Genomic DNA, 53,106 nt, shown 5'->3' with positions numbered 1-53,106 from the left:
AATCAAACTATACACTTGAAACCATCTCAAAATAATCAATACTCATACTTAAACTCATATATACCTAACTTATGATCAATACATATACTCCAACACATATAACCATGGCTAATGCACGTAATTAAGTACGAGGTGTTACAATAAAAGACAAAGGGACAAAACAAGATAGATCCCGAACTACAACCCTGAAATAATTTGAATAACAAAAAATAAAACAAAACAAACTACCAGACCTCTTCCTAGTAGGGAGAGAGGTGACTTCTCAATTGCTCAGCCTGACATCTTAGGCACTGGTTTGCATATAAACATGACTAGAGTTTCCCTCACTGTCAATGTTCTGCACCATAATTGATCCATCTTGAATCATCTTTTCAATGTCTCTTTTTAAAGCACGACAATCTTCAATACTGTGACCCTGAACATCAGAATGATATGCACATCGTACGTTAGAATCAAAACTTCTTGAATGTAGGTCAAGAGTATACCCAAGGAGAGGAGTGATCATGTCTTGTTGTAACAATCTCTGGAATAAACTGGCATAGGATTCCCCAATAGGAGTGAAATTATCTTTTTTCTTCCTCCTCTTTGCGAACTCTGGCCTCAGAATAAACTTGGATTAGAGGTTCCTTGGTAAATTTGTGGGGGTCGAGGACAATGTTGAAGGACAGGTGCATGCCATTGTGGATAAGAAGATGGATGAGCATACAATTGTGCATTGTTCAAAGGATATTGAAGAAGTGGAATGGGATTTCTTGGATTTTAGGGAAAAAAACCTTGTTGCAAGTGGTTATGTGGATCTAATATGTAAGCTCGGGATTGAGTCTGACAGTATTGGTGGGTTGGACCTCTCAAACTCTGCTTTGGCCCTGGCATGATAATAGGTGTGTTTTCCTTCTTTTTTCCTTCAATTTTCCTTGGTTGATTGCAATGTCATCCCAAATGTTTCACAGAATCCTTCTGTCCATCAGGCTCTCCAAATTTTGATGTCTCAAAGCTGGGAGGAAGGTTAACACTTGAAGACATGCCCCAGTTTTCATATGAAACATCTTCATAGCCCATAAGTCCAGGGGAATTTTTCATATCATTTTCTACTCTCTTAACTTTCCCAACCACTTTCTCTAGCTCTTCTAGCATGCTAAGCTTCTTAGTAAGAAATTTTGGCGGTTCACTTAATTTAACGGTAGGCTCAAGAGTATAACAATGATCATCAAGAGTATTGAACGTGGATTCACTAGTGAACTGGGGAAGCACAATCGTTCGATTGATAGCCAAAGTGGAAGTCTTAGTAGAAGGTTGAGCAACAAAAGCACAAACGGTATGTGGTGCTGTGAATGTGGTAGACTTATACTGAGGAGCTAAAGAAAGAGTGGTGGAAGTATTGAGGTGCATTTGACGTGTAATGAATTCTGAGGCATGCTGTGGTGCATCAACAACAGTAGGAAACTGACTTTGCAATTTTGGTGGAAGACTCAAGGTATTTGCAGGGTCAAAAGTGGGGAACGGAGGTGGAGGTAGCCCACTGGCCTAAGTTTGGTACATTTCCATCATTTGTTGTCTCAATCTCAAATTTTCTTCCTTTAAACTCTCAATTTCCTGACTCTTTGTTTCCTCCATGGTGCCACTCTCTATATCTTTGTTGGACACAACTAAATCTTTCTTGGATTTGGTGTGATATGGAGGACCAGCTAGGAAACCACAAACCAACCACCTTAAACTAACTGAACAAGAGGCAACAAATATGTTAGAGTTCAACCTTTTTTTGAAACCTCTTTTTTTTTTAAAAGATCACCGAACCCAAGAAGGACGCCTACGTATCTCGCCCCCGAGAGGGGAGAATCAGGTGTGCGTAGTTCGTGAAGTCGTGCCAAAATGGCCAATTGAACTCTTTGTTTTCTTTCTTTTTTTCTTTTTCTCGAAACTTTAAGAAGAAAAGAAAATAACAATTTGTCAAAAGAATTGATGAAAATGTTTTTGAATTTTTCAGCTTTAACATCCCTATACAAAGTGAAATCTATGATTACCAAAGAAAATCTTTTTGGGTTTTCAGTTTTAAATGTCATATGAAAATGGAACTTGAACCTATTAAAGAAAAATCTTTTTGTAGTTTTCTTTTAGAGATGTATTTGAAACACCTACTCTAAGTGAAGAGTGAAGAAAATCTTTTTGAATTTTTTTAAATACGATCCCCGAACCAACTATAGGTTGCCTACGTATCTCACATCCCGAAAGAGGAGAATCAGGGGTGCGTAGTTCATCCAGATTGGACAATTAAAGATTATAGAACAAACAAAACCTTGACTTGAGAGACACGACTGCACGATGAAAATAAAATCTTTTTGGGTTTTTAATTTGATACTTCATACAAAAATGACATCAACAACTATGAAAGAAAAATCTTTTTGGTATTTTCGTTATACGAAATGTAAAAAATTTCTAACATCTTTTTTTGCATTTTTCTTTTATAAAAACTCCTATGAATGAATTTTTTTTTTGAAGTTTTCGAATTGTGAATGCATGCTAAACGAGACAAAGGAAAATCTTTTTGATGTTTTTGAGAAAATGAGTGTGAAAGGTAGAAAAAAAATCTTTTTGAATTTTTGAATTGTGAAAAACAAAAGTCAAAAACTCTCAAAACTAGGAAACTCTTTTTTGTCTTTTCGACTCACTTGTTCTTCTATGTTTTTCAACAATTCTTGCCTACGCCCATTACTTCTAACTCATGTTTTCCCCAAATCAGTCCGTCAAATAACCACATTACCTTCAAAGATGCAACATTTAGAACGTAGGGATGCTTTATAGGTGAGTCTCCTACAAAGGGCCAAGTGGGTCCCGCTAGGTCTCAATATGATGCAGATAAGAATGACCTAAAGGCCGACCTACGCTGGGGTCCACTAACAAGGCTGTTCGGAGGAGCGTATGGTCGATAATGGATTGCTTTAGCTATCCACCTACTCCATACAACCCAACGGCTCCCCCTCCTAAAATAAGGGTGACTCAACTATAGGTCGTGTACATACGTGTACTACGGACTTGTTGCAGAAAGAAAGACTCCGGTTATGCACATGATGCCAGATATAAAACGGTAACACATAAAGTAAAAACTGTAAACAAAGAGCACGTAAGCACTCAACAATGATAAACAATAACACAAAACAATACAAACAAAATGTCTATACACCTATAGTGCCAAACTAAGCCGATACAACTCCAAAATAAGCTTGAATTCTGAAAATTCCCCAGCAGAGTCGCCAGAGCTGTCACACCCCTTTTTTCACTCCAAAAAAGAATTAATTTTTATGTTTCGAAAGGGTTTTATTATTAAAGTGACAAAAGATGAAAATTATTTCGAAAAAGGATTCATTAGTTTCAAAACTCAGAGTCGCCACTTGGCATAAATCAGGTGTGCCAAGTCACCCGTGGATATCCTTTTTCAAAACGGTTTTGACTCTATAAAACTGATCCGCGAACAGAGATTCCGGCTAAGGAATTCTGTTGACCGATGGGAAGGTGTTAGGCACCCCTCGATTCCGTGGTTCGACCACGGTCGCTTGGTAGAGTATATCGGCTAATTTGGACACTATGAATGTATAAACCACACCAAACATAAATAAAACGATCAATCAAGCAAACGAATCCAAAAACAATGTCCAGTCCAAAATAGAAAAAGAATGCGAAAATGTAAATCCTATTCTACCCTACACTAATTTTATACTACGCTCTCATGCTACCCGGTGCCTCGGGCCTTCATCACGGACGTCCTCTAAATACAAAATATTTTGAGGCATTCCCCGGTGAATAAATACAAGTGATTGCGGGGCATTCCCCAATTAAATGAATACATTTCCAAATGCAAAAACTAAAATCAAACCGTTCAACTCAAATTCAACATTCAAACAATCAACATGAAAACTTATTCCTAAATTTTTGCCTACCCGAACCAACATTCGCCTATCCATTTCAACATATCATAATTTTATCACATTCAAATAATATTCATGCTCATTACGAATTAAACAAAACAATAATAAACCAAAGCTAATCTAAATTCAACTTTTTTTATCAATTTCTCAATTTCATCCCCCAAATCCATTTTTAACCACATTATCAAATCAGTTCGACTATCAAATCACTTTTCAAAATTCGAAACCAACAACATATACCCCAACGAAGATTCAAACATTTAAGCATACCAATCATTCAATCCACAGCAACAATTAACATTTTGCTCGAAATATTCAAAACCGCACCACAAAATCACGATATTAACCAACTTCGATATAATAAAAAAGTAGAGTTGAGGGATGGACCTTTGAAGAATTGATTTCGTTGATAATATAATCAAGAAAGTCCGAACTATAGAATTCCTAATAGGACCTCAACAATGATGAACTCCAACTCCGTATTGAAAAATTTGAGACCCAAAATTGAAGCTCCGTAAATTCAATCAAACTCGAAAACCGACACTGTTCACGTATTGTCATGTATTGTTCACGGTACTGTTCACGGCACTGTTCACGATACTGTTTCTCTCTCAATTTTTTTCCTCTCTCGCGCGATTCTCTCTTCTCTCCCTCGTTTTTTTTTTGTTCTTCTTGTGAGGAAGATGATTTAGTGATTGTTGTTATTGTGGAGAAGATGATGATGAAAGAATGAGCCCCCTTTTCTCCTTTTAGAATTTTTCTTTTATATTTTTTATTTGTTTTTTCTTTTTCTTTATTTATTATCCTATGTGAAAGCATATAACTGGTGGCTTGTGGGAATAAGTGTGTGGCATGTGAAAAAGTTAATGTGGCATGTGGAAAGATGAGGGTGAGTGTGGAAAAATGAGTAGGGCGTGTGCCTTTTGCATGTATCCAATGAAAAATGAAAAGTGAGGAGTTGAGGCGGCATAGTGAGGTGACAAAGATGCTATGTATTTAATTATTTTCAATTTTTTTTTTTTTTGAGAAATTATCAATTAAACAAAAGTATGGTAAGGTGAATAAAATAAAAATAAAAATTAAAAAAATAAAATAAAATAAAAATAATTAAAATATTTTTAAGAAAGGACAAAATTACGTGTCTACAATTACAAATTTATTTTGTTCCCAATAAGAAATGTTATGACTTGACTAATTCGAATACACAAGGAAAGATCCAATTTAGGATAAAGCCTATTTTCGTAGTTTGAACTGAAGACATCTACTTGAGATTTGAGAATATAAAATAGGCACCTAAGGATATTGCCTAGTGGTCGAAAAATATAACATCTCAAGTTCAACTTTCTTCTCAATTTATCCCAGCCTTAACAAAATTACTACTACTTGTAGCGGTAAGAGAGAGCAGATGCCCGTTTATTTAGTCGATGATAACAATTCGGACAGACACCACCATTATAAAAACAATGTGTATTAAGGATTCACAATAGTATGAGATTACAGTAAAACAAAATTTATAAATTTCATTCAGCCAAAATCAGTTACAACCCCATAGCAGATTCAGCAAAACAAGCACGCAACTGTTCTATTATACTCAACAAACGAAAAAACTTCTCTCTTGAAATTTTTGTTTGCCAAATTATTATATTTTGAAAAATGCACCTGCAACGTTGCAACGTGTCTCCACAACAAGGAGGAGGTATAAAAAGTGGAGTATAAGATAACAACGTGATCAATTCTGCAAATTTCCTACTAACTTAACAACAACAATATACACCGTATAGTCCTATAAAGTTGAGTCTTGGGAGGGTAGAATATAAGCAAACCTTACCCCGTAGAGGGGGTTGTTTCCAATAGAAACTCGACTTAAGAAAGTTTCCTACAAACATCGTTCAGATAAAATCTTAAAAGGATGTTGCATCCTATTATTCACATAGAACTTTCATAATTTGTACGAGTCAGAATCACAATGAATATTAAAGAAGCCATACAATATGCCAACAAGTGCATATGTGAATGAATGATAATGGGCTTCACAAGTAGTATCTCCTATTTACAGTTGAATTTCATTGATCACTGAACTGATACCATAAAACCCTTTTTCACATTACTAAACCACTGTGAAACCTTCATTAGGAAAGAACCTGTCTGCACATTGTATACGTAAAGAGAGTTCATGCAATGGCCGTGTAACTATCCCTGCGTATGGATCGTGTGTTAAATAAGGAAAGACATAAACACTGAGAGAAATGGTAATAATTCTTTTTTATTCATTGATAATAAACAGCATCTGGCTTTTTCTTTAGCAACTTTCTTAGTGCTCTAAAGTCTAAACTCACATTTTAACCTTCAAATACTGATCCACGGTGAGAGATTTGGGACCACCAAACCAATTGATCATAAATATCTCTTCAATCTCTAATTTGAAGATCTGGAAATTGTGACCCTTGGGCCAACCTGCCATTGTTTCAAAATAGTGACACATGAGGGCTGTTTGTTAAGAAAAGTAAGCATAGGATGACGGTGGTACTTTAGAATGGCAGCTCAAGACATTTACCTTCCATCTCAGGGTGTTTTGTGAATAAAGCAGTTTGAGCAAAGCTAGTTTCCTTTGGATCTCCATTTACCACTTTCAACTAAAACAGCACAAAGACAAAGTATGATAATGTTAGCAAGAATGTGGACGATATTTTAGTACTTTAGGACAAAGGAACTACAAAGCAACTTCTAGTTTTCTCGACTTCCAAACCATAAGTTGGCATATCAGCAGCTAGTTCATATGCTTACCAAGTTAATTCATCTACATAGTAATTGCTTCAACTGACACAAGATAGGGCAAAAGAAACCATAGGTGAAAACAGATCTCCAATTATACAGAGTATGACATTTTCAAGCATCGATTAGCAACTAGATCAAATATTATGTTTTTTAGTTTCCTATTAATTCTTCGACATTGACGCCAACCAACTACAGTGCCAAAACTAAAAAAAATGAGTGCGAATGATTACTAAGGAATCAGTTGGTGGAAAGTTCAGACTAGCAGTCTGTTTCAGAATTAAATGGTTGCAGCAAATACTTCCAAAATTCATGGAGCAAGCATAATATTGAGATTTCAGGACGACTCAAACTAAACAAAAATGTCAATGCATGGTAAAAGTTGCCATCACGTATTCAATCTAGCATAAGGTTCACAGAAGACTGAGGAATATCCTGCTCTACCATCCACAAATGCACAAATTATTTTTTACTGCTAAAGGGCATATCAACTAAATGTAGAACTAAGGAACAATGAGGGAATGCGCTGAACTTTGGAGTGAAAGAGATGGCCTGGAAGAGTGGGATAAAGAATATCTGGTATGCGGCAAAGGACTCTGTTTAAAAGACAGTTACACATAAAAAAAGGGCTCTTTTTTAAAAGGAGGAGAGTTGTTAGTGCAACCACCTTTCCTACGAGGGTAATTTTGGCACAAGATGGGTTCTCAGGATCTGTCTTGCCACAAGTTCCAATGGCATACTCACTGATTGTAAATGATGATCGCTGGTCTTTTAATGCATTTCTAGCAGTGGGATCAAGCGTTGTTAAGTAGAAGTACGGTATGCCACGGCCTTTGTCTGGTGACCCATCACTAAATGAGACGACATTCCTGCACAACAGAATGTACTTCAAGAGATTTAAATCTAATAAAACAAGTTATGACTGGCGCAAAACAAGATAGAACTGATCACATTTGACAAATCCTCTATCTCTACTTCTAAAGTTTCACATGGTACGAGAAACATAAAGTTCTATGCCAAAAGCCTCTAAAGATTTCAATGACCAAATCCCTTCAAAATTGGAGATAGAACTATAATCCTCAATTAAATTATCACCATTCAACTTTTTTTATGTATACATTTCCTTTTCCTAGATTGATACTTGATTTACAATCAATAACACCCTAAAAGAAAGACTGAAAATTGTATTCTAAGAGTAATCACGAAACAAATATATTTCTAATACCAAATAACATGATAACATTCCGCTTGACCCCTCCCACTACGAAGTAACATAAAATAAAAATACATCTCAAACCCTTGTTCTTTTCTTTTGCTCTTTGGTAGTGGAATGAAAATTTTGAACATCAGGAAACACACGACTGCAGAAAAGCTTTTCAAAATAGTCCACTTTTAGAATTCAAGACTATCAGATAATCTCAACTTAGCCATAAGCAAAACTTAAGACAAACAAAATAACTCCCCAAACAATATCAGGAGATATATATAGAGTCTAACATACATACCCGAACGGTGCTCCTCCCATATCACTTGCTATAGTACTGCAAAAGAAAGGTTACTACATCAGCTTTCAGTTAAAATAACTAGGGCTTTAACAAGCTGTTAGTATAATTTAGTTAGCCATACTGTTTTCTGTCATAGCCAATAAGCTAACTTTAGCTGCCACAAAAGACAACATCTTTAATGCACATTTAACATGCTAATTGACAAGGGGCTGCCAAAGTTCTAATCCCTTCCAAACAGGAAACAAGACAACAAGAAACATTTCTTTACACCTAAATACTCCCTCGTTTATATTTGTTTGTCTTACTGTTCTTTTTAATTTGTTTCAAAAAGAACGTTTGTTTCTTTGTTTTATTTTTGGGAACTCTTTAGTGGCATGTTCAATACCCACGATTAAAGGAACATTTCGATAAATTCAATGTTATCTTCCATTTATTTTCTCAACCTCCATGTCAAATCAAAATCTGACAAACAAATTGAAACAAGGGGAGTACCAACCACTCAGTAGTGACACGATCTATCTAAGGTATGATGAACTATGAAGCTGCAACTGACCAATCATGAACATATGAAACAAAATCAAGAACAATCAATCAACCCTCGATCCCAAAACCAATTGGGGTCGACTAAAAACAACAAACAACAGTAAAAGATTCAATCTTTCAAACAAAGCCATACCAAAGCTATAACAGGGAAATACAACATACTTGAGGACACCCCAAGAACTCTGAGAAACAAGCCATCGAGCAAATAAGGCAGCATCATCCGGTTTGGGTCTGGACAGTGACTGTAAAAGAGGACGCCCATCCACTGATTCTTGGAAAAAACCCAACAAGAACAACAAAGAAAGTAAAATCAAAGCTGCCCTGGTGATATTCATTTTGCTCACTGCAGAGTATATAGCGACGAGAAAGCGTCTGGTATTTATACTTGTCTTATGAATAGCGCAGATAAGGATTACAAGAATTTTGCAATTATGACTTGCTTATGACTGAGACTTGTTTATGTCATTTTATCGCAAAATATAGTGTTTATAAATATTTTTAAAATTTATCTAATATAAGTATTAAAAATATTTTAATTTAAAAAACACTGTTAAGTAAGTCAATCCAAAAAAAAATAAGTACTACTAACTTCGTATTAGAACAGACAGAGCACGAAATTCTCGAAAGGAAGAGCATGAATGATGCGTGCACACGGCAAGTATTAAAACAGGCTTGCGGTACCAAACATGGTGATAAATAACGTGGGTTTTACAAAAAGGTGCTTATTCCAATAAGTTAGTTGTGTCGTCTGCTGTTTGTTTTGTTGGTTTCCATGTTGCATTATGTGACTTGATGCGTGTAAACAATCTTTGAGATTACTTATACGAATAAAAATGAAAAAAAGAAGTAGGTGTAACAAGGAAGGTCAATTATAAAATAATATATAGAATAATAACAGCAACAACATATTCTGTATAATTCTATCAAGTGAGGTCTGAGGAGGATAAATGTTACCATTATCTAAAAAGTGAGATAGCGAGGTTATTTTTGATAGATCCTCGGCTCAAAATGAAATAATCTAGACAAGAAATAATAAAAGGATAAAATAAAATAGAATCGACACATCAAATAATGCCATATACATGATACACCAAATAATACAATTGATGGTCAAACACAATTTCAATTCCAACTTCAAAAAATTATGATTTTCATGGTCAAACGAGGCCTAAGTTTGTCCCATCTCAATAGCTAATTCCTAATATAGCTGCCCGAAAATTATAATATATAACTTTAGGACGAAATAAAAGTTCCTATTTATGACTCACCTAATTTAATTTTAACTCGTCTAAATATATGTCTGCACATACTTACTATTCTAAATTACATTTGATGCACTATAATTTTCACTATATGCAAAATTCGATAAAATATTGGACCACACACTTATTATACATAGTCTCAAATGGTGAAATGGTCTGGCAGACCCTTATACCTGTCCTGAATTATAAAGTGAATACCTTTACTTAGACTTTTGTCATCTAAACCCCTCAACTCAATTTTAAATCATTTTGATGCATATGTGGCATTAAAATATTGAGGTGGAAAACGCGTGATTAAAAAAATATTTATAATATTTAAAAAATAAATAAAAAACAGTAAATGGAAAAAAAAAAAAAAAAACTAAAATCCCCTCACCCCCACCCCCGTCCAACACCCTCCCTGTCCCCCACCGTCTACACACCCTCTCCCCATCCCCCACCCCACCCCGTCCACCACCTTCTCCCCGCTCCCCACCCCGTCCTCCTCCCTCCCAAACAACCACCACCACACCAACCAATGTAACCCCCCCCCCTTCGGACACACACAACACCCTCAAATTAGCCAAAACAGGCCCACAAGCTATATGATATTAATTGTTAATGAATTTTATTTTAAAACATGAATTTTTAATTTGTTGTTTTGTTTTCTATATAATGGTAGAGATATTTAAAAAAAAAATAGAGGAGATGATTTTTTTTTGTTGTTGAAATTTTTAATTATATAATATATAGCGAAATCTTGAGCTAACATCTCATCTTCGTTGTTGAAGTTTTTGGTTTTGTAATATAAATTATGAGATTTCACGATTTTGAATCGTAGTTTTATGATATATAAATTCTGATTTATATTATAAATTGATTAAGTTATATCAATATGATATAAATTGTTGTTTTTAATCTTTAAATAATGATGGAGATGAATTTTATTTTAAAATATAAAAATTTAATTTCTTATTTTATTTTTATTTAATATTATTGATTAATAATTTTAAAAAATAATTAATGAAGATATTATGACATGTCATTGATTTATACGACGCGGCTATGACATAGCGAAGACGTGGAACTTTTTAAAGGAGAGTGAATTACACACGTGAACAGAAGGGTTTAAAATATTGATTTTTGATGGATTTAAAGGGTTCAGATGACAAAGGACTAAGCAAAAATGTCCACTTTACAAACGGAAACAAGTACAACGGTCTACGAGACCATTTCACTGTCTCAAATTACACTTTTGTTTAAGCTATTGACAAAATGATCTCATGGACGCCTGTACTTGTCCAAGCTTGTAAAGCGAACACCGCTACTTAGCCTTTTGTCATCTGAATCACTCAATTCATCAAAAAATAATACTCCCTCCATCCCATTTTATGTATCGCCATTTGACCGGGCACGGAGTTTAAGAAATAAGGGAAGACTTGGTAAAATTTACCAAATTATCCTTTATCAAAAAATGTGCCAATATATATTTTTTTTAAATTAAGTGGGACCAATAAGGGTAAAAGGGTAATTGTGCATTTAAAAAGTTGTCAGATAAGGAAATGCGACACTTATTTTGGGACGAATTAAAAAGAAAATGATGACACATAATTTGAGACGAAAGGAGTAGTATTTTAAATTTATCGAACTGTTAACCAAGTCAATGTGATATTAAGGTGTCTGACTTGGACAATGGGCGTGACTACACGCCCATGGGAGAGAGCGGACATTGTTTTTATATTAAAATGTTTTTTAAAAAAAAAAATGAAAAAGTAACCCCTCGCTCCCCACCCCACCCCCAAAACCTTTCTTTTTCGACCCCCTCCCCCCTTCCCCCCTCCCCCCAAACCTTTCTTCTTCGACACCTACCCCCACCCCCAAAAACTTATTTGCAATTTGCATAAAAAACAGAGCAACAACTCCTTATCATTTGTTGACCCAATCACAATTATATTGAAGCAGAACAATCATGATGAAATTGTTCAACAAATTCAGTAGATTCATACAAATAAACTATAAATATTGTTATTTGAACCCCTCAACTCATCAAAAAATAATAATAGTATTTTAATTTTCTCTAACCGTTGACCAAGTCAATGTGGCATTAAAGTGGCTGACTTGGACGATGCACGTGACTACACGCCCATGGGAGAGAGCGAACATTGTTTTTATATTAAAATAATTTTTAAAAAATAAAAAATAAAAAAGTAACCCCTTTGCCCCACCCCACCCCACCCCCAAAACCTTTCTTCTTCGACGCCCTCCCCCCTCCCTAAAAAAAAAAACTTTCTTCTTCGACACCTACCCTCACCCCTAAAAATTTGTTTGCAATTTTGCACAAAAAAACAGAGCAACAACTCCTTATCTAGAGCGAATCTTCTGTTGACCCAATCACAATTATATTGAAGCAGAATAATTATGATGAAATTGCTCAACAAATTCAGTAAATTGTAAATTACAAATTGAAAAATGATAAAAGTTTTTTTTCCACGATGCATAAACATACATATAAAACTGTAGAAAATTCAAACAAAAGTAAAAATTCAGTAAAAATGAACAAAAAGCGGGTAAATTAGAGAAGACCTCATGATTATTAACAAATTTAAATTCAAAGAAGAAGGAAAAAAAGAGTTTTTGTTTGGTAGTTATGACTGAGAGAAAGTTTGAGTAATTTTTATGTTCTAATGAAATTATTGAACGAAAGATCAAGCTCCAACACCTTTTATACCTTCTAACTATGTGAAAATTGTCAGATTTCCGAGCAAATTGTAGTTATTATTCTAATTATTGTGTGGAAGAGTAGAGAAAAGGAAAATGATGTGAGGGGGGTCGAGATGTGGTGATGGAGGTTGTGATTTTGGGAAGGTGGAGGGTGAGAATAATGAATTTATATTTAAAATATATATTTTTTTAATTTATTATTTTATTTTATTTAATATTATTGATCAACAATTTAAAAAAATAATTAATAAGGATATTTATGATGTGGCATTAATTTATATGACGTGAAAATGACGTATAATTTATTTAGAGAGAGTATGCTACACATATTGTAGGAGGAGTTTAAAATTTTCTGCTTTGATGGGTTAAGATTCGGATGATAAAGAGGTAAGTAAAAGTATTGACTTTATAAATTTGAATAAGTACAAATATCCATCGAATTATTTTACCTAAATTACTTTTACAACGAAAATATAATACCTCTTAATCAAATAACAACAACTTGACGTGTTTTTGCCCTTTTTTTCCAAAAAGAAGAGCTTGTGATTCCTGGAAAGTCAGGTGGAAAGCAAATTCAGACAAGGCGCCAGCTAAATAAATCAAAGTCATACAAACAAATACAGTACAAAATTCCTTCAAGATCCAAAAAATAATCTAAGTCAACAAAATGGGATTATTCAGCCATACCGTCGCCGGCGGCGGATTCATACTCATCGGCGCTTGGGAATCTCTTACCTCTTCCTCCGTTCCCCTCAAAAATTCATCACAGCCGCCCACTTCCCAATCGCCGGCACATCCAACGGCAGATAAGCATGCCCACGATTCCGTTTTCTCCTCATCGCTTACTTTTGTATTAATTATGATCCTTTCGTTCCTCTTCGTTCTTGATTCTTTGTTATCATTCTTCGATGCAAGAAGTTCAAAAGATACCATTGGTTCCGTTCTTCAATTGCAGGTTATTGCAATTTCTCTTTTGTTCTTTCTCTATTCGGTTTTGGGTCTAATGACCCGTTTGAGAAAATCGTTTGTTTTGCCATCTCCGGTGCTCAATTTGGTTTGTCTGTTCGCTTTTGTGGAGGAGTTTTTGTTGTTTTTCCTTCAAAGAAAAGACCCAAGTGGAGTGGAGAACCGTTACTATGATATGATGCTTGTACCTATTGGAATTTGTGCGTTTTGTTCGTTTCTTGAATTGAAAAATCCAAAATGGGGGTATACGAAATTGGGGCGTGGGATTGGGTTGATTTTACAAGGGATGTGGATTCTGCAAATGGGATTTGCTTTTTTCTCTGATTTTATTGTACATGGATGTTCTTTGCATGAAAAGAGTAGAGGGAATTATACAGTTAAGTGTAAAGGTCATCCTGAGTATCATCGAGGTCGAGCTATTGTTACGCTTCAGTTCAATTGTCATCTTGCACTTCTTGTGACTGTGATTGCTTTTGTGTACTCAATTGTGTGTAAAAAGAATGGGATTGGTCGTGAACATATGCAGTATAGACCTATCGGAGCTGAGATGCAACATTTGGAAAATGCTGGTCATGGTCATTTCACGTTAGATTCGGATGAAGATGACAATGAGAATGGGATAAAAGAAGGGAGGAATGTTGAAATGCAAAAGGCTATTGTGCCTGTTTCTGAATCAGAAACTAATGGGTATCATAACAGTCCTTGAGGTAATCCATGGTTAGAATTTTTTGTCATTAGGTATAAAGATTTATTCTTTGCGGAGGTAGTTATGGTTTAAAGGTTGGGGTTATCTTTGTATAAAGGGAAAAAAAGTTTCAGTTTTTTTGTGTTTGATGATATTAGTTCAAATTGCAATGTTGTGTTAGAAATCTTCTTTGAAGTGATTTAAGTGTATTTCCTTTGTTGTGCGTCTCTGGAAGAACTGCTCTTTGATACTAATGATGAAATAACTTTTCTTATCACAAGGAACTTTACTATATTTCCCTTTCATAGTTCATTCTCTATATGTGGACTTTTAAACTGTAAATGAACTTTCTTTTGAGAATTTAGAGTTCAGGCTTGTTGGGTTTCAACTTTGTCTAGACTCTACATATTGCAATTGTACAGATAAGTGAAGTTCTTCGAAATCGCGAACTTCCTGTTAGCATCTCTAATTGACAATGCTGTAGATAAGTAAGAGAGGACTTGGTTTAATGAACATGATATATCCATTATATCTGGCACTTCGATCAATTATGTAAAAAGATGAGGACACAACGCTTAAAATGCATGGGCAGTTGTCTATAATTTACAAACATGGTCACAATTTTTGAATCACGTGCATTATTGCTCTTTTCCTGGGAACAACTTATTTATGCGTTGTTCTTGAAGCTGCTTTTGAGATATTTGAACACCACAGTATTGGAGTTGTGCATTCTTTGGCCTAACATTTGTAACAGAGGTTTCATTTTAGAAGGTAACATCCAGTATATTTATAAAATCATCAGCAAAGAGTTTATGCTGGAAGCCAAAATAAGAGAGTTACATCAAGTGAAAACAGAAAACAATCCTTTATCTTCTTACATGTAACTTTTAAAGATCTAGGAATGATTTAGGATCATCTATGTATTCTGATTTACACCAAAAACTAAATTAAAGAACACGATTCATCTTAATCCTCTGTAGAGTGCTCCATAAGTTCTTTCCTTCCAAATTGTCCTCCAAATTTTTCCATCTGTCTTTGTAAGTGGTAAAGTTTATCCATGTATTCCTGCATAATATCATTTCAAAAGTTCTCCCTGCTATAACCCATCTAGTACCTCTGAGGTTTATAAACAAATCCTATTGTTGGCTGGTCACTTTACAATGTAGAATCAGATGGCTTAGTTAACCAGCACAAAGTGGTCTATGCTATTAGTATCCTTCTTGTTCGGAGCACCTCTGTTCCACTTCAGTGATGGCAATAGAGCATTTCACCTAGACTGACTTTGAACTTCACGTCTAGTCTATACATAATCTGGCACCTACTAGGTGAAAAAACTACTGAAATCTGTTCAACTTTCACAAATCATTCACTTGCTGGTTATTGTTTGGTTACTTTTGGCATCAAGAGTCTCTAGTGCATATACTCGTGTTAAGGTCAGTAGGAACTAGACATTCAATCCCATAAATTATCTCTACGGCGCTGAATTTACTAGCAAAACTTATTCGTTGCAGCATCTCCTGAACTTTGAAATGCTGGTCATTCAGGAACTCGAATAAATGTACATGTTATATTGACGCTAACTTTCTTTTTAGTTCACATATTTTGGCAAAGTATTCTTATGGATAAATGTTAGTTTTACTCTGATTGAGCTATAACGACTTTATTTGCAATTCAGTCTGCTGAGACTTGGACTGCTATAACTTAGATATAGTCATATTAACCATTGATTAACAAGCAAAGAGGAGAGAGTCAAAAAAGAAGAAGAAAGAACTGGATTGGAAAAGACGAGGAACAAGTTTGGATGAGGGAAGAAAGATATTGATGGGCGATGGCTTGTTATCTGAGAGATATCTCATTACAACCATAAAGTGTAATTACAGTTTGGAAATAAGGAGTTTTTGTTGCTAGTACTTTCTAAATTAAAATAGGATGACACATTAGATAAGGAAGTCAAAGTATATCTTCCTTTATATACAACTGCAAAACCTTCACTTTCTACTAGAAATGAATGTCACTCGCATCAAAAAACACAGCATTCGACAGTAACAAGCTATCAGTCACCACAATACTCTAATTAACAGTCCTCCTCCTATAAAATTGACAGAAAACCATAAACATAAGGAAACTGGCAGCACTTGACAACGCCAGAAACCAATAATAGTTGTCTAGCCGGGCTTTGCTCATGTCATCGGCGAACCAGTTCTGCTTTTCTCCTATTGAACTTGTCAAATGTTCAATCACGGTTATAAGGAACGAGCTGAAGAAACTACCACACCCAAATACACTAGTATAAAGGGCTATGCCTAAAGTTCTCATATTTGTTGGAACTTCAGAATAAAAGAACTCTTGCATACCAACAACTGTGAATATATCTGAAATTCCCAAGAGAATGTATTGAGGCAGCAACCAAAATATGCTCATTGGCAAAGCTTCTGAAATTGAAGCCCCTATATTTCTGGCAATATCCAGTCTTTTCCTTTCAGTAACAGCTGCAATTATCATAGCTATCACCGATAGGAACATCCCTATTCCCATTCTCTGCATCACAGTGATACCTTTCTCATTACGTGTCAAAACACGAATGAAGGGGATAAATACCGTGTCATATAGAGGCATGAGCAGGATTATAGATATGGTGATTGAACTCTGAAGTGCAGCTGGTGGAATTTGGAAGTTACTTCCGATGTTCCTCTTCATCGTCATGCCTTGTTTAGTGAAAAATGTTGCAGGTTGTTGAAAAATCACTGCAAACATCAGAAGCATAATCCATACTGGCAGTAGAGGTAGTACTACTTTACGAATTTCAACTATCCCATTCTCCGACTTTTTATCCTCCGCGCCTTCCATGCCATCTGAATCTTGTTGACAGAGTGGTTTACTTTCAAGTCTATGAACAAAAATATAACCCATAATGAGGAGATTACATGGCCAACAAATATATATGTTATAGTAGGTTAGTTATCTTTTTTACTGGGTTACCGATATGTTAGAAGTGAGGTGATTTTCTGAAAACATTTTAAACTGGTCAGTACGGAGGATTTAAACACATTTGCAAAAGCTTTAAGAAACACTTACTCGATCTCAACAGCTTTTGACTTGTTAGATTCTGGTCCAGCAATCTCACCACAGGTGAATCTTGAGGTAGCTGCTCTAATAGCTTTAACTATATGAACTCCCAAAGACCTGATATGAATAACTTCGCCATCATTGTTGTGTGTATAGAATCGGTTGCCAAATCTGAAGACTACAATCGATACTACCATGGCAATACAGGGAATGGCGAAACCTAAGCCCCATCCTAACGTGTCCTGTATGTACGACATGACGGACACACCAAGTAGGCTGCCACAACATATGCCAAAATACCACCAGTGGAAAAATGCACTCTTCTTCTTGGTGCTCTGGTCATTCTTTGTACAGGGCAATTCGTCTTGGTCATCCAATTGGTCTGCAGCAAAAGCTTGTAAGGACGGGTTGTAACCTGCCTGGCCTAGTGAAATTAAATGCAGAGACCACGATAGCGATGAAGAGAAGCCCGATTTTTCCACAGAAGTCCATGGCCATTGTAATGCCAATGATGTCAAAGCTAAAAGACCCTGATTGTTTAATTGTCAAAGAGAGTCATTGTCACTCAGAATATCTCCCTTTTCAATGAAGCAACAATATTAATTTGCACTTCATATTAACATACGATTGAAACTTCTTTATTACTTCGTTAAATTCAAATGCAGTTCTACTATTTAGAATACAAAACTATTTACAACAGCAACGTACCTGTTACGGTCCCACGGTCCCACAAGTGTGGTCTGACAAGACTAGAAGGGTCGGGACAGAATAGAGGCTCGCCATTTTTTATTTAAATAAAAACTTAAACTAAATAGTGACAAATCTTTATGCACTAAGCAGACATAATGATTAATAAATGGGCTACAAAAGAAGTGACACCTAAATCAGCAATAGTAATAAATGAGTTGACAGTGAAACAAAACTGAAATACATTACTTTAAAAAGTTGTTAAACATGTATTAATTACGTGCAAGATTTAGGTTATAATGCAATATAATGTTATTGCGCTCTACAGATGGAAAAAAATAAAAGGTGGATGATGACTCAGTCTCCACGTAACTGGTCCACCTGGTTGTTGCTAATGTTCTCCATGTAGATGATCCATCAACTCAACACTAGTCACACCCAAACATGCAACATAAACATAGATTTCTTTCCATTCCCTGATAGTGGCAAAAAGTCATTTTTAATTCATAAATTATCTATTAGTTTTCAAGATTGGACAAGTAAAAGTGAACGAAGAAAATACTAATAAGGCATAGTCTAGAAGGCACAAATGCGGTGGTTCGGTTTGCTAATAAAGTTATCGGGGGATTACAATCCCGGGATTATTACCCCACCTCCTCTATGGAGAAAAAATATGAAGATTGTGATATAAAATATATATTGATACTACCTGATACTCGTAAACAAACACGAAATAAATAAAAGGTCAAATTTTACACTGGAACTAATATCCTTACTCCTGTAAACACAAGATCAACATGCGATATTCAAACCTTCCCTACATGTGAGATGTTTGGATTTTCCAAAACTCCATAGATATGCGGAAAAAAAAAAGTACCAACTCTAATAAGCAAATTCGAAGAAAATGTAAGCTAAGTGTGTAATACTACTATTCAAATCTTTAACGTAAGCACAACATTTGCAGCTATATTTTACTAGAAACTTCTTTAATGTTGGAAGGATTCAACAATTTATATTCAAACAAAAAGTTTTGCCTTTTACTCTATTTAACTAACATAATTTTCTAAACGAAGGAAATTCAATTGAACTATGATCATAGGTATAGTAGAAAGTTAAAGAGACGAAATGAAAGGAAACTTACAGCAAAATATAAAGAAGAAGAAGCCAATACAGTGGTGTAACGGTCCAAATAAGAATCAGCTAGAGGAGCAACAAGCAGTGGCAGCATAGAGGTAACACCACACCAGTTGTTAACCATCTTTGCTGCAGCTGAATTGCTCATTTTGGCCACATCTGTTAGATATGTCACTAAATTTGATGCCACCCCTTTGAATGAAAACCTCTCCATTCCCGCTATCACTGCCAAAAACGTCCAAGTAAAAAAAATTTATCCTCAGACAACAACAATAATAACATACTCGGCGTAATGTAACAAAGAGGTTTTTGATGAGGGCACACAGATTTTTTGCTCCGACCTCAAAAGGCAGAGAGGCTATTTCCGATAACAGATAAGGCCGAGTGTTCATCCAAACCCCTTCGGTAAAAAATTACACTATTTATTATTTTGTGTGTATATATAGCAGATGTTAGACCCTCTGACCTCTTCGTGTATTTAATTCTCATATTTTCAACACCTTAGAGAAAGTTCTTACTCCGCTTCTGATAAGGCTCTCAAGAAAACAAGAATGTCCAAAGCATTAAAAGAAAAAAAGGTCGACAATATAACTACGCCGCAATCCTAAACAATAGAATCTTGAGTGCTTCATTAAATTCAACTCATATCATTACCGTACCAGAACAGAAGATAATTGAATTAAAACTAGCTAGGAATAAAGTAATGAAGATGAAATGAAAGAGTGGGGGTGTTTAGGGTAGTTAGTTACCTATGAGGAGAATACATGGTTTGTTGAGATTTCTTCGACTTTGTCCTCCAGCCATGAAGGGAATCCAAAAAGAAAAGATGTAATTTATAAGTTGAAAAGGAGAAAAGAAATTGGTAAAGATAATTAACGAGGCTAATTAATTATATGCTGTTGCTGCTGGTGCTTTCAGCTGGTCTCACAGTTTCAGCCACTACATAAACAAATTAAACAGTGTTAATATAGTGCCTTGCTCGAAAGATCTCCTCATATTATATATATTTGTATTGGCTGGCTTGTTCCATTCCAACAAGGTAACTATTAACAACATATATAGTGATTTAAAGTAAAAAAAAAAGAAGTCTAGTCTATTTCAATTAAGTAGGATAACTTTAATATAGAGACGTATATTATAATGGAACACTAGACAAATCACCAAAAGCAGTCAAGAGATGATCAATGATCCAGCATAGGAAAGAAATGTTACTAAATTATTTCTTACTTTAGTCTTGGCAGACAATTTTGTCGCACCAATGTCGATAAACAGGTGCTAATAAATAGCCTTTTATTAATCGTATTACGTATGATATTCAAGTTGCGTGTAAATTAATTGAGATATCACTCTCGTATAAAGTAAGATAGTACCTATATTGAATTGAGATATTAATGATACACAATTGTGACTTAGCACTCTAAATGCACAAAAAATTAACGAAGTATTCTTTTTTTTTTTTAAGGTTAAAAATTAAAATTCAAACTCTAAAGTTAGAAGGTAGTAGTAGTTCATCACTAAATAGAACTTGTATTAATTCAACCCTAAAGCAAATATCAAACCGCGAAAAAATAAAAAAGAATCAACTTTTTAAAAAGTTTAAAAAATGGAACACTAGACAATCACTCAAATTCTCCTTTAGGGAATGAAAGTTGTTAAGTAATTAATTTGATTTTAAGTCTAAAAAGGCATGCATTATTTATTATACATCATTTCACGTTTTGCAGTTGGCAGTGTCGTCACGTCGGTTTAAATTTCAAGCGTTATATGTCTTTATGCTAAAAAGTTACATTAACATTTTTGACTCAAAAACGTATGTTAGTTTCACTCATGATGTATTAATTGATGTTGCACTATAATGCTTACTGTTGCTTGACATATGGCAATTGCAACCACTTGGATTACCTCAGAACCTGCCAGGTATTATCTACAGAAATATATTTTACTACTACTGGACAAGACGAGAAAATCATAACAGTTTCATTTCAAAAATTGGCAAAGCACGCTACAAGATTGATCAAATTATATTCATGACTAATAAAATGACTGCCACAAACTTCGATGTTTAACGGAATTTGGCGTTTTGTTCCATATAGATTACGGTTTAATCCTATGAACAATTTTTTTTCGTGTTTTTTTTCCTATATTTAAAAGTTAATGAAAGCTTCTCTTTTGGGAAAAACGTTTCAAATCATTCTAAATTAGTTTTCAACAATTTTTTTTTTTAGTAAATTAGTTTTCAACAAACTTTGCCGGAAGGATTCATTTTCACTCTTTTGACATAAGGGTTAGGCATTGAACTGAATACCATTTTTTAATAATAGTTATGTCTATAACCAAAAGCAGAGGTAGAATATCATTACAACAACAACAAATCCAGTGTATTCACACAAAGTAAGGTCTGAGGAGGGTAAGATGTACGCAATTCATACCGCTACCTCCGAAGACGTAGAGAGACTGTTTTCGATAGGAGCTAGAATATCATTAAGGAGTTTAAAATGTAAAATAGTAAATATATTAAGAGGTTAAAGGTTCAACATCTATAAATAATTGAACTATCTATAAAAAGTAACTTTGGAGTTCGAGTCCCGCTTAGAGCCTTGCTTACTCCGACCTTATCTAGAACAGTTTAAGCGTATCTTGACTAAATTTATTAGATATGTGTTATTTTAATTTAGGAAAAAGGGTCAAATTTACCCCTCTACTTTGAAAAATTAGCTAAATATATCCTTCATCATACTTTGTAGTCAAATTTACCCTCGGTATCATACCTTGGGATCAAATTTACCCCTTTTACTTTAGAAATTGACTAAATATGCGCTTCATCATAGTTTGGGGTCAAATTTACCCTTGGTGTCATACTTTGGAATCAAATTTACCCTCATTGTTAAAATTTTTTTCATATGTACACTTTTTAAATAGAAAAGCTCAAATGAACATTAAATACCCCATTTTTTAAAAATAAAATACATCTTAATCTATCCATCTGATCTGACTCGAGCCACAAAAAAGACACAAATAATAAATATACTCCCTTCAGTTTTGTTGGCCAATTTTTCAACGAAATTAAGCCACTAGGTATTTATCAGGCATAGCTCATGAAAAATTATTTTGCATCAGTGCAAACATAAAAAAATATATTCCTTTCTCAATTTGTGGATCTGCATCAGTGTTGAACTCATGAAAAATGACACTTGACAAACTAATGCAATAGATTAGGCCCATTAGATATTTCTCTGGATGATTGAGTTAAGAGGTCTCCTTATGCACCAATCGGACATCTCTTTATTCATATATATTTATAGGAAATTTTGATTTATACAAATTTTTTATCATGCCATTTACTCAAAAAATTTATTCACTGGTTCTAGAATTTTGATGCACGTAAAATTTGCATATCAAAATTTAAAATTTGAACGTAATCGAACAAGAGCAAAATTTGTAATAGATGTTTTCTCTAGTTTCATGCTTCTCCGTTATCCCATTTCGTTTTACGTTTTGTTCATTTGTAAACTACCTACCAGTGTTGTACGTTGAAAGAGAAGTATTTTTGTTTGTTGAAAAAATTTGACCAACAGAACTAAGGGAGGAGTATATTTGTTTGTATATTTTTTATGGATCAGATCGGCCGAGTTGAATTAGGATTTGATTTATTTTAAAAAATTTGGAGAATTTAACATTGATTTGGGTTTTTCAGTTAAAGGAAGGTTAAATGTGAAAAGTTTCTTAACCATGAGGATAAATATGGCCCCAAAGTATGAAATCGAGGATAAATTTGACCTCAAAGTATGACGAAGGATATATTTAACCAATTTTTCAAAGTAGAGGGGTAAGTTTGGCCCCAAAGTATGACAGCAAGGATAAATTTGACTCCAAAGTATGATAAAGGATATATTTAGTTAATTTTTTAAAGTAGAGAGACAAATTTGACCCTTTTCCCTTTAATTTATACGTTTGTCTATTAAAATTTGAACAAATGAGAAAATATCACCTCATATTTTTTTTTTATTAAAATTTAAACGTAAAACCTCCTAAGTTTCTTCCAATTTACTGACTAGTATAAACCACATCGTTAGGTGCTTAACTGAATAACAGTACGCTTGCAGTTACTGCAATCGCCATTGGGTACGTGCACTATAGAAGGGAACTTTCAGAAATCTTCACCTAGGTTTGATTACGTAATATTAATTTTCTTTATGATTATCTCTTAAAAATTTTATAATAATCATTTTAAGATACTTATCATTAATGAAAAGTAATTAAGTCTTACAAATTTGACCTTTCTTACACTCTTTTAATTAGCTGATTAAATTCCATTAGAATAAAAAGGAATAAATATAAAAAGTGATTTTTTTTATTATGGTATCAAAGTCGGACCTATCTCAATTTATTGTTCTTGATTTTGAATCTGGATCTCTACTTTATATTATCCATACTCCAGATGTTCTGGGCATGCAGGTAGGTGGACTAGTGGGTGTCAGGGTTTCATATCATTTGTGGAATGCGAACATGAAATTTTTATAAGTTAGCTTTTAAGGTTTCGCAAAATATCTTGAGATAGATCTAGATTAGGGTCCCGGTTTATTGCTGAGGGCGGTTATTTTGTGACTATGTCAATGTATACTGGCAAGTTGCAGGGAACGTACACATGCTACGATTTCAAGAATAGCCATGAGGTTTCCATGGGCATGAGACGACGACGACGACAACAACAACAACATATCCAGTATATTCTCATCAAGTGAGGTTTGGGGAGGATAAGTGTACGTAGTTCATACCACTGCTTCAAATGTGAGATAATTAAAGAGGTTGTTTTCGATAGACCCCGGCATGAGAAGTTAGAACTTTTTTTTTTTATAAAAGAAACTTCCAGGTGCCTATATGAGCATTGAAGTTGATTGATACGCTGACTGAAGTTGATGAGAAAGTAAAAAAATTGTTGGGAGAAAACACTAAGGAGATAGAAACTTTACAAAGGCCAGGGCAGTTTGGTGCACTAAAGCTCATGTTATACGTGGGGTTTGAGGAAGATTCGGGCCACAAGGATCGATTGTGTGCAGCCTTACCTTGTACCCGAGCAACATATGTTATGATCTGGAATAAATGTAAACCTTAAAAATGAGGTTAGCTAAGGTCAACTACATGAATTCTTTAAAAATCATTCATAATCCTCCATTCAGACACATTTCATAATTAAGAATTAATGAATCCAATAATAGTTCTCCAGGTCACTCCAAATATTCAATCCACATCATAATCTAATCTAAATGATGCAATATACTTTTTGGAACAAAAGAATAGAGCGTTGACATAAAGTTGCTACAATGACAACATATAGAGAAACTAAAGGAAAAGGTTCTCATCTCAAAGACAAAAAGGCAGTAATTATGAGTTGCAAATCTTTTATTTTGCATGATCACCAGGACAATAATGTTAGTGTTGGATGATCAAGTAAATTGCTCCAATTGGCAGTGAGGTGGTGGTGGTTTAGTGATATGGAATTCACTTCAATTCCCCTCTCCTTTTGACTCCACTTTTTCTTAATTTGGCTCTTTTCTTAGTGCTTGGAAACTCCCTCAAGTAAATTAACTTTGTTAAAGAAATGATGTTTGACACTAATTCAAACCCAAAAGCTACTCTACACACCCCCTTACCTCCAAGATTGGACATATAAGGGTCCAAAAATGGGAAATAAAAATTGAGATGGGTCGTGCTCGGCTATCTTGTTAAAAAATGGACCTTGAGTTAACTTAATCTCAAAAATTAACTCATAAAAGGAGGATTGTCGAAACTATATTTAATAAATCATTCATCACTTGAACCATGGATATAGGACTCTTCGCAGAAAAGACCAAACATTTAATCTTTCGAATATTCTCTACTACCCAATTAGTTGAAGCCTAACAACGTCAAGTCATCCGAATATATATTATATATACACACCATTTCTATAAAGCAACATCTGTATTGCAATAGATAATTTGATAAGATCGAGTTACCAGCTTTTTCTTATGTGTAAGTGCATCTCCCTATCTTGCATGCATTAAACATATAAAGCTATATCATAATAGAGGTGCTTTGGAAAAAAATGGAGCATGGTCCAAAATCAAATAATAATGAAAAACCAAATTGAACATCGTACTTTTCCTAAAGAGATGTGGATATAAAGGAGAGGCACCAAAATGAAAAATTGAATCAATGGGTAGTAGACCAGCAATGGTTTTATTGACAATAAACAGTCAATTTATTTATACTACATTTGTGTGTCTCAATTTAAATGTGACCTTTGTATAGTTAAAAATAATTTAACTTTAATATATATATATTTTTTACTCTTAGATTTATAGTCATACAAATATTTAGATCTGTTTTAGACTGATAGTCAGACAATTATTTTTATACAGTATATTAGAGATTTGAAAATTAAAGTAAAAGATATTTTTTGTTCAGTTATTTCTTATATACAAAATTGCATATTAATGTTATCTTGAACAACTTACTTTATGGATGGCACTTGGCTACTAAATTTGTTAGTGTCGCAAATGAATAATGTCCTACACGGCTATGTTGCTTGGTATCTTCAAGAATATTATTGCATTTGTGTCGGATTCTAAAAAGAAGAACTTTCAAGAATATTATTGCATTTGTGTCGGATTCTAAAAAGAAGAACTCCTTCTTTAAAGAATTATGACATGCATCTAGCTATGTTTTCGAAGAATTTGGAACATATAATGGCACTAAAGCTCTAAATTTGCACTGTTTAATAGCAATAAGACAATAACTTTAACAAGTTGCAAGTACAATTATGTAACGGCATACGTACCTACTTTAAACTTTAATCACGCAATGCGCCAATTAGATGGCGGGAATGCTCCGATTAAACTGTAAATTACTCGATGATTATTGACCTACAATTAAAATAAGAGAGAAATAACACAGATATTTAATTACGTTAGTAAAATTACGCTGGGTTTGTTGTAGTTGTTTACGAATCAAAAGAAGTAGAGTTTCAGCCGTTACCACTTAGTTGTTCCATTTAGCATATGCAATCTTGTGACAATGCTGTTTAATTTTGTTTTGTGAGATCATATTCAGAGAAGAAGAAGAAGAAGCATTGGCATTGGCATTGGGATTTGGATGGAAAATATTCTGTTAGCGCTTTTTAAGGGGTTTTGGAATTCTTCAAACTGTTATAATTCCCAAAAATAGCAAACTGTTCACTCTTCTAAAAGGAAATTACTAGCAGATGTAAATAGTTCTTGGAAAAGTACTTTTGACATATTCAACTGAGGAGTAAAACACGGCCATAAAAGTTACCCAAAAATAGCAGATGTAGACGAATCTATAATGTCGACATCAGCTTCCTTAAAAATTATGGTATGACATAATTTTACTTGCCAGTTTATTGCCGTAATCTTACCTTAAAAATAACAGCCCTAATGAATTACTATAGATAATCTTAGCAATCGTGAATAATCTGGTGGGTAAAAGAAAAGGAATTTATATTTTGTTGCATTTAATATATAGCTGCATATTAGGCTGACGAACCTGTTTGAATTTGCTAAAAGGCATACTACATATGTTTAGGGCCGTTTGGTCATGAGATTTTTTCAGTTTTTCAAAAAAAAAATAAAAAAAAATCGCTTTATGCCAAATAAAACTCCAAATTGACGTTTGGCCATTAAAGTTTGAAAGTATTTGGAAAAGTGAAAAACTAGAAAAAGTTATTCACGTTTTTCCATCTTTCTTCTCTCACAAAAATTCAAAAACAATAACTTCAATTATATTCATGGACAAACATAATACCAACTCCAACTTTAATTTTAATTTTCATGGCTATGAAACGCAAGACGGAACTAGAAAACACAATAGTTTCCATTCCAGCTACAGCCAGTTTCTGAGGAATTTTTCTTTTTAAACAAGTGATTCAAAAAGACTCATTTTCACAATCTGTCAAGCATTGTCATCATAAGCTTAATAACAAAAACATGTACTATATTCTAATAATAAACTAAACTTCTTCACTGTGTGACCTAAAAATTAACTAAACATTCTAATCCCGTCTACTTTAATGTCTTCTTGGAAGAGAACCATGAGCAATGAAGTTCTCCTTCATATAAGATAGGATATTCCGTTAACACCAGCAGTTTCAGTACCATAAGGTTCTTCACTGAATGTTTTCTGGAGTAGCTGTTACGGCCGAAACAATTCCCAACCCCTCAAGCCTCAACTGTCAATGTTTAAAACCCTCTAGGCAAACCGCAACTTTGAGAATTTCTACCTTCATCCCTCCAAAGTACAGTAATGTTAAAGTTGTGATCTGAAGAAAGAGTTGCAGTGGTGGTCCTTGCACGAGCACACCCTAATTCGGCTTCAGTTGGGAAAAAGATATACAAGTGTTCCTACCTTCACGAGTGGAACTTTAGTTCCAACTTGTAAGCCTGTATCTCCATGGGTGAAATGAGGACATGTCCATCATGAGCTCCATCTCCAAAATGGCCGCTATATCCAAGCATCTCTATGTCGTCATGCAAAAGATTTAAAGAAGTAGCTTTTACATTCGACACAGCCAGACTCTTGAACATGTCAAACAGATTAACAGGCACATCTGATACACTTGAACATTCTGACCTGCCCTTTCTACAGTAAGAAGAATCCCAGTGTCGTCTCTGAAAGACTAGGGCAAACCTAGGCTCTTCAAGTTGTTGGGTATACTTGAGAGGGCGTGGAACCTTGAAGTTGACAATATGCAAGTCACAAGGTAGAGAAGCTGCCAATGGAGAAAAGGACCTAGGGGGTGGCTGTACAGAGATTGCCTCAGATTTCTTAGCAATGAATACATGAAGAGGATAGTTTAGGTGGGCACCAACCAAATGCGATAGAAGAGACGGATTTCGAGGATGAGGACCTGTAGTGTGGTTTGCGGCTGCTGTAACATTAGCCTCCATAAGGATATGGAAAACGACATTCATTGCACGGTTATCCAGCACTCCTTGGCCTAGACCACGTCCATCATCCCTTACCAATCTCCTGTCAAGCATTATTTCTAACCATCCATCCTTGAGACTTGCAACACCCAATGACTGCCTAGTGTGGACAGAGAAGCGGTGTCCATTTGGTCCTTGCATAAATGCAAGGGAAGGTATTGGATAATAGTTGCCCTGTGTAGGGATCTTATCATAGGTTTCTCTACGGCTCATCTGGAATCCATTTAGATCAGAATAGAAAATCCTTTTGTTTCCAATATCAGTCTTGTACCTAACTATCAATTCCTTGTCATTGAATTCATGACCAAGAAGCTCAACATGATACTCCTTCTCAATAATGTGTTCCTGTATGGTACTGTGACCATTATATATACGGGTGCTATGGGAAATTGGAGATTTGTCCCATGCTGTAATTGGGTAAGAATAGACCTCCTGTACCAAATGGCCCTCCGAGATAACCATTGTCCCACCAGCTTGTACAATTGGCGCAGCCTCACCCTCCGGTTTGAACAGGTAGGCTCCACCCGAGCTAGAGTACATATCAATTTCCTCATCAATAACATTTTGTCTACCATCACTATGGCTTACTCTCTGCAACAAGCCAAACTTGGTACTAAAGGTGAGTGTCAGATGTTCATTCTGGATTGATGCTTCATTGCTGTCCAACTTTGAGCAAGTGTATGGCGCTGGGCAGGAGAAATTTCCAGAAGACACTAATATTCTAAGTTGTGCAGGTATGGCCTTCTCACATCCAGCAAATCCATTAGCAACATAATATGTTTGCAATCCCATGGCAGGTACTGAAGCTTTCCAGTACACACGATGTCTTCTAGATAAAGTTCTTTTCTTATCATGTGCCAATTCTGGAGATATCTGGCTTTTAATACATGTCCAGTTTGAGTCCAAGATTGTTACGTCCGGCCTCTCAACAGTGACCATAACGACTTCATTTCTTGTCTGCTCCGATGGATTAAAAAGGACCACTGTCTGAACTGTTCCTTGACGAGCGCTGAGGGCTTTAACCACTGGTTGGGCATCATATTTAGATCTCGACTGAGCTGGTTCAAACTGAGAAGGATATTGGTCATTTTTCTCATGGCGCATCCCTAGTAACACCTCAATAGCCTTAGATATAAAAATTTGAAGGTCTTGCAGAGCCATGTGCATCCGTGATCCATAGTCCTGCACCACATGGTCCTTGGCAGTGCCAGTGACCCCATCATGATGCTGAAAAAGTGCCAAGTTCCTTCTGGCTGCGGTCAATTTGTGGGAAAATCCAGTAGGGAATTTTTCACACTGTATTTTCTGGCAGTATCCTAACAGGAAAGCCATCAACATTTCAGCACTGCGAAGGTTATGCTCCAAAACACGATCAACTGCCTTGAAGAAAGGCCTAGAGACATAATAGCCACTCCAGTAATCCTGTTGCCTGTCAGCATAAGTGAAGAAATCACCTGAAAGAGAAGGAAACCCCACAATCTCACCAGATCCAATCTCATGTGGACGAGAATAGTTTACTCTGTCAGCCTCATCACGCAGCGTTCGGAAATAATCATCTAAAGTACCGAACTTAGCCTCTGCGTTCAAGCCAGGGTTGGAATTGATATAATCAAACAACATTTGGTAATTCCGAAACTGAGCCTCTGCTTCATCAACACTGACATATCGGAAATCGTCACCTAGGGGAACAAGAAGTGTATTTGTTCTATATAGCGTCGATTTCTTTCTGTACTGATCCAATAGTTTAAGTGCTCTTTCCTTCACATTTTCCTGTATGGTCTCCACAGGATGTTCTCCCCAAGGACACCGCTCATAAGCAAACCCGTACATTCGAGCAAAATCAAACTGACAACAAATTGCAGGCTCAGGTCCACAAGTATGTGGAACATCATAGGAATAAAATGGCATCATATGGACAAAAATATCAGTTCTTTCTTCAGCATCCCAGCTCTGTCGCCACACATATTCCAAATTCCGGTATAACGCCAGTTCCTTCTTCAACTCATAATGAGTTCTCTGTATTAGCATGTTCTCGAAACCCATACGCCGCAAAAGATATGCCATAGTTGGTGAATAACCGAAGGGATCAATAGACCAAGAATTTTTAGGAATTACACCGATAGTCGCATTCAACCACATATTTCCTTCTGTGATCTGAGCATGAATGCAAAATGGAGATTTAGATTAGAGAATAGCACATAATGGAATGAGAAGCAAATGAATATGAGACCAACAGGAATTAGGAAGGAAACAGAATAAGCACCAAAACATGCAAAACAAGGACGGTCGAAAGAGACCACTTCATCTCCAATTTAATAGAAAAGCTAATCTAAATCAATCTAGATTGGCAAATAAATTAGCAACTATCAAGCAACCAACTAAAGTCAAACAACAATTTTTTCCTTGTTTGTGAGTCAAACGACATAAAACCTACAAATATACGAAACTTTCATGAAGTGAAATACCATATACCAGAAAAATTAAGTTGCCTGTTATAATTGATACCCCATTGGTTTTTAATCTCAAACAATGAAATTGATTTAACAAGTTTTCCCTGCATGAGAAAATCCAGTTACAGCCAATTATTAATGATTCTACGAGAAATTTCCTTGACATATTTATTAGAGAAGAGGATTGGGTGAATTTTAAAGTTTTAAGCTGCGACTCTTTCATACATAAGAGGTACCTTATACGATAAATACACAGAGTAAAATATACGAACTACAATGGGTATGTTGTTGCATATAAAGTAAAACATGCCCGTTCATATGCAATTGTAGCCTCTATGAGAGTTCGATATCTCATTTTTGCAAAATGAGCTATTATCTACCCGAGTCTAAAATATGGCCAGTTCACACCATTCCTTTCAATATACATCTAGTGACAAATAATTACGTGTCAAAAGTCTATCAATAAGCATCCACCACAACAATACTAGCATTATATTTAGAGGACAAAATCACCATAGCACTTCCCTAAATAAAAGAAATATCAGTCTCGATTTCAGATAATATTCTAATCTGTTGTAAATTACAAATGACAAGCAAGAAGAACTTAGTTACATCCTATACTACAACCAAAGGGAAGAAATAATCTCTATTTTTTCATTTATAGATACAATCCATACTACATGTTTGAAAGGGAAGAAAAGCTTCTTGTTTACCTGTTCAATAATTGCAAAGTAATGTGAATTAGCCTGCAGAAAAAGGATAGATTGAAGGCCGTTAGTCAACCATAATGACATAAAACTGCCAAAGCTCCATTTACTCGGAATAAATTTGAATCCTACAAAAGCAATTTCAACAATCCAAAAATCTGTATTTGAACAATTTTTTCTAATAATTATGGCATTTCCTTTTAAATATTTTTTTCCAATAATGCACTAAAAAAAGCTATTTGTCACTGCAATTATAGGAAGAATTGTGACTCCCACCTTGCAGAGCTGTTCTTTAATCCGTATATTCTATTGTTTCAACAGTATATAACATTCATGGAGGTTTACCTCGTCATTCATCACCCAACCACCTCCAACAATTTCTAGCTGCCCATTCCTCACTAGATTGGTAAATGCCTCTTTCTTTTCCTCGGTTGCATCCCTCCACCATCTTTCCAGATAGGACATCTCTTCCCATATAAATTTCCTCCGAGAATCCTAAAAGGGACAGAATTCAACAACCAAAAAGTTATTCAGAAATTTAACATCCATAGTAAGCAATAACAACTACCACTACAAATATGCCTCAATCTCAAACTAGCTGAAACCTGTTATAACAATTTAAATACTCATTCTGCTCCATTTGGACCAGTTTCATTGCAATAATCAACAAAGGGGTTCTCGGAGATCATCAACAACAACAACATCCCCGGTGTAATCCCACAAGTGCCATACGTGGGATCTAGGGAGGTTACTGTATATGCGACCTCACAACAACAACAACAACAAACCCAGTGTATTCCCACAAAGTGGGGTCTGGGGAGGGTAAGATGTACGCAGACCATACCGCTACCTTCGAAAAAGTAGAGAGGCTGTTCCCGATAGACCCCCGGTTCAAGAAAAATAATAGTAAACAAGGAGTTGGATGACACAACAGAAATAAGAAATAAGAAATAATACAATAGAAATCAGAGAAATACGAAAATACGAGAAATAAGGGCAACACTAAAAGAGAAAATAGGAACTAAGAAATAAGAAATAGGACACCCACCTAGTCACAACATATACTCACATACCAAAGACACCTATGTACATAGTCCTAGGATTATTAACCCTGCTACACAGGATCTCTCTTGGCTGCCTACTACAACCCACACACTCACACTAGCCTTCTACCCTTATCCGCGACCTCCACACCTTCCTATCTAGGGTCATGTCCTCAGTAAGCTGAAGCTGCTCCATGTCATGTCTAATCACCTCCCTCCAATATTTCTTCGACCTGCCTCTACTCCTCCTGAAACCATCCAAAGCTAGCCCCTCACACCTACGTACTGGGGCATCCGTGCCCCTCCTCATCACATGCCCAAATCATCTCAGTCTTCCTTCCTGCATCTTGTCCTCCACCGAAGCCACTCCCACCTTCTCCCGGATAATCCCATTCCTAAGCTTGTCCCCTCTAGTAAGCCCACACATCCAACGCAACATTTTCATTTCTGTCGCCTTCAATTTTTTTATGTGGGAGTGCTTGACCGGCCAACATTCCGCTCCATACAACATGGCCGGACGAACTGTCACTCAGTAGAATTTGCCTTTAAGCCTAAGGGGCACCTTCTTATCATACAACACTCCCGAGGCGAGCCTCCACTTCATCCAACCAGCTCCAATACGTTTAGAGACATCCTCATCAATCTCACCATTCCCCTGAATCATAGACCCAAAATACTTAAAACTATCCCTCTTACAAACATCCTGGGAGTCCAACCTCACCACCACCTCGTCCTCCTGCCTCAAGTCACTAAACTTGCATTCCAAATACTCCGTCTTGGACTTACTCAATCTGAACCCCTTAGACTCAAGGATTTGCCTACAAACTTCCAATTTGTCGTTTACACCACACCCCCCACCCCCGCGTCTCATCAATCAGCACTACATAATCCGCAAATAACATACACCAAGGCACCTCGCCTTGAATACTCCGCGTCAATACGTCCATCACCAACGCAAAAAGGAACAGACTAAGAGTCGATCCCTGATGCAATCCTGTCTCAACCGGAAAATGCTCTAAGTCTCCTCCGCCGTCCTCACCAGAGTCTAGCCTCCATCGTACGTGTCCTTAATAGCTCTGATGTACGCCACCGGGACCCCTCTCACCTCCAAGCATCTCCAAAGGACCTCCCTCGGGACTTTATCATAGCCTTTTCCAGGTCGATGAACACCATGTGTAAATCCCTCTTCCTTTCTCTATACTACTCCACCAATCTCCTCACTAGGTGGATTGCCTCTGTTTGCCTATGTCATCGAGCGACCAGGCATAAATCCAAACTGATTATCCAAAACGGACACGACCCTCCTCAATCTCCGCTCAACCACTCTCTCCCAAATCTTCATAGTGTGACTCAACAGCTTAATACCCCTATAGTTGTTGCAGCTCTGAATGTCAGCCTTATTTTTATATAACGAAATCATCGTACTCCATCTCCACGCCTCAGGCATTCTCCCAGTCTTGAAAATGCCATTAAACAGGTCAATCAACCACCTTAAACCTGCCTCACCAACATACTTCCAAAAATCTACCGGAATCTTGTCAGGCCCCGTCGCCCTACCCCTCTGCATCCTACGAATCGCCTCTCTGACCTCCTCAACCTTAAAACGTCTATAGTAAACTGAAATCACGGCTCTCCTCCGAGTGCTCCAGCTCCCCTAACTCAATGCCTCTGTCCCTCTCCTCGTTCAAAAGTCTATGGAAGTACTCCTGCCATCTCTTCTTGATGTGAACATCCTCCGCCAAAACACTACCATCTTCCCCCTTAATGCACTTCACTTGGTCGAGGTCACGACCCTTCCGCTCCCTAGCCTTACAAACCTATAGGCGACCTCACCTCTTCCTTTAAATGGAGAGACACTGTTCCAGCAGACCCTCAGCTCCAAACAGATGAAAAACACGGCGACGACAACAGCAAGCAATAAGAACAAAAAAAAAATTACAACAATTAAGGCTAGAGAAACAACCAATAGCAATAAAAATATAAGAACGCGAAATTACAAGACTACAACTATAATACTCCGAAAAGGTAAAGCAAAACACCCGACTACCTACTAACTTAATTCTTGACCTCCACACCATCCTATCAACGGTCATATCCTCAAAGAGCCAAAGTTGCACCATCTCCTGCCTAATCACCTCACCCCAATGGGAAAACAAAACACTCAGACAACCTACTAAACTACAATCCTAACTCTCGACCTCCACCCCATCCTATCAAGTGTCATATCCTCCGTGAGCTAAAGTTACGCCATCCCTTGCCAAATCATCTCACCCCAGTACTTCCTAATCCTACCTCTACCACTCCTCAAGCTCATACCAAAATCAGGTCAATTAAAACGATCAGATCAAACTAAAAATATCATCACATAACACTAAACCTAACAGTAAAATTTACCTTTGGAAGAGTTTCAACAAGGGTATCTAGGATGAGTTTGGACTGCCTATCATAATATTCCTCAACAGTAAGCCTCCAACCAGGATCATTATGCGAATGCGGTACGACAAATATCTTCAATTTCTCTGTATCCCATTCATTTCCTTTGTAATTCACCTTCCACCCTTGCTTCCAAGCACCACCATCTTCGTCCCGAAACTCAATCTTATCATACAATCCCTTCGTAGTAATATCCACAACCGCACCCGCAAAGCCATCGCTTCCAGGCGATTTCCGGGAACTGGTTTTTCTGATTCGAGGGAATCGGGTTCGGGCATTAGGAAAATGGGTCGAAAGAAGTGGTTTAGGGATTCCGTAGCTGTAAACGATAAAGATGAAGACGACAAGAGATAAAGAGAGACCAATTGTGAAGAAATTAGAGAAGATAAAGTCACGGACGGCAGTACGTCGGCGGGATTTACGAGGTTGTCGTGGGGAAGGTTTGGTGGTGGGGAGAAGTGAGTGGGCCCAACCAGCTCCGCCGCGGCGGGAGGAGAAGGCCATGATAAAGGGCGGTGATGAGCAGCGGAGGAATCAGATCTACTGAAATTTGGGTGATCGGAGACTGTGTGAAGTGTACGGAGTTCAGTGTGTGTGTGAATTGTGATGAGATGGAAAAACTAGTGAGATTTTCACAACTATTACCTACTGTAGAATACTTTGATTTTTCTTAATTGCTAATCATCACATACTGACTAATTGCAATTGAGCTAATTTTTCCATCTTAATTTTTTGAAAGGATAATTACCTTGAAAACTAGATCTCATTTTATATTGTTTCATCTTATGGTGTACCAGTTTTGGGCTTTAATGCTGTTTCGAAAGCTCCAAATTTGAGCTTATGCAACAAGTGGCTTTAATCGAAAACAACCTCTCTACTTCTTCGGTGGTAGAGGTATGAACGGCGTACATTTCATCCTTCCCAAACCTCGGTGTGTGAGAATATATTGGGTTGTTGTTGTTTTTGCAACAAGTGACTTTCGGCCAGATTGCAATGACTATTTTATCCTTAACCAGAGATTTTTGGTGTGAGTCCTAAATAGGGGTGTGCAAAAATCGAACCGATCGATAAACCGAACCGCTAAAAATGTTATCGGATTAACGATTTTTTATTGATTTTATAAAAAAAATTATTGGGTAAACGGTTCGATTTCGATTTTAGCTTATTAGGTTATCGATTAAACCGATAACCCAATAAGGATATACTAAGTTATTGTTTTATCCCTATTGATGTTATATATATAAATCTATCTCTATCTATCTATCTATAGATAGATAAAAAGATAGATATATGTATGTATGTACGTATGTATGTATGTATGTATGTATATATATATGCACTACTTATTGGGGGAAAGGACAGAAACGACATTTAAAATTAAACTATTTCCTTGAAAATAGCCATGGAATTTAAATTTCACTTTCTAGCCATTTCAATTTACTGACTGGTTCTATACCGTTTTTACACAACTTTTATACAGGTTTTATACAAATCTTATACATAAATATTCTATACGAAAATTATACAGTTTTAATACATAATTTATATAATAATTGTACATTTGCACTTCAAATTAAACTAATTCCTTGAAAATAACCATGGAATTTAAATTTCACTTTATAGCCATTTTAATTTACTGACTGGTTCTATACCTTTTTTACACAACTTTTATACAGGTTTTATACAAATCTTATACGGAAATTATACAGTTTTGATACATAATTTATATAATAATTGTACTTTTTTTTACACATTTTATACAACAATAATATAATTTGTATACACTTTCTATATATTGTACATATCATATTTGATAGAACTATACAATTTCTATATATATATGTTATATATATTCATATTCTATTTAATAATTATATCGTTTTTATATAATTTAATTATTATTTCTAAACAATAAAAAAAAGCAGAATATTTGATCAATTTAAAAATTTATAGTAAAAAAAAAATTGAAATATTTTTAAAAGGGCCGAATTACCCAAGTTGAATATTGTATCAATATTGTATATAGACCGTATCAGTATTGTATATGGACTGTATATTGATTACGTGGATCAAAATGACCCAAATTGGGAAAGATTAGGAAATGGTCATAAAATGACATTTGTTTAGCCGACTGGACATTAGTTGTCCAAATACCAAACTTGGGCTATAATTGGGCTATTATTTTTTAAAAAAGTCATAGAGTGTCCTTTTCCCCTATTTATTCACAATTCAGTGATTCAGAAAGTAGTAACCTATTCAGGGCAACAAAGGCACAATATAAAACTCGGCTATTATCGTATTGAAAAACTTGAAGCATTTATAGCTTCCAACAATTAGGATTTAATTTTTTTTTTAACTAACATTCAGTTCAAGTTTGAAGATTCTTGTAAACTAAAATGCATTGCGTAGGATTTTGGCGGTAACTAAGATTTTGTTTTTTATGTTAGTTGTTACTATTTCTATTTTATAAGTATTTTTTTATTATTAAACCGAAAACCAAACCGATAAACCGAAACCGATAAGAAAATATCTTATTGGTTAGTTATTGGTTTTACATATTTGAAAACCAAAAACCAATAAACTGAACCAATAACACATAAAATCGAACCGAACCGATCGATGTACTCCCCTAGTCCTGGATATTGAGAAGATTCTGTTGGGAGTGCTAACTCCCAGAATGGGTCCTGCAATACGCAATTCAAATTAGTCGGAGTTCTAATACGGATACCAAAAATCAAGTGGGAAAAAACTAAGTATATAATAACAACGTAAGAAAATAAATTGTATAACCATTTCTCACTTAAAAATTAGAAAACTACCCCATTTCGAATAGTTCGAGAGCAAAATTGGCCCATTCTTCCATGTTTTGGAGCAACCCTTTTTGTACCATTGTTCATTTTTAACCAACCATTCTCATAAGTTTGTGTCTTTTAGCCTGGAAAATCCAATTCCAGTACCTTTACAAAAGTTTCCTTTTCTACGACACGATGACTCTCATAGAATGTTTATCTCGCAATGGCCTTTTGCTCTGTCGCACATTTCATAATCCTTTCATGTTTAACGAAAGCTACTACATCATCAACCCGACTGACTACTCAACAATTCACCAAATTTCTGATCCATTGAAATCACCTTATTACAAAGTTATCTGTCTCCAAATTTCTGAACTTGAACCCGCGAACTATCAGATTGAGATTTACTCATCTGAAATTAAGAAATGAAGAGTTTCCGGTCCCCCTTTTCCTAGAGATTACGATATAAGTTTCAATAACGGACTAGTTTACTGGAATGGAGCTATTTATATCTCATGTAACCAGCGTTTCAACGTGGAACAAGAAAAGGTTCCTATTCAATTGAAGTCCAGGAGGATCGTCTATTTCGGAGAGTCTTATGGCCATTTGCACCTTATACAAGTGAATCTCCATAACTTAGCTTTGTACAACATCTACGAGATGAATCGTGATGGTACAGGGTGGTTCTTGAAGTACGAGGTTAATGTTGAAGATGTTGTGTTAGCATTTTCTTGTATGATTCGACGTTATCTCGAGACAACAGATTTTCATTACTATGCTATGGATGTGCTAAATGTTGTAAGGGGAGAGAAAGAAGAGGATACATTCTTGATCTTGCATATACCTGAAAAGGCCCTACTACGTTACAACTTGGTGGATAAGTCATTCTATAAGCTTTGTGATTTTGACAATGGCATTCATGATGTGGAATCTGATGATGAACAACTTGCTGTATGTCTGCATTTTGGTAGATCAAGCACTTACCAGTACATTGAATCTACCTATTGTTGGTAAGTAGGTTTTGTTGGGATTTTGGTGGAGCTGGGAAGATGGCAAACCTTTGTGTAACGTCGTCGTCGCCTCAGCTTGGAAACGTACCAACTTGTGTGGATGGTTGTTACCTATTGTATTATATTATATTGTGTTGTTAGTTTAAATAGAATGTTTATTTTAGTTGTTACTTAAGCTTTATTGTATAGTAAATTAAATTTAAATAAAATGCTTATTTTAATTGTTACTTAATCTTTATTGTATCCTACATTAAATTCAACGTAGTAACAAGATGTTACAAAACATCTCATGTTACATATGTAACAACCGATCTGGTGTGATCGCGAAGATATTTTACATATGTAACAACCGACCTGGTGCGATCGCAACGTTAATCCGGTTGTTACCTTGTTATAATCTTTTTCCTCATTTGGAATTTTGTTTATAATCATTTACCAAATCTATTTATAATAGTTTTACCCTATATCATATTTTTCTGGTAGGTTTATCCTGTGACATTGTGTAACAATGAAAGACGATACAGTTTATCCACACATTATATTCATCAAAACAATAACTTGCTATATCTACAATATGATACATGTTGAACGATACGTAACAACCATCCAAACACGGCAAGGTTCACCAGAATTTGTTTCTTGTGAGAAATAGTTGTCTCTTATGTTGTAAAACATGATCAATCAACAATAATATCTGATTGTTTCTTGTGAGAAATAGTTGTCTCTTATGTTGTAAAACATGATCAATCAACAATAATGTCTGATAAAGACACAAATTGAAGGTTTATCCTTCTCTTGCATTTTTCCTGTTGATTAGTTTAAATCCTGTCAATGAAAAGTTTGTACAAAAACAGTAGAACTTTTTAACTAATTTTGTATCTTGCTTATCAACTTGTGTTTGGTATGATTGGAAAATATTTTCCATGGAAAATGTTTTCCCGAAAAATAAGTTGGTTTTCTACTTATTTTCTCATGTTTGGTTGGTAAGTGAAAAAATATTTTTCGAAAAATATTTTATGTTGTTTGGTTGGTGAGTAGAGAATATTTTTTAGAAAAATATTTTTTAGTGTTTGATTGGTGAGTGAAAAATTATTTTTTAGAAAATACTACTAACTGTTAACTAGTATATCAGTGCCTCTAACAACTCAACAATTTGTAAGAAATAATTTAAGCATGACAAATAATATCAATATCGAATTCTAAAATACTACAATCACTAAATTTAAGCAACTATTAATTAGCAAATATATGAGACACTTTTCAACATTTTGTCAGGACAATCTCAAGATACTACAATCAATAGAAATATGACGGAACGACAAGCTTATTCAACCTCGTGAAACAAGTTACATCGATGACATGATGAAATATGCAATTAGCAAAAGTAACATAGGTAAGCCTTTCTCTATAAATATAAAATAACAATACATTCAAGGAACATTGGAAATGGAAAAAATCCGGGTTTCATTTTTTTTTATTTCAAGCAGTGAAAAATTGAAGCAAAGTACAGTGAAAAATATTTTCGAGTAATGTAAATTTTTTGAGTTATGTGAATATGAGTATTGTTGAGATGGGGAAAAGGAATGGGGATGGAGTCACAAGTCTCATTTGTCATTTTGTGAAAAATGACTTCCCTTAACTCATGAGGGAAGTCATTTTCCATCAAATGAAGGAAAATGAGTTGTGGAAAATATTTTCCCAACATCCCATTACAACCAAACAAAGGAAAATTGGAAAACATTTAACATTTTCCATCATACCAAACACAGTGTTACAATTGAACTAATCAGGTCATGTGAAAGCTAACAAAGCAAACATTGAAAGACAGGCAAATTAGTTAACAACAGAGAAATATATCAAGATTAACATACAGTCCAAAATTAAGGTTCATAATCTAATAGAAGATGTTTATGCACTAAATAGTACCCCAAAAATAAAATAAGAAACTAATATTCTAGAGGTTTAAGGAAACTCTTGTTAGCAAGGAGGGTAAATGATTAGGAAACCACAAAATATTATTTCATGGCTGTCAAGTCGTCCACCAAATCATATGCTAGATGGTAAAACTTAACTGCAAAATATTGAGGCAATGAACACTTCAAGCTTTCGAGATATGGTTACCATCTAGGAGGCAAATCTGCAGTTAATAGAAATATATAGCTGTTTAGTCACCTAAATTGAAATCACCGCGAGAAATCAAGTGATATGAAGTGATGCATGACATAATGTCTTAACAAAGATTCATGCTCAGATTTCACTTTGTTCAGAAAACATGGAAAAATCCAAAGAAAATGCAGGAAATCCAATATGATTGGAGAAACTAATCGTGCTGAAGATGAAAATATTAGAACACTTGGCCCAATACAGCTGCAAAATGTGTGCTTGAAGAAATGATAATTAACACCTTTGGCAATTGAGAAGTGCATTCGCAAGCCCGCTATTACCATTTTACCCTATTGCCAGAGACAAAACCTCCAAGAGCTCAATCACTAGTAAATACAGGAACTCTATAATGTTTGCTCACCTACCGAAAAATAAAAATGAGATAGTTTCTTGACATTATAACCAACAAAATCACGGGTGACCACCCGGGCAACCAAACCTGCATATGATGCAGATGACAGCGGACCATTTGGGTTTAATGTTTCTTGATTAAAGGGGCTTTTTCAGGTAAGCCTACTTGGTTTACCACCTGGACCATGTTATTACTCATAAGCGAAATCTTCAGCTATTTTGCAGATGCGTTCTAATTATATGTACATCTGATCTTTTCTATTTTACACATACTGCATACCATATAGTTAATACCTTTACCTTCACATTTTCTGACGAGAAACATCAACATATCAAACTGCCTCATAAACAAGAATAGACTAAGTTCTTTAACTATAAATGAAGGGGAGCTTTGAAGTAACTAATAAAGTTGTTGTCATGTGACCAGGAGGTCACGGGTTCAAGCCTTGGAAACAGCCTCTAGCAGAAATGCAAGGTAAGGTTGAGTACAATACACCCTTGTATTAGTAATAACACAATAATAATCTCATGTTAGAAACTCATATGAATTTTAAATTCTCGGCCAATGTGCTACTAAGAATTTTAAATTAACACTTAAAAGTGGTAAAGCAACTATATGAATCATCCCAGGCAAGGAAAATAGCAGAGACGTAAAACAGATGCCACCATACCTCTATATTAAACAAATAAACTCTTCGAAGGTTTTAGGATGGCATTAGTAAGGCCATGGTAGTAGTAAGAAAAAATCCAACTCAATCGTCTCTGTGTCGTCGTTTGTTTGACATATTCCCCCAATTAGATAACCAAAATTTACTTGAGACACCTCTCAAGTTCCAAGACTCCTCATGTCAAAGAATTCAATTAGTACTAATCAAGTAGTCATTGTTTTGACTATGGTGTAACATCATTTAATAAAAAGATTTGAACTTCAAAGTATTTCAACTAGTATAATGCACATATTTGAACTTTTTCACTTAGTCACATAGTTAGTTGGGTAAACAAGGTCATTTACAATGATAGGATATAAAAAAGGGCAGCCCGGTGCACAGAGCATACCGCATTAGCAGGGTCCGGGGAAGGATTGCACCCAAGGGTGTGATGTATACAATGTAAAATCCTAATTAATCCGTAACTTAGAAAACATGGATTTGATGGAGATGGATTAAACTAATTTGAAACCATCCATTCATAAGTGAAAGAGATCTCTATCTTGCTCCTTCAGTTCCAAATTTGTATCTTCAGTACATCCATTACATACTTCCTATTATGTCTGATATAAGAATGAAGTCATGATAACAAAATTTAAGCCACATTTACATTAGCAAAGCGCTGATCAAATTTAGTGACACGTGTTTTCAAACAAGAAATGATGTAATGTAAATTGGATTAAGGTCAGCTCATTATTAGTCTTATTGGAAGCTTCTACAAACAGCACAAAGTGCTCTCAAGTTACTTTAGAACAGGCTGAGAATAGTAATGAGTAATTTAGTGTCACACCTGAAATGGCTTCCATGAAGGGGAGGCAGGTAGTGGATGTCGCACTTACTGCAACCGAGTCCTTGATTCTAGAGTAAAGCAAGGGAAGCCAGGAATCTTATACAATATAGATATGGAGAAAGTCTTTGATAATGTTCACGGTGAGTTCCTTGTTAACATGTTGAAGTTGGTGTTATGGTGAAAAGTGGATATTCTACTGCATCTCTATTGTAAAATTATTTGTCATCATTAATGGGGCTCCTAAAGGCTTTTTGCAACCCAAAAGGCCTGAGGCAGGCGATTGTTCCCTCTTTGTTCACTTTGGTAATGGAGGGTTTAAGCAGGATGCTTATGACGTCACAACAACAAAGCTAGACCAGAGGCTTTAATCCTTAGCATCAGGGATCAGGGAGGGCTACAGATGACTTATCTTTTATATGCTGAAAAATCTTCAAATTTTTGTGAACCAGAAAGGGAACAGATTTACCATCTTAGACTGATTCTATTGTTCTCAATTTGGTAAGGAGGGAATCAGTACTACGAAACGGGTAGGAAAGTGGCCTTGGAGTAAAAAATTGGAAGTTCAAAGCAATAGTCTGTTATACAAGTGGCTGTGGAGATTCAGCCAGGAAGAACAGGCCCTGTGGAGGATTGTTATTGCTGCAAAATATTTTCTCCAGAACCTTTTGGACCACAAAATTACGACAATCTCATAATTTATATGGCATCTGAAGACACATCAGAGTGTTCTGGGACTCTTTCTGCTCCAATACAACACTCCAAACTGGGAAATGGTAGGAAGATCAAGTTTTGGATGGATATATAATAGGGGAATCCACATTGAAAGACCAATTTCCAGTCTTGTTCAACGTTGCACAGAATCAAGAAGCTACTACTGCAGATTATAGGTCAGAACATGACTGGAATTTTAGGTTTAGGACCTTAGGGGTGGAATGAATGGCTGGGAGCCCGAGATGTGTCATCTTTACTTGGTCAAGTTAACTGGATTAATCTCGCTCAAGCTAAAGTTGCCTCTTCAGTTTGGAAAAGCAAGGCCAACTGTCTATTCAAGGTTAGAACATGCAACCAGTAATTAAGGAATCCAACTTGTAGCTTTTCTAACTGGTCGTGGAAAACCATCTGGAAAAACAAAGTACCCACTTTCCAAAGCACCCACCCCTGAAGGTGGACTGCTTCACATGATTGGTGGCATACAGAAGTCTTACTCAGGACAACCTTCGGAAAAGGGGGATCAATATTTGCACCAGGAGTCATTTATGTGAAAGGCAGGATGAGGATATCAACCATCTTTTCACTGCACATTCACCTCGCACGTCTGGCATTTCTTAATATTATAAGGGTGGGAGTGCGTCGGTAACAGTAAGGGGGCGTTCTTTATTTGTGTCTGAAGTTTCTTGTTTGTGGGTTGAGTGTTGTCTATGGTTTCGGATATATAGTTTTTAGTAGTATCTTGTGGCTCTAGTATTATCTTGTGACTAGCGTTGTTAGTTTATTTTGCTTGTACAAGTTTATATGCATTTATGTTTTGTGTTTGCTATACTGTTATTGGTTCTAAGCCGAGGGTCTATCAGAAACAACCTCTCTACTTCACCTGAGGCAGTGGTATGGTATGCGTACACTCTACCCTCCCCAGACCTCACTAGGTGGGAATACACTGGGTATGTTGTTGTTGTTGTATAAGGGTTATAGCTGGGCAATGCCTAGGACAACTGCTGAGCTTCTAAAATGTTGGTACTTGAAAGGGCTGGGGTAGGACAAGCAAAACATACGGGATACAATGCATGTTTCCATCAGGTGGAACATCCGGAAAGAAAGGAAAAACAAGAATTTTTTAGAGCAAAATGGAATCTGTTATACACATTAAGAACAGATGCATCTCTTTCCTGTTTTATTGGTGCAACATGCAAATTGCAAATGATGCAGAGGCCACGATAGACTTTCTGAGCTCATTACACAACCTGCAATGAGGCTTTCCTATCTAAATACATTGCAACAGTTTGCTGCTCTTAAATACAACAACAACATGCCCAGTATTTTCCCACAAAGTGGGATCTGGGGAGGGTAAAGTAAAGGGTACGCAGTCCGTACCACTACCTCAGATTGAGGTAGAGAGGTTGTTTCCGATAGATCCCGGTTCAAGACAGAACAAGCAGTAGGTAGTAACAAAATAGTCTAGAAAAATGGCATAATATAAGAACAAGAAATAATAGCTAGTGACCAATCAACAGATATAATAACAAAAACAACAAAAACAAGACTACCACAAAGTAATACTACACTCGGGCTATCCAAAACAACCAACAACACCAAAACACCAAGACCCTAAAAGCATAGCACTACGACTACTGCCACGGATAACACTAACACCACCAAGACACCAAGACCCTAAAAGCATAGCACTACGACTACTGCCACGGATAACACTAACACCACCAAGACACCAAGACCCTACAAGTGTAGCACTACGACTACTACCACGGTTAACAGAACAAAGCACTCCTACCACCTTCTATTTAATTCGCGTCCTCCACACCATCCAATCTAGGTTCATGTCCTCGGTAAGTTGTAGCTGCTTCATGTCATGTCTAACCACCTCCCTTCAATATTTCTTCGGTTTACCTCTACCTCTACCTCGCATGAATCCATTCATAGCCAAGCTCTCACACCTCCGCACTGGGCATCCGTGCACCTTCTCATCACATGCCCGAACTATCTCAACCTTATTTCCCGCATCTTGTCTTGCACCGAAGTCACTCTCACCTTGTCGCAGATAAGCTTATTCTAAATCTTATCTCTCCTAGTAAATCTACACATCAATCGCAACATCCTCATCTCCACCGCCTTTATCAGGGGTTGGCCTGGTGGTAATTGGCTTGAGCTTTGGGGTGCTCCCTTTCAACGTCTCAAGTTCGATACCCACTGGGTGCAAACAATTTCTGAGGGCCATCGGACTGGGTGAAACCCTGAATTACCCGTGGTGCACTTGCGAGAAACACCTTGCCGATGGCCTGTGCACCCCGGGATTAGTCGGGGCTCGAAGAGTCTCGGACACCCGGTGCAAGTCAAAAAAAAAAACATATAACATAGTTGGCCTATATACCACACTGTAAACAAGACTTTGCAAGCAAGCCTCCGTTTCATCCACCTACCTTTGCCAATCAAAAAAGAATCACGGAAATTAAAATCCACGAAATACTTCCTAACACTAATCATGGGCACACTTTATGAATTTAACTTCATTCTCCAATTTATCAAGCATAACATCATATCATGCATACCCAAAATGACTTTACACAAATGTATACATAAAAAGGGGCAATTGAGTGCACTAAAACTACCACTATGTTCAGGATTTGATTAAGGGCCGGACCAAGAGTCTACTGTACACAGCGTTAGCCTGCATTTCTGTGAGAGGTTGTTTCCATGTAAAACCCATGACCTTCTAATCACATGATAATAACTTACCAATTATACCAAGGCTCCCCTTCACAAATGCACACATACACAATTCAAATACATGTAATCGCAACGGACACATAGAAGAAGCAAGATAATTAATCAAATACTACAAGATTTCACTTACTAAGGCAACTATCCGGCACGGAAAGTCACAAACTTTTGACACTTTCGAACAGTTATAATCAATATCATTCTCCTTCAAGAGCGTCCCAATAATCCTTTTTAACTTTCTCTAGCTCCTAACTTTAACATTCAATCTCATAACAAGTCCAAAAATCATATATAGTCTCATCAACTTCCAATAACACACCATTCTACTCAAACACATTCTTTACATTCTTAAACCCACCCAACCCAATAAAACCTCCCTCCCCAATATAAAATTCCTCTTTTGCCCTTTTCAAAACCCTAGAATAATCTCCCTCAACTTCCTAGGATCATCAACACATTCATATCCGATTTTCGAATCTAATTCCTCCTCATCCTCTTTCACTCGACTAACACCGGTAATAGGGAGAAGTACCAGAAGTACAACAAACACATATAATAACAAAAAACAACAGATAATAACATAATAGAAACTACAATACTACAATACGATAATTGAGGCAACAACAGAGAGTAATAGAAATGTAGATGCATCAATATCAGATAATTAACCAAGTAACTATAAGATTCACTTACTAAGGCAACTTTCCAGAGCGAAAAGTCGCAAACTTTGACACTTTTGAATAGCTATAATCAATACCATTCTCCTTCAACAACGTCTCAATCATCTCCTTAACTTTCTCAGGCTCCGAACTTTCACATTCAATCTCATAACAAGTCCCAAAGTCATAATTAGTCTCATCAACCTCCAACACCACACCATTCCACTCAAACACATTCCTCTCATTCCTAAACCCACCTAATCCAATAAACCCTCCTTCCCCAACTTGAAATTCCTCTTTTGCCCTTTTCAAAACCCTAGAACCCTCCACCTCCGTCAATTTCCTCGGATCATCAACACATTCATACCCGATTTTCGAATCTAATTCCTCTTCATCCTCTTCTACTCGACTAACACCGTTAACAATTACCGCTTTACCCTTGAGACACACCATGCATTTCACATTCTCTTCCTCTTTTGACCTCGCCAATTTCCTCGGATCATCAACACATTCATTTCCAATTTTCGATTCCTCTTTATACTCTCCAACACGACTAACACTGTTGTTAATTACCGTATTACCCTTGAGATTCTCGTAAAATCGGAGACGTAGAACTGCTCGTTGCGAGCTCAATTCGCCGGAAGCGCCGTCGAAGAAAGTGTTAAGCTGATGATGTGTCTTTTTGTGGTACGGGGAGAGAAGTGAGAGGACTTTTTGATGTGCGGAGGAGTCTGGTAATCGGAGTTTTACTTCGACTTCCATATGATTTTAATTGAGGCCGATGCGAGTGTTTTTGGTGGAGGGATCTACGGCGGTGGACCTGTCGAAGTGTTGGAGGAGGGAGGTGGCGCCGGTGGTGGCGGTGGCGGAGGCGCCGGTGGAGGGGGATGGGGAGGAAGAAGTGGCGGCAGCGGCGGCGATGAGGGCGGCGTGTTTACGAGCTTCTTCGAGTTCTTCTTTGTCTTCGATTTTGACTTCGATTTTGCTGGGTTTCCTTCTCAGCATTTCTCTGTACTCACTAGACTGTCATCAAGAAAAGAAGGGATGGGGCGGGGTTATATTTGGCCAAAAATTTGATATTTGAAATTTTGAATTATATTTGGTGGGGACAGGTGAATATATAATTAAAGTTGTTTATGAATTATTATGAATAATTTAGAGTGGAAAATAATTCTTGTAATAATTTCCAAATTAAATATTACACAAGTTGAGTTGCAAATTGTTCTAGTCAAAGTGTTTTGTGGAGTTTAACTGCACAAAATAAGTAACAGAAAAAATCATGGCTAATCGCCCTTCAATTTTTCATATGGGGAGCTTTGATTTTCTTACAATTGCGGAAACACTCCAATTATGTTTTGGAGACAAGGTGAGAGTATCATCCGTGATGAACAAGAAAAGAGATAAATTTGAAATAACTTGACTAAGTGGAGAAAAGATATACAAATATTTGATAGAATGATAGATTAATTATAATGAATGTTAGTAGAGATAGAGATATATGAAGAAGCCGGAGAGAGGTGATTAGATAGCAGTTAGGACATGACAATGTTCCTAGATAGGAAGATATCAAAGACGAGAATTGAGACAAAAAGTTAATAGTTGAGCTTTGTATAATTTTTTTTTTATTAATATTATAAATTATAATTACTTTTTTACTATTTTAATTTTTAGATTCTAATATTACTTGGTGTTCTTTTGCTACGGTTATTGTATTCTTTTGGTGTTACTATTGTTCTCTTCTTCATTGTTTGTAGCATGATTTTTTTTTTATTGTATTTGATTTTCATACCTTTTTTATATGATTTGCTTGAGTCAATGAATCCAAAATAGGAATAAGATTATCTACCCATTACCCTCTTTAAATCTTATTTTTAAATCTTATTTTATTGAGATTATTGGATATGTTATTATTGTTATTGTTCTCCAAATGTGCTTTAGGGTGAATATTAGGGCCATTTTGTTTTGTGAAAGAGGGATCACTTTGTATCGTGGTTGGTGAAATTCCTTCGTTTCATATTACTTGACATGTATTGATTTGATATATCATTTAAGAAATTTTTATTTAATAGTGTATCTGACAAATTTAATCTTATTATTTTTTAAAACTTCAAAATTGACTACTACCCCTCTAAGTAGTTGTTTAATATCTAAGGCTGGCATGAAAAGAACTTTTTAAAAAGAAAATTTCATAAATTAGACAAATAAACTAAAATAATTATTTTCATTATAAAGACGAAGTAAAATAAAATGAAGTGAATATTACTTACAATAAAAAGGAATAAGCTTTTATGTGTAGGAAGAATGATATACAATTTGTTTTCTTTTCAAAAGCTTTGAGGATGTGTTTGGTACGAAGAAAAATAAGTGGCTTTCTTACTTATTTTTTGATATTTGAAGAAAATAAAATTCCAAAATCATTTTAGATATAACCTAATCAAACACTAATGACTCGAGACGCGATCCCGGTCTAAGATCCCTACTAACAACCGGCATGATACAACTCCTGACCCTGACTCAAAATCCAAGACTCTTGATTCCAACCCTAATATAAGAATCTACTCTAAATTCTTACTCGAGATTTGACTCTCGACCGGACAGTTAGGGCCATGGATATAAACTTGACAAAAAATTCAACTTTCCCACTAGTTATCTGAATATCGATCCCAACCCGCTTTCACAACTCTTAATTTGCTACCTAGGTCCTAACTTTGACCCCAGGACTTGACTCCGACTGGTGACTCGACCTCGATTCTCGAACGAAATTCTGACTTCCAACCTGGACCTAGGGCCTAACCTCGAATCCTGATTCATAATAAAAAATCTAGGATCCGACCGGAATCTCGATCCAAGATCCGATCTTGATTAATCGAATTTTGACTCCCAATTCGAGATCAGAGACCCGAGCCTCATTCTTAAATGAAGACCTGAACACATATTCTCTCCTGGCTAAATATGATTCTATTATACTGATTACATATTCGGAAGTTCGTGTCCCTATTTCTCTCCCATGTGAATAAGGTCGTTTCAATAAAATTAATAGCTTAAAGCAAAATTTTCATAAGGCTTTCAATATATACAAATACACACCAAAAGAAAATTACAGTTATCTTTTTATTTTTATGTTCTTATTATTTTTAATATAGTATTCTTAAATGACATAAAGCCTTTAATATTTTTTTGGTTAAAACATAAAGCCTGTAGTTACCTCACATATTAATATTAAATTAAAAATTAATTTTAGTTCTAGTTAATAAGATGTATTATGTGGTTTGCAATACTTACCTTGGATAATGTTGTAAAAATTGTATTTTGTTATGAAATAATAAAGAACAAAGAAGAAGAATAGAGAATAGAGAGTAATTCTCATTTCTCTTGAGTGATGAATTACAATGAAGCAAAACCCCTTTATTTATAGGGAAAAATTAATCTTGAGTTTGTAACTTTTCCATAAATAAACATGCACAATATATGGTAAAGTAGGTATTCACTATATATGGTAAAGTAGACATTCACTATATATGGTATTTTTACAACACTCCCCCTTGAATGTCTAATTGATAGATAATGTGTCTCGTTAAAACCTTAATAGAAAAAATCCAGTGGAAAAAAAATCTAGTGAAAGAAAAAAAGTACACATCTCTAACAATAGGCATATAAGCTACCTCATTAAAAACCTTATAAGGAAAATCCAGTGGGGAAAAACCTCATAAGGAAAAAAAAGTACAGCGCGTATTAACTTCCCCTAATGAGAACATCCTTGAACCTTTGCATCCCGATCTTGTGCACCATCTTCTTGAAAGTTGCAATTAAAGGAGACTTGGTGAATAAATCAGCCACATCGTCACTTGAACAAATTTGTTGCACATTAATATCACCATTCTTTTATAACTCGTGTGTATAGAAAAACTTTGATGAAGTGTACTTCGTTCCATCTCCTTTTTATGGATCCCCCCTTAAAATGTGTTATGCATGCTGCATTATCTCTGTATAAAACTGTGAGCACATTGTCACATTTCAAACCATATTTTTCTCAAATGAGATGTATCATGGACCTCAACCACACACATTCTCGGCTCGTTTCATGAATAACTATTATCTCAGCATGGTTTCATGAAGTGGCTACGATAGACTACTTTGTATATCTCCAAGATATTGCAGTACCACCGCATATGAACACATAGCCTATTTGAGACCGAGCTTTATGTAGGTCAGATAAGTACCCAACATCAACATGACCAATAAGATCGGGACTGCAAACTTTCTAACAAATTAACTGAAAAAGGCTATATCAGGCCTTATAGTACTTACAAAATACATTATTGCATCAATTACACTAAGATATGGTACTCCATAACCAAGGAGTTCCTCATTCTTTTCTTGAGATCGGAATGGATCCTTATTCAATTTTGTACGTTTCTCATTTAAGCAAAAAATTCTATTGCTTTTGAAAACTCTCCAAGAGTTCCAATAATACTCAAATCATCGAATTATCTCTTAGGAGGATAATAAAAAGTTTCCCCAAAACTTTATATGCTTCGGGCATTTTGAATAGTTTAGAGATTTTCATATGGATTTTTGTCAAGTGACAATATCCAACATGTCAAGTGCGACATCTTCAAGTGTCTGAACTGCAAATCAAATAAGTTTTATACTTACTAAAATGCATCCTTTCGTGTCACTTGATAAATGTTTCTACACCAGCATACTTAAATTAACGTAGAATTCAGATCCTCGTAATCTTTTACAATATTACCTTAATATTGTATCTAAGATATTACTGATGATATATTATTTTGTATCGGTTCATAGTGTGACATAATATTTTGAAATCTCATCACTTCATTATTTTCAGGTACATGAACCTCTCATAAGGTTTTTCATGAAGTGTTATGGAGTAGGCTCTTCAAGAGCTCATTGCTTTCTTATTATGATTATTTGCTCCTTATTTTCAAGGACTTTCATTCGGAATCGATTAGTCTACCATGCTTCACGCATGCATAGTCTTTGTCCTTTAGAAACACAAAATAAGAGCACTTGCGCTTTATATGAGATGCTTCCGGCATTTGACTTGAATTATCTTTTGGATGAGGATCTGGTGATAATTCCTAACATATTTCATAGCGCTTCTAATCTCCCCCTTATGTTAGGAAAATTAACATATATCCTCTACTTCTTTTAGGAATCCATCTTTGTGTATCATGGTATATTCATTAGTTGTATACCGCACATCAAAACTATTAGATGGAATAGTTGGTTCATGACCTTGAACCAATTGAGGGGGAAGAAATAATCATAATTTATTGGTCTAATGCATATAAGTGTTATTGTATGCAACATATCATATTTCAGACCAACACATGAAACTTTGTTCTCATTAGCGATGGTTTAGCTATTTATCGAAGGCATTCAATGTCAATCCATCATTATCAAGATAACTTTCTTGATTGCACAATCTAAAAATTATGCTCTTAACTCAATTTTATTGAGCAAGCAACTTTATGAATGTCAAACTGCAGGTTGACAATGAATGTACATGTGATCATCTTATTGATGCATCTTTTCAACATGTCACATGATAGGTGAATGGACCCATATTCACCTTTTATATTTTCCAGATTTAAGGAATTCAATCCCAACATTAGTTGGTCCAACCAACTTATCATGAGAACAAGCGACATAAACAATTCTCGAAGAATCTTCTAGTTCTTCAATACATGTCTACTATTCAATATGCACATCTTCGAGATATCACAATCGTTCATGTCAATTTATGAACTTTTATTTTAGTAAACTCCAAGTTTACCATGACATGTACTTTTTCCTTTAGTAAATTTCAGATTTACTATTACATGAATAAATTTCAGATTTACTACTTTAGAAGTAGATTTCAGAATAACTCTTCTTGGTTATTCCTCCCCATTCGAAGGTGAGTTGTGAAGCCATCATAATCAAGTTCACGTTTATTGATAAGCTTTACTAAATATCACCTCATTCACCCAGAAAATGGATCTATGCTTATAACAATTAAAATTCTCATCCCCATGAATGAAATATAATGTGCCTTAAGCCTATCAAATTGATAGCTTATAACCTTTTTTATGATATTACTACTTCAGGAGCAAATCGAGGCATACATATGATCTGGAGATTTTTTCTCTAACATATCTTATGATCATAATATGTGTGTGAAAATATCACCACTTTTGATGATCATTATCATATTGTCCCTCCACACATATATTCGTGCATTCAATCACTTGTCTTCTTTAATGCATATTATGCACTGCTACCGCATTCACTTCAAGAATAGAGCAAGTTGTTACTTTC

General features: G+C 35.7%; 5 protein-coding genes across 8 annotated transcripts; 1 reads left to right on the top strand and 4 right to left on the bottom strand.

Annotated features, from left to right (window-relative positions):
- Positions 1-5,734: 5,734 nt before the first annotated feature.
- Positions 5,735-9,391, bottom strand: LOC107860598 (protein CREG1). The gene is made up of 6 exons (XM_016705999.2): positions 8,903-9,391; positions 8,198-8,233; positions 7,360-7,561; positions 6,475-6,553; positions 6,257-6,374; positions 5,735-6,116 (listed from the first exon to the last, which is right to left on the bottom strand). The coding sequence occupies exons 1-6, from the start codon at positions 9,073-9,075 to the stop codon at positions 6,092-6,094; spliced, it is 633 nt and encodes a 210-aa protein (XP_016561485.1). The 5' UTR covers positions 9,076-9,391; the 3' UTR covers positions 5,735-6,091.
- Positions 9,392-13,061: 3,670 nt separating this feature from the next.
- LOC107860597 lies at positions 13,062-14,630 on the top strand. The gene has a single exon (XM_016705998.2). The coding sequence runs from the start codon at positions 13,370-13,372 to the stop codon at positions 14,372-14,374; it is 1,005 nt and encodes a 334-aa protein (XP_016561484.1). The 5' UTR covers positions 13,062-13,369; the 3' UTR covers positions 14,375-14,630.
- Positions 14,631-16,158: 1,528 nt separating this feature from the next.
- On the bottom strand, positions 16,159-26,451 carry LOC107860596 (protein NRT1/ PTR FAMILY 5.8). Of its 3 annotated transcripts, XM_016705997.2 has the most exons (6): positions 26,258-26,451; positions 26,061-26,145; positions 19,990-20,179; positions 19,248-19,465; positions 17,429-17,949; positions 16,159-17,240 (listed from the first exon to the last, which is right to left on the bottom strand). In XM_016705997.2, exons 3-6 carry the CDS (start codon positions 20,042-20,044, stop codon positions 16,424-16,426), a joined length of 1,611 nt encoding a protein of 536 aa, XP_016561483.1. In that variant the 5' UTR covers positions 20,045-20,179; positions 26,061-26,145; positions 26,258-26,451; the 3' UTR covers positions 16,159-16,423. The 3 variants fall into 3 exon arrangements, with proteins under 3 accessions (XP_016561483.1, XP_047263519.1, XP_016561482.1); XM_047407563.1 differs by lacking the exons at positions 26,061-26,145; positions 26,258-26,451 and adding an exon at positions 20,468-20,495; XM_016705996.2 differs by lacking the exons at positions 26,061-26,145; positions 26,258-26,451 and having other exon boundaries at positions 19,990-20,904.
- A 639-nt stretch (positions 26,452-27,090) lies between these two features.
- On the bottom strand, positions 27,091-35,680 carry LOC107860595 (alpha-mannosidase 2). The gene is made up of 4 exons (XM_016705995.2): positions 34,819-35,680; positions 31,727-31,876; positions 31,388-31,420; positions 27,091-30,378 (listed from the first exon to the last, which is right to left on the bottom strand). The coding sequence occupies exons 1-4, from the start codon at positions 35,359-35,361 to the stop codon at positions 27,646-27,648; spliced, it is 3,459 nt and encodes a 1,152-aa protein (XP_016561481.1). The 5' UTR covers positions 35,362-35,680; the 3' UTR covers positions 27,091-27,645.
- Positions 35,681-40,476: 4,796 nt separating this feature from the next.
- LOC107860592 (triphosphate tunnel metalloenzyme 3) lies at positions 40,477-47,864 on the bottom strand. 2 transcript variants are annotated; one of them, XM_016705993.2, is made up of 2 exons: positions 46,814-47,864; positions 40,477-40,796 (listed from the first exon to the last, which is right to left on the bottom strand). In XM_016705993.2, coding segments are annotated over exons 1-2 (729 nt in total). In that variant the 5' UTR covers positions 47,542-47,864; the 3' UTR covers positions 40,477-40,795. The 2 variants fall into 2 exon arrangements, with proteins under 2 accessions (XP_016561479.1, XP_016561480.1); XM_016705994.2 differs by lacking the exon at positions 40,477-40,796 and having other exon boundaries at positions 46,813-47,840.
- Positions 47,865-53,106: the final 5,242 nt, after the last annotated feature.

Source organism: Capsicum annuum, chromosome 2, assembly GCF_002878395.1.
Source record: "Capsicum annuum cultivar UCD-10X-F1 chromosome 2, UCD10Xv1.1, whole genome shotgun sequence".
In the NCBI taxonomy this organism is placed as follows: Eukaryota; Viridiplantae; Streptophyta; class Magnoliopsida; order Solanales; family Solanaceae; genus Capsicum; species Capsicum annuum.
The sequence above is the reverse complement of the archived record's forward strand: the minus strand, read 5'-3'. Positions and strand labels throughout refer to the sequence as shown.

Bases quoted from the DNA above. Each gene is read 5' to 3' on its own strand.
- LOC107860597 (XM_016705998.2), top strand. From the start codon at position 13,370: ATGGGATTATTCAGCCATACCGTCGCCGGCGGCGGATTCATACTCATC.
- LOC107860592 (XM_016705993.2), bottom strand. From the start codon at position 47,541: ATGGAAGTCGAAGTAAAACTCCGATTACCAGACTCCTCCGCACATCAA.
- LOC107860596 (XM_016705997.2), bottom strand. From the start codon at position 20,044: ATGGCTGGAGGACAAAGTCGAAGAAATCTCAACAAACCATGTATTCTC. The intron at 17,950-19,247 runs GTAAGTTTCCTT...TTAAACAATCAG, and splicing joins CTTCTTCTTTATATTTTGCT to GGTCTTTTAGCTTTGACATC. The intron at 17,241-17,428 runs GTAAGTGTTTCT...TTTTGTTCATAG, and splicing joins TCAAAAGCTGTTGAGATCGA to ACTTGAAAGTAAACCACTCT.
- LOC107860595 (XM_016705995.2), bottom strand. From the start codon at position 35,361: ATGGCCTTCTCCTCCCGCCGCGGCGGAGCTGGTTGGGCCCACTCACTT. The intron at 31,877-34,818 runs GTAAATTTTACT...TGTCCCTTTTAG, and splicing joins TTGTTGAAACTCTTCCAAAG to GATTCTCGGAGGAAATTTAT. The intron at 31,421-31,726 runs GTAAACCTCCAT...CTTTTTCTGCAG, and splicing joins GTTGGGTGATGAATGACGAG to GCTAATTCACATTACTTTGC.
- LOC107860598 (XM_016705999.2), bottom strand. From the start codon at position 9,075: ATGAATATCACCAGGGCAGCTTTGATTTTACTTTCTTTGTTGTTCTTG. The intron at 7,562-8,197 runs GTATGTATGTTA...TCTGTTGTGCAG, and splicing joins ATGGGAGGAGCACCGTTCGG to GAATGTCGTCTCATTTAGTG. The intron at 6,375-6,474 runs GTAAATGTCTTG...AAACAATGGCAG, and splicing joins AAAACACCCTGAGATGGAAG to GTTGGCCCAAGGGTCACAAT.